The sequence below is a fragment of the Benincasa hispida genome, chromosome 4, assembly GCF_009727055.1.
Source record: "Benincasa hispida cultivar B227 chromosome 4, ASM972705v1, whole genome shotgun sequence".
Classification (NCBI taxonomy): domain Eukaryota; kingdom Viridiplantae; phylum Streptophyta; class Magnoliopsida; order Cucurbitales; family Cucurbitaceae; genus Benincasa; species Benincasa hispida.
In genome coordinates this window covers 44,669,940-44,741,484 of record NC_052352.1, presented here as the reverse complement: position 1 = coordinate 44,741,484, position 71,545 = coordinate 44,669,940, and the positions used below count along the sequence as shown (strand labels likewise).

General features: G+C 34.6%; 6 protein-coding genes across 7 annotated transcripts in view; 2 read left to right on the top strand and 4 right to left on the bottom strand.

Annotated features, from left to right (window-relative positions):
* The window catches only part of LOC120075853 (putative transcription elongation factor SPT5 homolog 1), a 10,571-nt gene extending 718 nt beyond the window's left edge, over nt 1-9,853 (top strand). The window contains exons 2-22 of the mRNA XM_039029561.1: nt 1,947-2,185; nt 2,311-2,457; nt 2,647-2,805; nt 2,886-2,969; nt 3,315-3,385; nt 3,484-3,841; nt 3,963-4,118; nt 4,226-4,323; nt 4,407-4,455; nt 4,533-4,685; nt 4,802-4,945; nt 5,047-5,140; nt 5,252-5,413; nt 5,574-5,622; nt 5,703-5,797; nt 5,883-5,961; nt 7,423-7,477; nt 7,571-7,688; nt 7,776-7,919; nt 8,597-8,697; nt 9,499-9,853. Of these exons, the coding sequence (XP_038885489.1) occupies nt 1,947-2,185; nt 2,311-2,457; nt 2,647-2,805; nt 2,886-2,969; nt 3,315-3,385; nt 3,484-3,841; nt 3,963-4,118; nt 4,226-4,323; nt 4,407-4,455; nt 4,533-4,685; nt 4,802-4,945; nt 5,047-5,140; nt 5,252-5,413; nt 5,574-5,622; nt 5,703-5,797; nt 5,883-5,961; nt 7,423-7,477; nt 7,571-7,688; nt 7,776-7,919; nt 8,597-8,697; nt 9,499-9,744 (2,801 nt within the window). The 3' untranslated portion in view covers nt 9,745-9,853. The remainder of the gene's footprint in view (nt 1-1,946; nt 2,186-2,310; nt 2,458-2,646; nt 2,806-2,885; nt 2,970-3,314; nt 3,386-3,483; nt 3,842-3,962; nt 4,119-4,225; nt 4,324-4,406; nt 4,456-4,532; nt 4,686-4,801; nt 4,946-5,046; nt 5,141-5,251; nt 5,414-5,573; nt 5,623-5,702; nt 5,798-5,882; nt 5,962-7,422; nt 7,478-7,570; nt 7,689-7,775; nt 7,920-8,596; nt 8,698-9,498) is intronic.
* Nucleotides 9,854-39,305: 29,452 nt separating this feature from the next.
* On the top strand, nt 39,306-41,838 carry LOC120075193 (stearoyl-[acyl-carrier-protein] 9-desaturase 6, chloroplastic). The gene is made up of 2 exons (XM_039028394.1): nt 39,306-39,970; nt 41,045-41,838. The coding sequence occupies exons 1-2, from the start codon at nt 39,347-39,349 to the stop codon at nt 41,615-41,617; spliced, it is 1,197 nt and encodes a 398-aa protein (XP_038884322.1). The 5' UTR covers nt 39,306-39,346; the 3' UTR covers nt 41,618-41,838.
* A 1,788-nt stretch (nt 41,839-43,626) lies between these two features.
* Nucleotides 43,627-45,119, bottom strand: LOC120074975 (basic salivary proline-rich protein 2-like). Its single transcript, XM_039028097.1, has one exon. The coding sequence runs from the start codon at nt 44,989-44,991 to the stop codon at nt 43,873-43,875; it is 1,119 nt and encodes a 372-aa protein (XP_038884025.1). The 5' UTR covers nt 44,992-45,119; the 3' UTR covers nt 43,627-43,872.
* Nucleotides 45,120-45,309: 190 nt separating this feature from the next.
* Nucleotides 45,310-51,626, bottom strand: LOC120074974 (serine carboxypeptidase-like 42). The gene is made up of 9 exons (XM_039028096.1): nt 50,474-51,626; nt 49,916-50,023; nt 49,704-49,796; nt 49,523-49,615; nt 47,998-48,083; nt 47,586-47,864; nt 47,383-47,516; nt 45,764-45,856; nt 45,310-45,689 (listed from the first exon to the last, which is right to left on the bottom strand). Exons 1-9 carry the CDS (start codon nt 50,718-50,720, stop codon nt 45,404-45,406), a joined length of 1,419 nt encoding a protein of 472 aa, XP_038884024.1. The 5' UTR covers nt 50,721-51,626; the 3' UTR covers nt 45,310-45,403.
* Nucleotides 51,627-53,833: 2,207 nt separating this feature from the next.
* On the bottom strand, nt 53,834-57,154 carry LOC120075260. The gene is made up of 5 exons (XM_039028477.1): nt 56,696-57,154; nt 56,510-56,580; nt 56,249-56,424; nt 54,643-54,751; nt 53,834-54,431 (listed from the first exon to the last, which is right to left on the bottom strand). The coding sequence occupies exons 1-5, from the start codon at nt 56,964-56,966 to the stop codon at nt 54,123-54,125; spliced, it is 936 nt and encodes a 311-aa protein (XP_038884405.1). The 5' UTR covers nt 56,967-57,154; the 3' UTR covers nt 53,834-54,122.
* A 7,153-nt stretch (nt 57,155-64,307) lies between these two features.
* Nucleotides 64,308-68,344, bottom strand: LOC120076408 (putative UDP-glucuronate:xylan alpha-glucuronosyltransferase 3). 2 transcript variants are annotated; one of them, XM_039030225.1, is made up of 4 exons: nt 68,002-68,344; nt 67,060-67,266; nt 65,946-66,553; nt 64,308-65,615 (listed from the first exon to the last, which is right to left on the bottom strand). In XM_039030225.1, exons 1-4 carry the CDS (start codon nt 68,058-68,060, stop codon nt 64,582-64,584), a joined length of 1,908 nt encoding a protein of 635 aa, XP_038886153.1. In that variant the 5' UTR covers nt 68,061-68,344; the 3' UTR covers nt 64,308-64,581. The 2 variants fall into 2 exon arrangements, with proteins under 2 accessions (XP_038886153.1, XP_038886154.1); XM_039030226.1 differs by having other exon boundaries at nt 67,060-67,263.
* Nucleotides 68,345-71,545: the final 3,201 nt, after the last annotated feature.

The window sequence follows — 71,545 nt, the reverse complement described above, 5'->3', positions numbered from 1 at the left end:
AATTTGGTGAAACTTGAAAGTGAAATATCTGCAAGTCATTTTTTTTTTTTTTTTTTAAATTTATTTCTAACAAGAAACAAACTCTTAATTGTCATTTGAAAAATGATTAGTTATATCATAAAACTCTTACTTTCTTTAGGTGCATGGAAAAACAATTTATCTTTCGTAAAATCTTTAGCCCACTATAAGAGAACACAAACTGAAACTCTGTGTGAGTTTACAAAAAACACACCCATACTGTAAACTGATTTCACGAAGGCAGGAGCTATGAAATGTGCTGGACAAGGAAAACCAATGGGAGATTTGAAATTTAGCACCGCCCATCCTTCTGCCTCCTATATGGACTTTCCTTCAAATGATTGCTTTAGTGGCATTAATCCATAAAAGCTTAGCATTGCTCTAGAGCTACACGCTGCAGAGTAATTGTTATATGCTGTTCAGGTCCTTGGAGCATTTATCCAACATTCATGAGCAACCAAAAGTTATAAAGATATGTTCCCTACATCTTCTCTAGAAGCATGAAATAAAGGCACAAACTGATTATTTTGTCCTGATCTACCTTCGTATAAAGAACACGACAAGTTGTCCTTAGAAGTATGGTTGCCATCTTATTTTTGCCGTGTTAATGCCATCCAGTCATTGAATTCACGAAAATGCATTCCCCTTTTTTGGACTTCTCAACCTCCAGTGATCAACAAGCAAAGTATTCTTCCAAGTATTAAGACTGAATCTTTATGTGTTCAGCTATTGCAAAACAGTACCACTAATAATAGTATTAGTGAATTGGAGAGCCAAAAGCTAACTACTAATAGGAATGGTATTATTGGAATATGAAGGGTATATTAGTAGTTAGTTAGAGTAGTAGTTTGGGTACTTTGGTAATATATATCGTGGGAGAGGAAGAGAGTAACTAGGAATTGATTCAGTTGGTTTAGGGCTTGAGCGATCTCAAGATAGGGACTTGGTTTATCTTGTAAGTTCATGTGGTCTTGTTTCAGCACCTATCAATTTGGCATTAGTGCTGTTCGGTTCTGGGCCTCTGGCCATGGAGTTTTGTGCAAATCTGTGTGAAGGAATATGAAAGAGCAGAGCATATGTGAAGAAATGGATCAATTAAAGAATAGATTGCATGAAGAAATGGTATTAGTATTTGGGCAACGTTTCTACCTGCACCAGTATCATTCCAAAAAGGAGTTCTCCAATCAATACCAACACCAATGACCTCAAGATTTTATATATGGGCAACTTTTTTAGATGTTCCATGAAGAATTTCTTACATCGCCACATTGCCTCTAATTTGCAGTGCTACCATTGTCACCTTTCCCATAATGCTAGCAACCTCTTTATGGCACAATTTTTGAGGTTCTTCAAAGAATCACTTGTGTCGTTTAACTGAACGAGCTTCAATTTTGCTCCCCAAGTTGCCAATTTCTAGCTCCACACTCCATTCTCTCATCTTCTTCTCAATTTGAAGAACTATCCTTTCCAACCCAACAAAATCAAACCAAGATCAAAGTTACCAAGTAGCTTGTCAACCGACGCCTATAAGGAGACATTAAATTTTCCCCCCTCTAAACTTCCTTGTATTAGTTATCACAAATTTTCACCTGCCCCTTGTATCAATTTGATTTTATATTTTTCTAAAATAGCACAAAGCAAAGAAAAATTTTGGCAGCTAGTTGTTGCCCTTATGGCATTGAATAGTTTTGTTTCTTGGGGCCATCCTTTTTTTCTCTTTAACAAAGTAGTAATTGATAATGGTGAACGATGGACTGGAAAACAGGAGGTTATTTTAGTGCTGTAGTGTATTCTTGTCACTGGTTCTCTGGGTAATCTTATGTGTCTTGTTCCCTTTTAAATTCATTATTCATCTCACTAGTTTCTTTCTACACTAGCTTCTGCTTATGTACGTGTCTCTCCAAATCAATAATTTCTTTATCATGCAGATTTCATAGTTGATAATGTAGCTGATATACCCGATGACGATGATAATAGAAGGATGCATCGCCGCCCGTTGCTACCACGGGAGGATGAACAAGAGGATGTTGAAGCACTTGAAAGAAGGATTCAAGCGAGATATGCAAGGTCAAATCATATGGAATATGACGAGGAGACGACAGAAGTGGAGCAGCAAGCCCTTTTACCTTCTGTAAGGGATCCAAAATTGTGGATGGTTAAATGCGCGGTAGGATTTTAATACTTAAAACTTTCATTTTTTGTAGTTTCTTCTTAAGATTTTTCCTTTTTTGGTGTACTCGTCTTAGAGAACGGTTGTACTTGATTAATGATACACAACTCTTTTTTTATTAGATTGGCCGTGAACGGGAGGCTGCTGTTTGTCTAATGCAAAAATGCATCGATAGAGGGCCTGAAATGCAAATAAGATCTGCGGTTGCTCTTGACCATTTGAAGAACTTTATATATATTGAGGCTGACAAAGAAGCCCATGTTAGAGAGGTATATTATGTTTTTTTTTTCTTCGAATGTTATATTATTGAAGAGACTGAACAAAATTATTTAGGCAGTGATCAACAATTTAAAATTGTTTTGGTTAGTACACCTTTTTTTCATACTTCTAGTAATGATTGAGTTCAATCCTATAACCAGGCAATTAACTCTTTAAACTTGCTTTTGCTATTGTTTTAGGCTTGTAAAGGTCTACGCAACATATATGCTCAAAAAATAACGCTTGTTCCAATTAAAGAGATGACTGATGTTCTCTCTGTTGAAAGCAAAGCAATTGATCTTTCTAGAGATACATGGGTTAGGATGAAGATTGGGACATATAAGGGGGATCTTGCCAAGGTAATTGTGGTACTTTCAATGAGTTAAGATATTTCACTCACTCTATGTCTCTTTGACGTGTTGAGCTCTCTTTTCTTCAGGTGGTGGATGTTGATAATGTGCGACAGAGGGTTACTGTGAAACTGATTCCACGGATAGACCTACAGGCTCTTGCAAATAAATTGGTAATGTTTTGAAGGAAACTTTTTTTTTAATAAAATTGTTGGTATTTCATCATTATAGTATTGAACTCTCGATCATCAAATGTTGTTAGAGACTTATATTGGGAAGTTTTTCTAGCTTTATTTTTCTAGTTTTCATCTGCTTGCAATCCTTAATATATCAATTTGGAAATATATTTTGTAGGTAGCATTTTCTTCATGTTTTCATGTCTTTTACTATATATATGTAAATATGTGTGTATATATTTATGTATGCGTGTATACTATTAGTTCCTTCTCTTGGATCATTGGCATCTATCTATGAGTGAGAGTGAATATTGTTTTTGATACTGAGTATCTGTCTTTCAGGAAGGGAGAGAAGTTGCTAAGAAGAAGGCATTTGTTCCTCCACCTCGTTTTATGAATATTGATGAAGCTAGGTAGTCCACATTGTTTCTCTGAATGTAACCTGGCCTCCATATATTTGATGTGAATTCTTGTTTAAAGTCCATAGTAACTCACCCTTCTTCATATTCAGAGAGTTGCATATCCGTGTAGAGCGCAGACGTGATCCTATTACTGGAGAATACTTTGAGAATATTGGTGGCATGTTTTTCAAGGATGGTTTCTTGTATAAAACAGTGTCCATGAAGTCAATAAGTGCCCAAAACATAAAGCCGACTTTTGATGAACTTGAAAAATTTCGAAAGCCTGGAGAAAATGGAGATGGGGATATTGCTAGTTTGTCTACCTTGTTTGCTAACCGAAAGAAAGGGCACTTTATGAAGGGTGATGCTGTCATTGTTGTTAAGGGGGATCTCAAGAATTTGAAAGGATGGGTGGAGAAAGTAGAGGAGGAGAATGTCCACATCAGACCAGAAATGAAGGGCCTTCCCGTAAGAACTACCCAACTCACATGCTTCTTTCTTATTTGACTGGCCGAACCTTCTCATCATCTTATTCAAAGGGTAAGCTTATATCTCGTATGATCCTTTTTTTTTTTTTTTTTTTTTTTAGAAAACTCTTGCTGTGAATGAAAGAGAGCTTTGCAAGTACTTTGAGCCTGGGAATCATGTAAAAGTTGTATCGGGCACTCAGGAGGGGGCTACTGGTATGGTTGTGAAGGTGGATCAGCATGTGCTTATTATACTATCTGATACAACCAAGGAACATGTGAGTTTATATTTTCGTGGAACTATTATAAAATCATAGGTCTTGCATTTCTAAATGATATCTTACTTATAGTGTGCTGAAATGTCCTAAATCTATATCATCTTCAGATTCGGGTATTTGCTGATGATGTTGTTGAGAGCTCCGAGGTAACAACTGGTGTGACAAGAATTGGGGATTATGAACTTCATGATCTTGTGTTACTGGAGTAAGTAGTTTTCTAACATTGTTCTTTATTCTGAATTTTTAAATACAAGGGTTGGATTCATAGATTGTCAATAACTTTTGCAGTAATATGAGCTTTGGCGTAATTATTCGAGTAGAAACTGAGGCTTTTCAGGTGAATATGCTCTGAATCATGCATGCCATTTTTGTCATTTTATAGTCAGGAAGCTCATGAGTATGATTCTGCTCTAGATTCTTAAAGGTACTCCTGATAGGCCTGAGGTTGATATTGTGAAGTTGAGGGAAATAAAAAGTAAGATCGACAAGAAAATTAGCGTTCAAGATCGGTTCAATAACACAATTTCCTCCAAGGATGTAGTGAGGATTCTTGAAGGTCCTTGTAAGGTTAGAGCTCTGTTTCATGTTGTCTATTTCCTTCTGGATGTCAACTTTTTTTCCCTCCCCCCTTTTATTATTTATTTATTTTTAAATTTTAAATATCTTTTTTGCTCCTACTATAGGGAAAACAAGGTCCGGTGGAGCACATATACAGAGGAATCCTGTTTATTTATGATCGCCATCACTTGGAACATGCAGGCTTTATATGTGTTAAATCACAGTCTTGTGTTGTTGTGGGTGGATCTCGAACTAATGGAAATAGAAATGTAAGTTCTTGTTTTTATCAAATACCTGATTTATACAGCACCTTTTTTTGTTGACAGTTGTATCTTAACATTTAGTTTCTGCTGCATTTTTCATGTTGCAGGGTAATTCATACTCTAGGTTTGCTGGCCTTGCGACCCCACCTCGTTTTCCTCAGTCACCTAAGAGATTTCCCCGAGGAGGCCCCCCCAACGATAGTATGTGGTGGACTGTTTCATATCCATGTTGTCTTATGATTGTTTTGTGATTTTTATCTGATAAAAGGTTTATTCTCTGATTTTTTATTAAGTTGTTCACTTGTGGTTCAGATGGAGGAAGACATAGAGGTGGGAGAGGGCATCATGATGGGTTGGTTGGATCAACCGTAAAAGTTCGACAGGGACCTTACAAGGGTTACCGTGGGCGTGTCGTTGAAATAAAAGGCCAACTGGTTCGTGTGGAGCTTGAATCTCAAATGAAAGTTGTCACAGGCATGTTTTAAAAGATTTTGAGAGATACTCAAGTCTATGTTTGATATATATGGCATTACTTGCATACATTTTTTTTAAGGATATCTGGGAAATGTCAAGTAAGTCTCAGATGGAAGTTAAATATGTGGCGTTAACTCTATAATGCTTGTTTTATTTGCAGTTGACCGCAATTTCATCTCAGATAATGTGGCCGTTTCAACCCCCCATCGGTAAATATAATATATCATACATAATTAATCTGGTTTTGTTTGTTTGTTATTTCAAAGTTCTAATGTTTGCTTTGTACCAGTGATGCATCTAGATATGGTATGGGAAGTGAAACTCCCATGCATCCTTCTCGAACTCCCCTGCATCCATACATGACCCCGATGAGAGATATTGGAAGTTAGTTCTCTTTTCATGTTGTTTTTCTGTTTTTATTCTAATAATACTTTGAGGGTTATTCATGTTTTACTATCTCTTTTTATAGCAACACCAATTCATGATGGCATGAGAACACCTATGCGAGATCGAGCATGGAATCCCTATGCACCCATGAGTCCGTCAAGGTAAATTTCATTTGGATTAGTGTACTTCAGAAATTAATTAAGTTAACATGGATAACATTGTAGAATGTATGTGTTGTAGAGGCTCAATAAATTATTTTTATTTTAAATATTGTCTATAGCTTACTTTTCTGATATTATCTTACAGTTAAAACCGAGGAAAATTTAAATTCAAGGATGCATCGAACTGCTCCTGTATAGCATTATGAATAAGCTTGAAAATATTGATGCTATAGCAGATAGCTTATGAAGATTTATAATTTTTACTTTGTTTTTTTGCCAGTCTTGCAAGATTAAGAGACAGTTTCTTGAATGTATATTTGTTACTTCGTTCTTTCTCCATAATTCTTCTCTTGGCCGTTTTCTTTTGGGGGGAAAAATATACTTTTGACTGATTCTGTTGTATTCTGCATTTGTGTGTATTTTGATAGTATTTCTTAGGTATGAGCTCAGATCAGAGGCCTGAACAAATCTCTAAGACCAGAAGTATGAAGAAGGAACCCTTTTAAGCACTTCAGTCTTTCTTATTTAGTTTCCAATTGGAAACTCTTTTGTAATCACTTAGGGGGCATTTGGGGCAAGGAGTTGTTATTATAGTCCTAGGTTATTATAGTTGGATTACAATAGTTTGTGTTTGGGGTTCAGGTTATTTTAGTTTGGGTTATTATAGTATGTGTTTGAGGTGTAAACTATTTTAGTTTGAGGAGGAAATAGTAAACACTAGCCAATAATAAAAAATCGATGAATGTAAAATAGTATATATGGTAGAAAATTGGGATTTTGAAAGTGTTAGACTGTAGCTAATTGAGGATTACAAAATAGTATGTACTATAGTAAGAGGTAGTTATTATAGTCTTAGCATAATCTTTGCTCCAAACGCCCCCGTATAGGTGCTTTGGGGTCTCCCCATTATTTTATTTATTCAGTGAAATGTTTCTTATAAAAAAAAATATCATTGAAGTAGTGAAATTAAGATGTATGGAATTTTACTATAATATTTATCTTTTTGGCTCCTTAAGTCTCGTTGTTGAACTTTGGGTTAGGGAAGCTAGAATAATGAGAAGTTGGACAAGATGTGGTTTGTCATCTTTCAGAAGGCAGGCTGTCATATTTGGTACACATTCACCATCAGTTGCCTTCTGACAGTGACATATATGGTGTGAGTGGTAGTAGTGCAATAGTGAAGTCCTGTACCTGGACCGCCCTGGAGGCAAATGTGATGTTGATTGTGTTGTATATTGCTGCTCTAGGAACTAAATCAATGTGGAGAACACCTTTGGCTGTGGGATAAATCTATCTCATATATGAGAACCATATGGCTTCTTGATCTCTACTATGCTGTATTTCGTGTTTTGCATCATATGCTTTAAGCACCAGCTTATCCGTTGAACTTCTCTTTTTGAAGTTTTTTTGGGCTATTGTCTTTGATGATTGATGTTGTGAACTCTGATTTTGCTAAACTAGGGACAACTGGGAGGACGGGAACCCTGCAACTTGGGGAGCAAGTCCACAGTATCAGGTTAGATCTTTATAAGGACTTGCCAAATGCCACTACTATTCTGGCTTATTGACCATAAATTCAGTAATTTATGTTCTACTGTTGTCTCTTCAGCCAGGAAGCCCTCCTTCACGAACATACGAAGCTCCAACTCCTGGTTCTGGTTGGGCAAACACTCCTGGTGGCAGCTACAGTGATGCTGGTACCCCCCGTGATAGTGGTTCAGCATATGGTTGGTGCATTGTATTTTTTTTAAGTTTTCAACTTTTCCTTATAATAAACATAATCATATCCTAATATTACTTGTCTTCGTGTTCAGCAAATGCTCCGAGCCCATACTTGCCTTCAACTCCTGGTGGACAGCCCATGACACCAAATTCAGCCTCCTATCTTCCTGGCACTCCTGGCGGGCAACCAATGACACCAGGCACAGGTGGTCTGGATATGATGTCTCCTGTTATAGGTTTGTATTTACTTCTTTCAGCATGATATAATTTTCCCCAGATTTATTTTAAATCAGATGTTCTTCACAAAAATGTTCATAGAATTTCTGGTACAAATAGAATTAGCAATAGTTTATTATTTATATAATTATATTTGTCATTAATTTATATCTTTCTTTAACATCTGGAGGGAAGTATGTTTACAAAATAATCAATGGATAACACCTGAATTTGATTATAACTCACTTTTCCGCATTTGCATATATATAAAAAGGGCGCCACTATAATTTAATGCGAGTGAAAATTGGGTGGAGCTTCAGGGTGGGCTTGCATCGATACAATTTTCTTTTCTTTTGATAAAACTGTTCTGAAGCACGACCTTGAGTGGGCATGGGTGCAGGTATAGGGGAGCGAAGCTCCAATTTCTAGTTATTTTTAAAAAACAAATTGTATTAGGGCACATTTAACCCTCAAAAGAAAGATTTGAGTTTCTTCTAGAGAGATTTGGAATAAATTTTATTTCATAAGTACTGTATATCAAACTCGGTGGTTCAATCTTTTGCAATGGGGTCATGTCCGTGGAAACAGGAATTTCGTTCCATGACACCTCCAATATTTTTTATTTTTTTATTTTTTTATTTTTTTATTTATTTTTTTTGCTTTATTAACGATCTTGAAAAATAAATTGAAATGGCAGGTGGTGATACCGAAGGACCGTGGTACATGCCAGACATATTGGTCAATTACCGGAGGTCAGGAGATGATCCCATCATGGGAGTAATCCGTGAGGTGCTTCCGGTACGTGTTTACTAAAGCTTTGCCCACTATTTATTTGTTTATTTTTAATTACATAGTGGAGTATCAGCGTTATATAGTTTACCGTTAAATAATCTAAGTTTCAGTAAGCATCACTTAAAGAACACATCACAAAAATGGAACCATAATCACGGAGAAATTGAAGGGACATTCCACAAAGAACTAACTACTTGATGGAGAACAGTAGAGTCTTGTAAGGGGGGAAAAAAAAAAAGAAAAGAAAAGATGAAAGCAGAAGAGTTTCTTCCTTTATGCCTGGTTATTAGTGGAGTGGCATGCTAATGTTGGTTATTGTTAGAAGTTAAGTTGTTTTGATGAGGTAAATAAAAATATTTGGAAACCCTCCGGGTGATTAAATAGTGCAGAACTAATTTATTGAAACAATCTTGGAGAATTCTTGAAGAACTCTTTATTACTCCTAGAACTAATACTTCAACCTAAGAACCTCTATTTAAAGGGTACAAACCAGCCTTTTGAGAGATTTTAAAAGATTAACTAAAAACAACCAAAAAAAACTTAAAACTTGAAAAACAACCTGCTGTGAAAACAGAGTTACTCAAAGAACAGAGAAAGCAGAAAATAAAAACAGAGTACTAAACTAAAACCTCTGCCCAAGAGTAGTAAAATATAGGGACTTTAACCCCAACTCAATTACATCGGTAATGTCTTAAGGGACGGTGGGGGTTCATTCCTATCTATCTCTCCTTATTCTTTTACTAGTTGGTTTTGAGTGTGTCATAAAAAGGTGATGTTTGATTTTGGGGTTTTGGGTTTTTGCCTCAGGATGGATCGTGTAGGATAGGGCTTGGATCAAGTGGAAATGGTGAAACGGTAACAGCCCCTTCTAGCGAAGTAGAAGTGATTGTTCCTAGGAAGTCAGACAAGATCAAGATAATGGGCGGTGCACTCCGTGGTGCCACTGGCAAGTTGATCGGTGTAGACGGCACTGATGGAATTGTGAAGGTAGACGACACTCTTGATGTTAAGATTTTGGATTTAGTTATTCTTGCTAAACTTGCTCAACCGTAATTTTTATTCCTAATAAATGAGAATCATATTTGTATACTACATAGTCTAGTGTAAGTTTTTTTTTTTTTTTCAATTATAAATGAATTTCAGTTCATGTTCATGTGCAACATAATCTCTCCCTTTTTAGTTTCCATGTTTCTCCTCTTGCTTCCTCTTAATCCCTGCAAGGTTTTTACATTTAAATTCTTGCAAAATGCGAACTCCATCATGTTTAATTTTTTACTTTGAGAACAATTTACGCTTGTTACGTTTAGCGTTTTTGTGCTTTCGATTTTCAACTCTGCATACAACTTGTTTTTGGCTATTTACTATTTTGTCTAAAGTCTTAGCATGATGAACTCGTGATTATTTATTTTAGCGTTATAGTAATGTGGTCCTATATTCTACTTCAAAATATCCAATTTTGGGTATTGTATTTTCAATAACTCTTAAAATTAGTCCATAGAGTTAGTTTATTATCGTCTCTCTAACATTCTCTTTATAAACTATGAAAAATATTCATATGATGTCCTTGTACGAAAATTATTATTATTATTTAACAAATTTTGGTAAAAATTAATTTTGATGGACTAAATAATGATTTGTTAAAAAGTATCCTGGACTGAAATATTGGTGATTTTAACTTTTAAGTTGCGTAAATCATATTTGGAATGGATTCGAAAGTAGATAATTAAGTTTTATGTTAGTAAGAAAATTAGAACGGCAAAAATTACAGAGTAGTTTGGGAAAAGAACAATCATACATTTCGGGGTATGAAGGTTAGAATCGAATAAATTAGGGCTTGTTTGGTAACTATTTGGATTTTGGTTTTTTTTTTGAAAATTAAGTCTATTTCATCTACGTTTCTTATAATTATTTACATCTTTTTTAAGTTCAACAATTGAATTCTTAATCAAAATTTTAAAACGAAAACAATTTTTTGAGTGTTTCTTTTTTTTAGTTTTAAAAATTTGACTTTATTTTTTAAACTAATGGTGAAAAGTATATAACAAATGAAGAAATTTGGAAGTGAAATTAGTATCAATAGGTTCTTATTTAATTCAGAAGCAAGAGGCTGAATTCTGTGTTTGGGGAGGGTTTGTCAACACCAGTTTAATAAAATTAACTGATGTAGTTAATATCTAATTTCAATTAAGCCTTCACTTTCCCTCTCTTTTTCTCTACCATCTTTATTTCATTTCAAGGCTCTTAGGAGTTGTTTGGATTAAGATTTTATATATGTCTGGAAATAAAATGTTTGGAAAACAAAAATAAGAATGTGTTATACTTTTTTTATACCATTAAGATGTATAAAACTAATAAAAATTAAGTTCAATAAAATTATTTTTGTTTGTTAATTTATTTTTATTATATTAAGCTATAAATCAATTTTAAGTCATTAAAATTTAACTAAATTTATCCATTCATCCTCCAATTTAATATATTTATTATCAATTATTATTATTTTTATATTACACATTTATATTATCAATTTTTATTAAAAAGATATTGGTATTTAATTTAAATATTTTTTTCTATAGTTTTGTTAATTGAAGAGTTAATTAACTAATTATTCAATGTCAATTATAAGCCCTATATATAAAAAAGAAGTTGACATAAACTAATTGATTCTAAGTCATCAAAAAAATGTTTTTAATTTTTTTAAAAAAACTATTATTATAGATTAAAACAAGAAGTACAAATGTACAATATTGTTTAAGTAAAAAAATAATTTATTTTATTATTAGTTAATTAATTAATAACTTTTTAAAGACTAATTAATAATTTTAATAAATAATTTATTATGTTAATATATATTACCAATAAAAATGGATCTAAGCAAATATAATTATGGTTATTCATATATATATATATATATATATATATTTTAAAGATTATATTTTTCATATTAATTCATAAATAATAAAATAAATTATTATATTAGCATTATTATTAATAAAATTAATTATATACGTCAAGTATAAATTTAATTTAAACATATCTATAAAAATTAGATAAATTAACCAATATCAACAAAGAAGAAAAACAAATAAAATGAAAAGATAAAAAGTAAGAGAGAGAAAAAAACCATTGGAAATAGAGAAAATTCATCTATTTGGGTGGTTATGAAAAACCTCTATAGATGAGAATATGAAATGACTTGAAATAAGATATTTTCATTCTCAAGGTTAAAAACTTGTACCAAACATAGTGATAGAATATCATTTTTCCATTCCCACCTCTTATTCCTATGAACCAAACGAGCCATTATAAATATTTTCATTATCTTCTTCTTCTTCTTCTTCTTCTTTTCCCGAACAAATCTACTTATTGTAATTAATAATTATAACGACTATTTTTTTAAAAAAATAAAAGATTGAGGTCAATGTTTTAATAAAAACAAAAAATAGAAGGGTTAGCAAACATGACCTTAGGAATCTGTAGTTTTCTTATTTAATTTTGAAACAAGGAAACTTTAGGTCAAATTCAGCATTTGGGGGAGGGTTTATCTGTAACACCCGATCCTTCATAGGATTCCTTGGGTGGAGAGAAGAGCTCATAATTCAAGCCTTGAAAGGGAAAATTTGACTAAATACCTAAACTATGCCTTGGAAAATTTCTAAGTGTTGGAGGCATAGTGGTTAAGGGTAAAAAATTTGGCTAAGTGTCCAAACTATGCTAAATAAGAGTTGGATTCATAACATAGGAGAACATAGAGAATCTTGGCTAAGTTCAACTCATAGTATGGTTGAGGAAGTAGGCCATAACATAGGTAAAATGTCATATCATAGGTAACAAGTCTTAACATAGTTGATAGCATAGTTGACCAACTCATAACATATTAAGTCATAGCATACCAAGTTGGACACATAGTAGGTGCATCCAAGGGGAGATTTTGGACAAACTTTGGATGTTTAGGGGATGTTGGAAGTTATTTTATGAGTAAGAAGAGACTATGCTACGAGTATAAGGAGCTATGCTACGAGTATAAGGAGCTATGCTACGAACAAAAGAGACTATGCTGTGAATATGAGGGACTATGCTATGAATATTAGGAGGTATGTTGTGAGCTTGAAGAGCCATGCTTTGAGGTTAGGGACAAGGTGAAAGTATGGGGGAAGATTTGGTTAAGTATTGAGTGACTTTGTTTTGAACTATGCACCACCAAGAGAAGAAGTTAGGGTTGGACGCATAGAAGGAGATTGGTGGGCGCATAGGGTGTTTGAGGGAGAGAATTCGGCTAAGTTTGGATAACATATGATACTACAAGTTGAGAAAACCCTAGAGAATGGAATGTTGAGTGCATAGATAGAGAAGTGAGTGCATAGATGTGATGGTGTTCATATTCAACATGTGGAAACAACTAGGATCTTAAGCACTCTAATTCCATCAATTTAAGCAAAGAAATATGCAAGTTCAATAAGATAAAATAGGGTTTTGAAGTTATACCTTTGTTGAACTCTTCAATCTTCAAATCCAGCTCGAATTTCCTCTTTAACAAGTTGTAGACCACCACCGTATCTTCCCTACTATTCTATAGGTCCTTAGATTGGATTGTGGGATCCAAAATGAGATTAATTTAGGGAGGATTGGAAAATGTTTTCTGGTTTTTGTAAAGAATTTGAGAAACCACTATTTTCTTTCTTAAAATTCAGACAAAAACCTCTTCATTTTGGTCAATTGAAAGGGTTTTGTTCAAAATCTTCATGCAATCAGATTGCATAGAAACCTGACACCAAAACACTCAAAAGATAATGGAATTGGGAGGTGGATTGTCAAGTGGAAGAAGTGGGAAAAACCCACTTCCTTCCAATTTTCAATTTTCAATATTAAATTCTATTTTAACTCAATTTTGAAATCTTATTTCAAATTTTAAAAATAAAACTAGTTTAATAAAATATTAATTTAACAATTTAAATAATTAGTTTTAAATAATAATTATTTTTAACAATTAATTTTCATTAATTAAACAATTTAATTAATCAAATTTGTTTAATATCAAATATTAAATTAATGAAACACCAATTCCCAACATGAATCCCTATTCATGCAATTAATATTTAAATCATATTTAAATATTGTCCAAATCTCTAATTTCGTTTAATTAGATAATTAATGTTTAATAGTTTCCATAATTTGGATTTGAACGTTTCAAATTCTCTTATCACAGTATTCTAAGGTTTAGTCCGTTTATGAGCTAGTAAGGGATCTAATGGACCTACAGATCATGGGCTCCAACGATCCGAGATTAACCGGTTAAACTCTTTAACCCAATTAACAAACATTTGTTTACTGTCGAGTCATTCCACTAAAGCTCAATAGTTGCACTCCCTCACTGTAGATATATTTTTGTCTACTTGATTTAACCATAATCAGTAAGTCGACCCTTTACAAGTTGTTCGTAATAACGATTGGGTCAAAAGCTGTTTTACCCCTGAGATTACATCTTGTTCCTTAAGTCCCACTGATCCTCTAATGAATAATTGGTTTGTGATCCAGTCACCAAATCGAGTCCCTCTCGGGCCAATGAGAGAGTGGGACCCCTTGTTCAAGACTCGGAGTCAGTACTTAAGGGAATAACCTGTCTACTATCCCTAAAAGCGAGTAGGAGCGAATTCCATCTTGCACCCTATTCCCTGTCTCTTATACACATCTAGATGTGTATAAGAGACAGCCCTAAAAGCGAGTAGGAGCGAATTCCATCTTGCACCCTATTCCTCCAGCTATCTACCAGGTCTTACCCCTAACATGGGAGGCTTATTGAGCCGGTGCTATTGAGCCAAAACTCACCCTTGCAAATCTAAAGATAATCTTGAATAAATAGGAGTCTATATTAGCTCAGGATTAAGGTCAAGTTACCTAGGTCATCGCTTTGAAACAGTAAGTCTTAAACAGTAAACAACGTTATAAAGTAAGAATGACTTATTTCTCCGTCTGATCTTATACAAACTCTTTGCATAGGACGCCCCACTCGCATGTCTCTACATGAACGATTCAAGATCACATTGTTTGTACTAAATACAAAGTGGACCGTATCTGATAGTGTTTCCAGAATAAGGTACCCAACCTTATTCGTATACTATAGATCGTTTTGGCTATCTACTCGAACTTGATCCACTCTTATGTCTCCGCATAAAGTCCAAGTTCTCATGTAATAACCGGGGATCTTAGTTTATTGGATTTAGTTTTTACAAATACAATTTACATAAACATCAATAACTTCTTTATTGCAAATAGAATATGTTTAATTTTATAAACTGCGAGTTTTAGGACATACAACCCAACAAACTTCCACTTGGACTAAATTTCCAGTGAGTTTACATATATACAAATATATACGATGTTGAGAATGAGAGAATATTGACTAAATACAATAACTAAGGCATCAGATACCCATATATTCTCCCATTTGTCCTAGATTTATCTATCTCGTAGTCCTAGTCTCACTAGGTGACCCTCAAACACTTTAGCTGAGAAAGCTTTTGTAAAAAAATCAACTAAATTATCTTCTGAGGCTATCTGCGTGATGATCACATCTTCTCGGTGTACTATCTCCCCGATGAGATGATACTTGCGCTCGATGTGCTTTTCGCATTTATGGCTTCTTGGTTCTTTGGAATTTTCAACTGCTTCATTATTATCACAATAGAGGGTGATCGATAGATGCGTATATGGAACCACTTCCAAGTCGGTCAAGAACTTTTTAATCCATATTGCCTCCTTGGTTGCTTCACATGTAGCTACATACTCCCCATCCATGGTGGAGTCAGCAATACAACTTTGCTTTATACTCCTCCATACTATTGCTCCTCCATTCAGAGTGAATACTGATCTTGAAGTTGATTTCTTAGAATCCACATCGGTCTGAAAATCAAAATCAGTGTATCCTATAAAGATCAGATCCTTAGCACCATACACGAGCATATAGTCCCTCGTTCTCTGAAGATACTTAAGGATGTTCTTAACGGCAGTCCAATGATCATATTCAAGATTGGACTGATATCTATTGACTATTCCAACTGCCTTAGCATATGTCGGGATGTGTACATAACATGACATACATCAAACTTCCAACTGCTGATGGGAATTCATTTCATAACCTCAACCTCTTGAGATGTCTTAGGACATTGTTCCTTAGACAAATCAATTCCATACCTGAAATTTTGCATTTTATATTTAGACAACGTCTTGTCTATATAAGATGGCTGAGATAATTCCTGTGTTCTGTTCTTGCGATTCCAAACTATTTGGATTCAAAGAACATACTGTGCATCTCCCAAATCCTTCATTTGGAATTGCAAAGCTAGCCATCTCTTAATGTCAACTAGGAATTCTACTTCATTTTCAATGGCTAGAATATCATCAACATATAAAACTAGAAAAGCTACAGTATTGTTGACAATCTTCTTGTAAACACAAGGTTCATCAACATTCCGTTCAAAGCCATAAGATTTGATTGTAGTGTCAAATCTCATATTCCAAGATTGAGATGCTTGTTTCAATCCATAAATAGATCTTTTAAGCTTGCAAACCTTTTGCTCTTGACGCTGCTTTATAAACCCCTCTGATTGAGACATATCGATACTCTCTTCAAGATAGCTATTCAGAAAGGTGTCTTGTCATCCATTTTCCATATTTCATAATCATAAAAAGCGACAATAGATAATAGTATTTTAATAGACTTGATCATGACAACTGAAGATAAGGTTTCTTCATAGTCCACCTTCTCTCTTTGGGTAAACCCATTTGCCACAAGTCTAGCTTTGTAGGTCTGTACCTTATCTTTTTTTTGTAGATCCATTTGCAACCAATAGATTTTACCCCTTTTAGTTCATCTACTAGTTCCCAGACTGAATTGAAGTACATAGACTCCATTTCGAGGTCCATGGCTTTTATCCATTGGTCTCTATTCACATCTTCCATTGACTGTTTAGAAGTCAATGGGTCTTTTGAGCCATCATCAAGTATGATGAACTGAGTTTATGTCAAACCCATGTAACGATTTGGCTGTTGAATAACTCTCCCACTACGTCGAGGCACTCTCAACTCTCGAGAATGATGTGAAGTACCAGTTTTATCAATAACTCTTGTTGAAGGACCAACTTGATCAACAACCCTTGTTGATTTTTCTATAGCTTCTGTGGGCATTTCATTTAATACTAGTTTACTGCAAGGTTGATGATTCTTTATGTGATCTTCCTCTAAGAAGGTTGCATTTGTTGATATAAATACTTTATCTTTTTGAGGATCATAGAATATTCCACCTTTTATCTCTTTGAGGTAGCCTACAAATAGACATACTTTTGAACGACGTTCTAATTTTTTTGGGTTTTGTATCAACACATGTGTTGGGCATCCCCAAATCCTGAAGTGACGTAAACTATCTTTACGTCCTTTCCATAACTTGTAAAGTGTTTTTGAAACACTTTTCGAGAGAACCATGTTCAAAATATATACAACAACCTCTACTGCATATCCCCAAAAAGAATTAGGTGATTGAACATAACTCATTATCGAACGAACTATGTCTAACCGAGTTTTATTTTCCCTTTTCGCTACCCCATTCTATTAAGGTGTACCGGGTGCTGTGAGTTGAGACTGAATTCTATATTCTATCAAATAGTCCTGAAATTTTAAGTCCATATGATCGCCACCTCGATTTGATTGAAATGTTTTAATCTTTTTACCTAATTGGTTCTCAACCTCTACCTTATATTTCTTTAACTTTTCAAGGGTTTCAAACTTATGATGCATTAGGTAAATGTAGCCATATCTAGAATAATCATCAATAAAGCTGATGAAATATTCATACTCTCCTCGTGCTTTAACATTCATCGGACCACAGAGGTCTGAATGTATAAGTTCTAAGGGTTCTTTGGCTCTAAGACCTTTTCCCGTAAAAGATCTTTTGGTCATTTTACCCTCAAGACAGGATTCATATGGTGGTAGAGAGTTATCTTCTAACTGATTTAGAAGTCCACTCTTAACCAATCTCTCAATCCTATTTAGATTAATGTGACCCAATTTTAAGTGCCAAAAATAGACAATAGGAGAATTTTTTTTGTTTCTTATTTTGAGTTTCAGCTATTTTAAACATCTCTATATTTAAAATAGCTTTTACTCAATCAGATTTAATACATAAGTTATTTTTCAGTTTTGCAGAACATATTTTAATTCCTTTTGAAATAATGAACGCTTCATTATATTCAAAAGAGACTTTGTGCTTTTGTTCTAGCAAACATAAGATCGATATTAAATTCCTCCTCATGAAAGGAATGTAATAAACATTTTCAAGTAAAATGAATCTATCTTCAATAAATAACTTCATATCTCTCACTGCTTTAGTTGAGATAATCTCCTCGGTCCCTACCTTAAAGGTTGTTTCGCCTTCTATAAGCTGCCTCCAGGAACTAGTTTCCTGAGCGAAAGCGCAAATACGATTAGTGACACCTGAATTTAATATCTAGGTTAATTTATCATTTTCCACTAAACATTACTCAATGACAAGTAAATCATATTTACTTTGTTGTGCTTTCTTAGTTTTCTCATCTATGACATTCATGTTTACTTTTAACATATCCAGAACTTGTTCATTAACAGAAGTTTTATCCTTTATGTCACAGTTATAACCATCTTCAAGAATATCGTTCCTAACAATTTGTTCAAACAATGTCTGTAGCGAATCCATGATTTCTTTAGTAGAAACCATGTTCTTGAATTTCTTAGCTATTACATCGAATATATTTGCCAAAATATGGATTCAGGTCTTTTCATTTGCCTTAATTCATCTGTCATATGCATTCCAACCTCTTTGGTTTTCAGATGAGCTGGGAACAAATTTTAATCAACAACTGCTAGTATTGCGTTTAAATTTGATGTTGAAAAATTAAGACCGTTAAACTTGTCAGAAGCGAGTACTTTAGAAGAATTCGACATGCTGAAAATATAATCAAATTCTAATAAGTAAATTGCTTTTAAATCCAAACAAATTTTAGCAAAAGTAATAATGTACCCAAATTTCATTATTTATTTACAACGATACTTTAGTGAGTCAAAATAGATGTTATGGAAGGGCAGTCAAATATTCCTTCACTGAAGCAAGACATTCTTGACTAAATACTAATTTCAGAATAACTGTTATTCCTATAGTCATTTAGTTATCGTTATTGGTCAAGAACTTACTAACACTTAGAAACTCTTGTAAGTGTAACCCTCTATTTTCAGACCTCAGAGGTCAGCCCAACGATGCTACCGAATTTGAAAGTCAAGGTTAGGAATAGACTTACGAAATTTTATTCATTTCTGGAGTTTGAGTTGTTCTAAAACCTATGTTACAACCCTCCGAGGGGATAGCCATTGTAAAATGACTAGCTTATGTTGCCTAAAAACGACAAGCAGACGTAATATAGGAATCTCACGGTCCAAATTAATGGAAGAGACTATAGGATACGTTGACACACATCTTTCACTCACTTACTATGAACTACTTCCCCTATTCATCTTGCTATTGACCCATGCAAACATTTTCTGAATGGAGGTCACCCTAGGGTGACACGAAACCAAGCATGAATCTCACGGTGTGAACTCTTAGGGACGTGAGAGCTAAGAACAACATATCGTATATGTTATTAATCTCCCACTGAAGTGTTCTATTTGTTTTGGGTAGATATTTACTTATGTATATTTCGACTAATAAAACAACTTAAGTCTAGGTGATTTTCCAAGTATAACGTTTATATTTGGATTTAACCTACGATGTCTAGGTGATAAACCAATTTTAAACCCTCACATCACTCTTGCATGCTCATAAAACCAGGTTAGCAACTCTCAATAATTCGGCTATAATCCCAGGTAGCAGGTGTTCCATAAATCGTCAACTTAAGTACCTCTAGCTTTAGACAAGATTATAGACCAGTTGAGTTTGTAACCAAGGTTTTACAAGCTAACGACCTATTTTAACTATTAAAACAAGTTATTATATGTTAACCCTAGGTAAGCATGCTTCTTATCTTTGTTATGGATTTTAAACGCCTAATCCATTTTTATAACATTTTGAAAAAAAATAGACATGCTATCAATCCATAACATTCATAAAGTATTTCACAATTTAATATAACAATTTATATTAAACATGAAATCCTAACATATGCATACTATATATTATAACCACTTATACCATATTTCAATGCATGTTACATGCTTCCTATGGTGGGATTTTAAATTTACATGGCATGTTATATGCACATACAAGATTTATTTAATTATAATATACATTTATAATACATAAATAATTAAACACACACTGATATGGACTATAAGTTAACAGTCTAAATTATTACAATAATAAGTAGAAGCAGCCCCTAAAAGCCTCTGGACTTCATGAATACCCGACCCGATCCTCCAGAGCTCCAAAATAGGTTGAACTGGTCTAAAATTGGCTAAACCAGACCTCCTTGACCAGAACCGGCTAAACTGGTCCACTTGAACCGTTGGTCCATTTGCGCATGTGCTTTTTGGACTGGAATGAACAACGTTGCAATGCTATAAACCCATCGTTGCAATACTATGGGAATTTGCTTCTTTTCTTGGTTTTCTGAAGAACAGCGTTGCAACGCTAGCTGCATTGTAGTAGCTTCTTTTATTACAACCAGCTGTTGATCCTGCTTCGATTTTTCTTCAATTATAACCTAGTTGCAACTCTATTAACTCCAACAAATTTACAGACACTTAATCACACGTTAAGGCCCATAAACAAAGAGCTAGTTATAACAACTAATAATGAATTAAAAAGAAATTTAATGCTAAAACTGAAATTATACATATTAGCACCCATTTTCATACAACCTATGAAAATCAACCATCAAGCAAATATTAACACGAATTGGGTGTTTTAAATCATGTTCTGATACCGATTGATGGTGTTGACATTCAACATACGAAAGAAATTAGGATTTTAAGCACTCTAATTCCATCAATTTAAGTAAAGAAACATGCAAGTTCAATTAGAGAAAATAGGGTTTTGAAGTTATACCTTTGTTGAACTCTTCAATCTTCAAATCCATCTCGAATTTCCTTTCTAACAAGTTGTAGACCATCACTTGATCTTCTCTACTATTCTTTAGGCTCTTAGATTAGATTTTGGGATCCAAAATAAGATTGAATTTAGGGAGGATTGGAGAATGTTTTCTGGTTTTTGTAAAGAACTTGAGAGAGCACTATTTTCTTTCTCAAAATTCAGACAAGAACCTCTTCACTTCAGTCAATTGAAAGAGTTTTTGTTCAAAATCTTCATGCAATCATATTGCGTAGAAACTTGACATGAAAACACTCAAAAGGTAATGGAATCGGGATGTGGATTGTCAAGTGGAAGAAGTGGGAAAAACCCACTTCCTTCCAATTTTCAATATTAAATTCTATTTTAACTCAATTTGAAATCTTATTTCAAATTTTAAAAATAAAACTAATTTGATAAAATATTAATTCAACAATTTAAATGATTAGTTTTAAATGATAATTAACTCTAACCATTAATTTTAATTAAATAAATAATTTAATTAATTTAATATCAAATATTAAATTAACGAATCATCAATTCCCAACATGAATCTCTATTCATGCAATTAATATTTAAATCACATTTAAATATTCTTCAACTCTCTAATTTTTTTTAGTTAGATAATTAAACGTTTAATAATTCCCGTAGTTCGAATTTGAACGTTTCAAATTCTTTTATCACACTATTATGAGGTTTAGTCCGTTTATGAGCTAGTAGAGGACCTAATAGACCTAAAGATCATGGACTCCAATGATCCAAGATTAATCGGCTAAACTCTTTAACCCAATTAACCAACATTCGTTAACTACTAGGTCACTTCACTAAAGCCTAGTAGTTGGACTCCCCTCACTATAGATATATTTTTGTTCACTTGATTTAACCATAATCATTAAGTCGACCATACACAAGTTGTTCGTAATAACGACTGGGTCAAAAGTTGTTTTACCCTTGAGATTACATCTTGTTCCTTAAGTCCCACTAATCTTATAATGAACAATTGGTTTATGATCCAATCACCAAATTGAGTCCTTCTCGGGCCAATGAGAGGATGGGATCCCTTATTCAAGACCTAAAGTCAGTACTTAAGGGAACAGCCTCTCTACTATCCCTAAAAGCGGGTAGGAGCGAATTCCATCTTGCACCCTATGTTCCCGTTATCTACCCGGTCTTACCCCTGAAATTGAATACTTTGAGCCGACGCTATTGAGCCAAACCTTATCCATGCAAATCTAAGGATAATCCTGAATAAACAGGAGTTCATAGTTAGCTTAGGATTAAGGTCAAGTTACCTAGATCATCGCTTTGTAATAGTCAGTCTTAAACAGTAAACAACGTTATAAAGTAAGAGTGACTTATTTCTCGGTCCAGTGTTATACAAACTCTTTGCATAGGACGCCCTCACTCGCATATCTCCACATGAAAGATTCAAGATCACATCATTTGTACTAAATACAAAGTGTATTGCATCCAATAGTGTTTACAGAATAAGGTACTCAACCTTATCCGTATACTAAAGACCATTGGCTATCTACTCGAACTTGATCCACTCTTATGTCTCCACATAAAGTCCAAGTTCTCATGTAATAACCGTGGATCTTAGTTTATTGGATTTAGTTTTTACAAGTGCAATTTACATAAACCTCAATAACTTCTTTATTGCAAATAGAATATGTTTAATTTTACAAACTGCGAGTTTTAGGACATACAACCCAACAAGATGGCCATGTGGATGCACACTTGAACGTGAAGTGAGGCAAGAAGATGCATGGTTATGCTTTGAGCTTAAAGGAGAAAGTCATGCTTTGAGAAGAATATAAAAACCAAGGAAGAAGGAAGTAAGGGAAGGTTGGATGCATAGGGTTAGAGTTGGACACATAGGGAACTTTGTGAGTTCCATTTTAGGTCTACGGGGTACAAAATGGAAGTATAAGACAACCCCTTAGGAAAGAGTTACACCAACGAAACCCTATTGCCCTAGTTAAACACATACCTAAGAAAGGAAGTATGGGTTGGATGCATACCTAAGGGGAAGTGTCAGTTAGACACATATCCTAGCTATGAGCCAAAGAAGGAAGCTATGCTACGAGAGGAAGAAAAATTGGTAGCATAGTTAGGAAACCATGTCCAAACCTAGGGGACCATGCATTGGAAACACTAGATGGATGCATAGTGAGTGATGTTGGGTACATCCAAGGAAGTTGGTGAAGCAACCATGTGCCAACGTAAGGTTCTATGCGACTTAAGTAAACTTGGGGAACAAGGTATGTAGCTCAACCAAATGAAGTCTTAGTCGAGCCAAGGATGAGGTGGACGCATAGGAGGACATGTATAAGGTCAGAATACCACACCAAGGGTAGCAATGTGTTAGCCTATACATGGTGAGGACACTTAAGCTTGCATACAAATAGGAGATGTCAAAGACCTTTATGTTGGACTTTGCATGGTGTTGGCCCTTAGGATTTTCATGCAAGAGAGGTTTCATGGGTTGAAGGCTTAGAGTTAGTGACAAGGATGGTTTGAGTTGCCTATAAATACACAAAAGGAGTCTCATCTCACTACATAACTCACAGATCTCTCAAATGAGACTAAAAAGAGAGTATTGGAGAGAATTAAGGTTCCGAGGGTAGGCCATGTGTTGAAGTGGACCAACCATGCGTCCATAAAGAGGTCCAGGCGTCCAAATGAGTCTGAGTTGAGTTGAGAAGGCAACCCATGCATCCAAGTGGGTGGACCATGCGTCCAATTGGCCTGGGGAAGCAACCATGTGACCAACTGGTGCTGAGGAAGGCTACCAATACCATGTATCCACAGCTGTCCAAGGGTGTTCAAAGGCCCAGTTTCATATCAGTTGGAGTTGGTATGCTGAGTTTAAGGCCAAGAAGGTATTCTAAGGTTATTCTAGCCCTACACATGAGTTTCTAAGCTGCCATTGGGCTAGTGTAGGCCCGGGATTCTAGAAAGAACCAGGGGAAACTAAGGAACTTGGAGAAGAAGGGTGACTTCTACTAATGAACTGTGAGTGGTATTCTTTTAAGGATTCTTGTGAATTTTATAATTATAGATGTATGTATAGCTCGTTACGATGATGAAAAAATGCAGCATGGGATGGTCAAGGGGTCAGAGGACCTAGTTCTTAAGCCTATGGCGGAGTCTCACGGGATGGTCAAGGGGCCAGTGGGCTTAGTCCCTAAGCCTATGAGAGGGACCTCATATGGGATGGTCAGAGGACCGACGTGTTTAGCTTCTGAGCCTATAAGATGGGGATCTATGTGCACATAGTACTAAGAGGAATATGTTTAAATTATCTACCGTGTGTATAGGTAAAACAAGGAATGGACTCGTTCAAGCTTCAGGTTTGAGTAATAAGTGATGGAAATCGAATTCGAGATTTCCATGAGCAGTGGAAAAAAGATTATTCCAAATCACAATCATGAATGAACATTACATTTACAGTCGTACTGAAAATAAACGGTTATACAATTAATACAGAAATTATAGCATAAAAACCCAAATGAACAAAGAGAATACTCTACGAACATTTGAAGATGCGTCTCCACGCACCATTGTGCATGATCGCTCAAATAATAGCAACCTCGAACACTCGATCTACACGACCGTAACACAACACAAACTCTTTGCAATTGTCTTCAACGATCGCTTCGGCCACGAACTCCTTAGCAACAGCACGAACAACCTCCAAAGAACCTCGACAGTGTCAAGTTGAGTATGACACAACCAAGAGGGCTACCTTGGTATTCTCGGTGTGAGAATCCAGAGGGTGGGCTCTGTTCGGTCTTGGTATAAGGAAGACGAAGGAGGAAACACCGATTGTGTACACGACTAGACAAGTGGGAGATGACAGAGACCTATCGTATAGGTCGATGTCCAATCGTTTAGCTAAAGCTATGTGACCGTCTAGCAAAAGCTACGCGATCGTTTAGCTCATCGTTTAGCTCGGTCTGTCGCCTATAAACACTACATGATCATTTACTTAGGGCAAGCCATCGTCTAGCAAAAGCTATGTGATCGTTTGGTAAATACTACGATCGTTTCACTAGCCCAAGCTGTCGTTTAGTAAATCTATATTTACTTAATGACTACCATGAGATCTTTTTTGCAAGAGAGAAATCTCAAAAAACTTTTTATGAAAAACTTTTCAACAGTTACTAAAATTAGGAAAACCATTTTCCTTTTATCTCACGGTTACCATGAAAATCCAATAACCACCCACTCAATTGGTTATTAAAGAAAAAGAATTAATTATCTAGTAATTAATATTATTATAAATATAAATGATAACCAACTTATCATACTATATTTATGACCTATAGTTTTAATATTTCATTTCATGAAACATATAAACCATAGTTCTTTTTCTATTCCATGGTACTTAATGTAAATCTCATTTACATCAATCCTCCACTTGATGTATCTCATACATCATAACGATTATATCATATATAATCAAAATACCTCTTGTCAATTTGAACATTTCAAATCAACACCAAGAACTGATCCTCAACTGAATCCATTGAGCTACCAAGGGGACCTTATGTACCTGTAGCTCGAAGCTTCAACGGTACGTGAATAACTGACTAAACTCTTTAGTCACGGGATCCACCATCCATTAATTACCAGGCACTCTACTAAAGATCGACAGTTGAACTCTTCTTACGACAGGTATATTATGTGTCCATCTTGACCAATCAGTAGTGTGACAACCCTTCACAGATTGCTCGTAAGTACAGCTGGGCTAATAACCATTATGTCTCTGTAGTTACATCTGTCTCCTTAAGTACCACTGATCCCTCTAATGAACATAAGTCATAGTCCTACTATGACTCAGTCTTCTCTTCCAAAGAGAAGTTGTGGCCACTATGTTCAAGCCCTGGAATCAGCCCTTAAGGGAGCAATCTCTCTACTTATTCCTACTTCAGGAAAGAAGTGAATTCCATCTTGTGGATTGAGTTCCCAGCTCCTAGATCAGACAAGTCCTCAAAAAGGTAGGCATGTTGAGTTGGAAATCTGGCCACTCTCACCCATACTAATCAAAGGACCGCCCTCAAAGGCAGGAGTTCCTAAAACACTCAGAATTGAGGTCGTGTCACCCATAGTCGTTTAGGTGAGATGTAAGTCTCTAGTATCAACGACGTTATATACAGAGTCTAGTCATCTCGTGGTCCAGGTCTTATACAAACTCTTTGTATAGGACACCCTCGCTCGCACGTCTCCACACGAGTCTCTTATACACATCTAGATGTGTATAAGAGACAGGTCTAGTCTTATACAAACTCTTTGTATAGGACACCCTCGCTCGCACGTCTCCACACGAAGGGTCAGGATCAACCATCTGTAGTAGTTTACAACATTTGCAAACCTCTACAAAGTGGGTCGTATCCGTAGTGTCACCAGGATTAGGTATCCCGTCTTAATCCTTATACTACAGACCTATTTAGGTTATCACTTAAGACATGATCCACTTGAATATCACATATACATGCTTAAATTCACATAAGATAACCAAGGAGCTTTGTTTATTGGATATAAGTAAATGTCAAAATTAAATAACACTTATTTTATTCATTAAGCAATGTGTATCTTTACAAAACAATGAGACTCTGGGAGAATTAGGACACCAATCCCAACAATCTTCCACTTGTCCTAATGACTCGAGAGACTAATGTACAGTACAATATAAAAATGTACAATAAAGAATAAACTAGGGCACACCCCTGTATCATCTCCCACTTGCCCTAGACAAGACGCCGCATGTCCCGCAGACCCAGACTCTCTAGGTGACCCTCGAACACTTTAACCGTGAGGGCCTTTGTAAAGGGATTAGCAACGTTGTGCTCCGATGCGATCTTCATGACTATCACATCACCTCGATGCATAATCTCCTTGATCAAGTGATATTTTCGTTCTATGTGCTTACTCCGAGGTTCCTTCGAATTTTCCACAGCCCTGCTGTTATCACAATAAAGAGTGATAGGCAAATCCATATTTGGAAAAACTTCCAAATTTGAAAGGAACTTCCTCGGCCAAACAGTCTCCTTAGCTGCTTCACAAGTCATTACGTGTTCAGCTTCCATAGTGGAGTCCGCGATGCATTCTTGCTTAATGCTTCACCAGACTACAGCCCTTCCATTCAAAGTAAACACTGACCCCGATGTCGATTTGTAAGAATCTCGATTGATCTGAAAGTCAGAGTTCGTGTATCCTGTAAGGATCAAATTCTTATCTCCATACACAAGCATGTAGTCTCTCGTTTTTCGAAGATACTTCAGGATCGTCTTGACCGCCATCCAGAGATCAAATCCAGGATTGGACTGATACCGACTAACAATCCCTACTGCATAGCAAATGTCGGGTCGAGTACACAACATTGCATACATCAAGCTTCCTACAGCAGAAGCATAGGGAATCCGTCTCATCTTCTCAACTTCTTGAGGTATCTTAGGACATTGATCCTTAGAAAAAATGATTCCATGCCTGAAGGGTAACAAACCCCTCTTAGAATCCTGCATCTTGTACCTGATCAACATTTGATCAATGTATGATACCTGAGACAGGGCTAACCATTTGTTCTTGCGATCCCGAATAATCAGGATCCCTAGAACATACTGTGCCTTACCCAAATCTTTCATTTGGAGCTGGGCAGCTAGCCAACCTTTAATGTCAGTCAGATATCCTATATCATTCCCAATGAGTAAGATATCATCCACATACAGTACCAGGAAAATTACTGAGCTGTTAATGATCTTCTTGTAAACACAAGGCTCATCAACATTCTAGTTAAAGCCAAACGATTTGACAGCTGTGTCAAATATGATGTTCCAAGATCTAGATGCTTGTTTTAGTCCATAAATGGACCTATCAAACTTGCAAACTCTTTACTGTTGATCTGGAACTACGAACCCTTCTGGTTGAGTCATATAGATGGTCTCCTCAAGATTGCCATTAAGAAAGGCAGTCTTGACGTCCATTGGCCATATTTCATAATCATAAAACGTGGCTATGGAAAGGAGAATCTGGATAGACTTGAGTATGACAATAGGTGAGAAATTTTCCTCATAGTCAACTCCCTCAACCTGGGTATAACTCTTTGCCACGAGTCTAGCCTTAAAGGTTTGCACCTCTCCATCTACACCTCTCTTTCGCTTATAGATCCACTTATACCCAATAGGTCTTACCCCATCAGATGGATCAACAAGCTCCCAGACGTTATTGAAGTACAAAGACTCCATTTCCTGGTTCACGCTCTTAACCCATTCCTCTTTGTCAACATCCTCCATTGCTTTCTTAAAAGACAACGGATCCTTGACCCCATCATTCGTAATGATGTTTTGGGCTTCAGTCAAACCCATGTAGTGACCCAATGGGTTTATAACCCTCCCACTACATTGAGGCAGCCTCAACTCTTGAGCTGGTTGACTAAACGTTCCGACCTCAACAACTCTTGTTGATCTGTCGGGCTGTTCAACAACTCTTATTGAACCCTCAGCAGCCTCAGTATCACTTGAGATCTCACGTAAATTGAGCTTACTTCGTGGCTTATGATCCTTCATGTGATCTTCTTCCAAGAAGATAGAATTTATAGAAACGAAAACTTTGTTCTCACTTGGATTATAGAAGTATGATCCTCTCGTTTCCTTGGGGTAGCCTACAAAGAGGCAAACCTTCGAACGGGGTTCCAACTTCTTTGGATTAGTCGCTAGCACATGTGTTGGACAGCCCCAAATCCTGAAGTGGCGTAAACTACCTTTACGGCCGCTCCACAACTCAAAAGGTGTTTCAGAAACACTTTTCGAGGGAACGTCGTTCAGGATATAATATGCAGTCTGCACTGCATAACTCCAAAACGAGTTTGGAAGATGAGCATAACTCATCATAGACCAAACCATGTCCAACAAGGTTCTGTTTCTCCTTTCTGATACACCATTCTGCTGAGGTGTACCAGGGGCCGAGAGTTGGGATGCAATCCCATGTTCTATCATATAGTTCTGGAATTGGAGGTCCATATACTCTCCACCACGATCAGATCGTAGTGTTTTTATCTTCTTACCTAACAAGTTTTCAACTTCAGCTTTATACTTCTTAAACTTGTCAAGGGTTTCAGACTTACGTTGCATTATGAAGAGATACCCGAACTTTGAATAATCATCTATGAAAGAGATGAAATATTCATGCCCACCTCGAGCTCTAACATTCATCGGACTACAAAGGTCTGAATGTACAAGCTCCAAGGCTTCCTTGGCTCTGTAACCTTTTCCAATAAAAGGTCGTTTGGTCATCTTGTCTTCGAGGCATAATTCACATACCGACAAGGTGTTTTCTTCTAAACTCTTTAGAAGTCCACTTTGCACCAACTTCTCAATCCTATTGAGTTTGATGTGACCAAACCTTAGATGCCAAAGATGGGCATTTTCCTTTAAAGAAACCTTTGGTGTTTTAGCTGTTATTGCCGTACTGAACATTTCAGTGTTAAACAAGGCTTTTATTACAAATGACCTTAGTACATATAAGTTATTTTCCATTGAACCATAATCAATCTCTATTCCATTCTTAAAAATAAACATTATCCAGAAACCGAGATTATGGTATGGCTTTTATTACAAATGACCTTAGTACATATAAGTTATTACAAATGATCAGATCGTAGACGGTATGGCCTTGTTCAATGAGACAAGAAACCGAGATTAAGTTCCTCTTAATATGAGGAACTACAAAAACACTATCCAGTAATAGATAACGTTTCTTATCAACAAATAACTTCAGCCTAACTACAGCAATAGATTAAACAACCTCACCAGTACCGACTCGAAGAGTCATCTCTCCCTGTGGCAACGTTTACCAGGAACTGAATCCTTGGTAAGAGAAACTGGCATGATTAGTAGCACATGAATCAAAGATCCAGGCAGAATCATCATTCTCTACCAGACATGTCTCCAAGACCAATAAATCATATTTACTGTCTTGTCTTCTCTTTTGGAGAGTAGTGGGATTGAGGTCGTTTGCCACGGAATTCGTTTCACACGATTCTTTCCACTGTAAGTAATCGGTCATTTTAAAAGCTTTAAATGGAAATACCAACGAGTTGCTAAAAAGAAAAACACATTGACCTACGTTAGGTTTTAAGCAAATACCCATTGTAAAACAAAACAATATTCAATAAGGTTTTAGCAAAACTAACATGAACCACATGTGACATCTACGGTCACAATGACGCTTCAAAAGTTTAGGACAAAAGCCGCTGAAAGGAGGTCAGTTATCCCTCCTCTGAATTGAGAATTTTTCAACCAGTCATTAATACCAGAACAACTCTTGCTCCTATAACGACTAGCCATCATTGATTTGACCAAGAGATCATCAACTTACTTAACAATCTCTCATAAGTGTGACCCGCCATTTTAAGCCCTAGGGGTCCATCCCAAAAGGCCAATTCGAAGGGAAAAAAACCAATTAGGGAAAAACCTAAAGCGACCCTATCCATTTCTAGAGTTCACCTTGATATTGACCAACTGTACAAAACCCATCCGAAGTGGGACGTACTAAAGGCAACACGAGGGAGTACAGAATGATCTCACGATGTGAACCAATGATAGAGAACATAGGACGTGTTGACATACACCCTTCACCCACTTACTATAAATACTCTCTCCATCCATCTTGATATTGACTCATGCAAACACCATCCGAAGGGGGATGCATCTTGGGCACCACGAGGCCAAGCATGAATCTCACGGCGTGAACATACAGGGAGAAATGTGAGTAGAATCATAGACATATCTGATACGCCTCTTCCTCCCACTGAGTATTTTATAACCTAGGGTTTAGCTTACTTAGAAAAAAAACATGGCTAAGTCTTTTAACTAAGTGACTTTTAGGTTTTCCCAAGAGTAACATTTACCTTGAATAGTGAAACAACTTTTGATCATCATCCATTAAATACTTTAACGGAATCTTTGACCAAATTGTCGTATGCTTGTTGAAAATCTATCTAATTCACCTTTCCAGGTAGGTTCCCAAGTAGGGGTGTTACGTTTCCATCAACTAAAGAACTCCAGCCTAACTAGAACCTGTCTTAGACAAAAGGTCCCTTATAGATAGGTTAACAACAAATTTAATCTTTTATTCCAACCAATTTAATCCTATTAAACCGATTTTAAAAGATTAATCTAGGTTACTAAACTCTTTAGAACCATTTGAACTTAGGTCTATCTCAATCCAATTTTAAAACCCTTTTAAAAAACTTAACTTCACCCTAAGTCCGCATGCAACTCTAATTATTGATTTTAGGTCTAATTTCCTTTATAACACTTATAAACGGAAACAACCACCACAATGAAAATCTAACACATTGATAACTTGTAAAAATACAAGTTATTCTTGCTCTTAAGTTAGAACAATTAAGGTGTTTAATGATAAACTCTCCTCATTTTTAGTAGAAACGCTTGGATTTATTTAAACATCAGCAACTTCATGCAAAAGAAGTTTATTACTCAATATCGCAGCACTAACGCATTGATTTTGCAAGATTTCAATGCAAGAATTGATATTAATGCATTAGACAAGTGTCGCAGGAAACACGCAACGTATGAGCCATGCGTCGGAGAGAGTTCAACGCAGAGAAGATTCATTGCTTCAGGCTGATTGTGTCACATCACCACTTGCAAGTATGGGCACCTGCAGCAGGCGGTGTCTGAAAAGCTTCCAAGCAGCAGGTGGCATCTGAAAAGCTTCCAAGCAGCAGGTGGCGTCTGAAAAGCTTCCAAGAGTCAGGCGGCCAAACAGAGCATGGAGTTTAATGTTGACCAGGGCATGGACTTTAATGTTGCCCATTCACCAAGTGGACGTGACCAACGCCTATAAATACATGAAGACCCTCTAGAGTTAAAAAGTTCAGACATTATCAAGACCCCTACTCTCTGTAAATTGTAGTTTTAGCTTTAGTTCTGTAGAAGCTGTGCCGTGGTGTGAGACGATCAAAAGAGCTGAGAACCACCACCACCGCCGGTCAGGGAGTGGAAAAAGTTACTCTTGAGAAAGATACTCTGTCCACTGCTTATACAAGTGATTGTACATAACGAGATTGAGCCAAAGAACTACAAGAGATTGTATTCTTTGGCTTGACTCAGTTTCCCTCTTATTTATCGCTTTCATTCCATTTGATTGAATATTGTTTTTGTAAAGACTCCTTGTTTCTTTATAAAATTCATGTATTTGATCCTTCATACTTGCTATTGTTTATCTCTTGTTTATATTGAACGCATTAATATTTTATGCATAATTCTATTCTAATGCCCAAACCAACTTGACAACTTGGTAAAAGCATCTTTAACTTAGATTGTTCGAAAGAATAACTAAGTTGCATCAAGTAGAACGCCTAGTACTGCTAGAGATAGACTTACAGATGTTTCTTGCATTTAATATAAGACGCATGCACCCTAGAGATAAGCTTTGTATGTTATTCACATTGAGAAATGTTGAATAAGGTCTAACGCATAAACAAACAAATAAGCAAATCATCCTATCTCATCCACATTACATCTAAGTTGTGTATTCATCTTGGACCGACGCATCCACCTACTTAGAACTCCATTTTCACATGATCCATCATTCACCACTCAACTCTTTTGTATCTTCTTGCACAGGCACAGCAAGTTAATGTAAATATTACATTTCTCATATTCATTTAGGAAAACCCCTACAGTAAGTACAACGCAAGATCTGCGTTTGGTTAAATTGAATCCTTGAGATTGACCCTGGACTTACCAGGAACCTAGACTAGATTTATACTTGGGTTTAGTCTAGGAAAAACTTGAACGTCATTATAAGGAGTCGTGTGCGTTCTGTGCATATTACTAACACCCCAACGCGTTATATTCACTTAAACGCATCAAAGCATAAACACATCACTTATACTTAGAATTTATTTCTCCAATTCATTTTACATAGTACACTCCTAAAGCATCTCACGATAGCAACGCACACACATGTAAGGGATTCATAACGCTTATAAACAGCCTAAATGTCATGCTTAATGCATTGTCAATTCATTGCTACTTCTTTTATATAACACTTATACAAAACTGCAATGAAACAAGCAAAACATGCTTCCATTCACCCTTAGACTATAACACTTATAATAAAAGAATGATGCATGTTAATGCACACTGCATGCAAAATATAACTCTTATATTTCATGATGCATGTACATGCTTTCAAGTAATTTCTTCATGAAATATTATAACATTTATAATACAAGATGCATGAATAATTGCACAAGCTAAGGTGGATTTTTAACTATATGACAAACACTTTGGCATATAAGTACTATACATCACATGTATAAACAATAAAAGTTGATGAACTAGGTGAAATTGCCTTAAAATCACAAAAATAAAGCCAACTAATACAAACACAAAGAGTCTCTGGTTCAAACAGGTGAACCGAGTCTTGAACCGCTCGGGCAAAGCATTGATTCTCCAACCATCATGTACTAAGTACCTCGCGATCGTCTTCACGATAAAACAAACACTTCGTTCTATCGCTTACCAGTGCTCCCAGAGCTAAACGATCGTTTAGCACATACTACACGATCATCTAGATAAATCTAAACAATCGCTTAGCTATGACTACACGATCGTGTACCTTTACTAAGCGATGAAGCTTGAAGTACACGATCGCTTAGTGCACTCCGCACAACGTCTGTCTTCTGCGATTGTCTAAACGACTACGATGCCGTGAAGCACCATCGCCTAAGCAATCACTTAACTAGCACCTCCGTATCGCATACGCGCGATCGCATAGGTAGTAACTAAGCGATGAAACTTGCTAACTACACGATTGTCTAGCGCGCGCCTTCTACTAAACGATGAGCATCGCATACTCCCTTTAAGATTGTCTACCTTCAGCGCCAACGCGATCAGGCAACCAACGCTACGCAATATGGTAAATGATTTACCCCATCGCTTAGCATTAGCTAAACGATTGTTTAGAAAATACTACACGATCGTCTAGAAAAATCTAAACGATCGTTTAGTTAAATTCCAACGATCGTTTACCTGAGGCTACATGATCCGACCAACGCTTGGTCTTCTTCTTCATTGAGAACCACATCTCCATGCGGCGAAGCTTCATCGCGAACGACTCGACGAACTCAAACTTTTCGAATTACAAACTCGATTGCAAAGTTAATTTCACCCAAAAACACAGTGGCTCTTACAATTAACACTTTGTAATACCGAAAGCTTTAACAAAAAGGCAATTTAAACCCGAAACATTCATCAACGCAACAAAAGATGCAAAAAACGATTAACCACAAATGCATAAACCCACCGCGATTGTAAAATGCGTTCAATTCAGAGTTGTAATTTGGAATATCAGAGAACCTGACTCTGATACCAATTGAAGGAAATCGAATTCGAGATTTCCATGAGCAGCGGAAAAAAGATTATTCCAAATCACAATCATGAATGAACATTACATTTACAGTCGTATAGAAAACAAGCGGTTATATAATTAATACAGAAATTACAACATGAAAACTCAAATGAACAAAGAGAATACTCTACGAACTTTTGAAGATGCGTCTCCACGCTCCTTTGTGCATGACCGCTCGAACAACAGCAACCTCCAACGCTCGATCTACACGACCGCAACATAGCACGAACTCTTCGCACTTGTCTTCAACGATCGCCTCGGCCACGAACTCCTCAGCAACAGCACGAACGGCCTCCAAAGCACCTCAACGGTGTCGAGTTGAGTATGACACCACCAAGAAGGCTACCTTGGTATTTTCAGTGTGAGAATCCAAAGGGTGGGCTCTGTTCGGACTTGGTATGAGGCAGACAAAGGAGGAAACACTGATCATGTACACGACTGGACAAGTGGAAGTATGGTGGAGACCTATCGTATAGGTCGATGCCCAATCGTTTAGCTAAAGGTATGCGATCGTTTAGCTCGGTCTGTTGGCTACAAACACTACACGATCGGTTTACTTAGGGCAAGCGATCGTCTAGTAAAAGTTATGCGATCGTTGGTAAATACTGTACGATTATTTAGATCACCACTACACGATCGTTTAGCTAGCCCAAGCTATCGTTTAGTAAATCTATATTTATTGACGACTACGTGAGATCCTTTTTGCGAGAGAGGAATCTTAAAAAACTTTTTTATGAAAACTTTTCAACGGATACTAAATAGAAAATCATTTTTCTTTTATCTCACGGTTACCATGAAATCCAATAATCACCACTCAATTGGTTATTAAAGAAAAGAATTAATTATCCAATAATTAATATTATTATATAAATGATAACCAACTTATCATACTATATTTATAACCTATAGTTTTAATATTTCATCTCATGAAACATATAAACCATAGTTCTTTTTCTATTCCATGGTACTTAATGTAAATCTTATTTACATCAATCCTCCACTAGATATGTCTCATACATCATACCGATTATATCATATATAATCAAAATACCTCTTGTCAATTTGAATATTTCAAATCAACACCAAGAACTGATCCTCAACTGAATCCATTGAGCTACCAATGGGACCTTATGGACCTGTAGCTAAAAGCTCTAACGGTACGTGAAGAACTTACTAAATTCTTTAGTCACGGGATCCACCATCCGTTAACTGCCAGGCACTCCACTAAATACTGACAGCTAAACTCTCCTTATGACAGATATATTATGTGTCCATCTTGACTAATCAACCGTGCGATAACCCTTCACAAATTGCTCATAAGTACAGCTGGTCCAATAACCGTTATGCCGCTGTAGTTACATCTGTCTCCTTAAGTACCACTGATCCCTCTAATGAACATAAGTCATAGTCCTACTATGACTGAGTCTTCTCTTCCAAAGAGAAGCAGTGGCCACTATGTTCAAGCCTCGAAATCAGCTCTTAAGGAAGCAATCTCTTTACTTATCCATGCTTCGAGAAAGGAGTGAATTCCATCTTTTGGATTGAGTTCCCAGCTCTCAGATCAGACAAATCCCCAAAAAGGTAGGTATGTTGAGTTGACAATCTGGCCACTATTACCCATACTAATCAAAGGACCGCCCTTAAAGGCAAATTTCCTAAAACACTCAGGATTGAGGTCGTGTCACCTGTGTTCGTTTAGGTGAAATGTAAATCTCTAGTATCAACGGCGTTATATACAGAGTCTAGTCATCTCATGATCCAGGTCTTATACAAACTCTTTGTATAGGACACTCCTGCTCGCACGTCTCCACATGAATGGTCAGGATCAACCATCTGTAGTAGTTTACAACACTTGAAAACCTCTACAAAGTGGGTCGTATCCGTAGTGTCACCAGGATCAGGTATCCCGCCTTAATCCTTATACTACAGACCTATTTAGGTTATCACTTAAGGCATGATCCACTTATGTATGACATATACATGCTTAAGTTCACATAAGATAACCAAGGAACTTTGTTTATTGGATATGAGTAAATGCCAGAATTAAATAACACTTATTTTATTCATTAAGGAATGTGTATCTTTGTAAAACAACGAGACTCTAGGAGAATTAGGACACCAATCCCAACAATAACCTCATTATGTGGATATGCTATTGAGCTATTTGTCTCTTAGGGTTGAAAGACACTCTATAAGATGTTTACCACTCACTGAGCATCAAAAGCGCATTCTTTTCTTTTATATTTTTTATTCTCAAGTAGTGAAAGAAGGGAGTTCAAGGATATTGCTAAAGTCAAGGTCTGTCACACTATAGCCACACTACCGGACTTAAGTTTGTTATTATGCGTTTCTGTAATTAAGAGTCTGGAGTTGTTAAGTAGAGTTTGAGGGTTATGTAATTTCATATTGTTTGAAATAAAATAAGTTAAACTAAGAGTTGTTGTTATATTTCTTTGGTTGTAAGTTTACTAAGCAAAATAGGTAAGAGATCGTTGGTGGATATCACAAAAGGGTGGTATCTATCGTCCTCACGCCTCCTTTCGGACTTGGAAGGTAAGCTTGGGAAGGGGTATGACATTGTCAACATTGGTTTAATAAAATTAACTAACATAATTAATATCTAACTTCACCTAAGCCTTCACTTTTAAAGGTAAGCTTGGAGGGGTGTGACATTGTCAACATTGGTTTAATAAAATTAACTAACGTAATTAATATCTAACTTCACCCAAGCCTTCACTTTCTCTCTCTCTTTTTCTTTACCATCTTTATTTCATTCCACTACCATCTTTTTCTTCCTCTTTTTTTCCAGACAAATCTACTTATAGTAATAAATAATTATATGACTAATTTTTTAATAAAAGATTGACGTTAATGTTTTAATAAAAACAAGAGGTAATTGTTTGGGTAGCATCTTTAGGAATAATAACCAAAATGGATAACAATATTTAAAAAAAGTTGAAAATATAACAAAGTTCATCAACTCTTACCAGTGATATGGTCTATCACTGTCTTACTAACGGCTATTATTGATAGACTCTAAATTTTATCATATTTGTAATTTCTTTACCTTATGTTATATCTGTTAATTTTTTAGGTTTGTTTGCTATATTTGTAACTATTTTATTAAAACAATGACAATTTTATTTTATAATTCAATTTTTTGTTATTTTTATAAAAATGCTTTTACTTGAAGTTCTCTGTGTTGTGGTCGGTTATATTTCTTCCAAGTTTTTAATCCAAAATTGTTTGGTTGTACTATCTAAACGTCTGTACATTTTTTTTTCTTGAAATCCTTGTACAAACAATCAATTGTTGTATGGTTACTCCTTTTTTTTTTTTAATATTCAAAATTTTAAAAATTAATAATAAACCTGAGTATTTCATTTTTTTTGGAAAAAAAAATTGTTACCAACTACCTTAGATCGTTAGAACAACACTTTTAGATCCCGTTTGATAACAATTTAGTTTTTTTTTGTTTTTATTTTAAAAAAGTTATATCATCCACATTTCTTATAACGTTTTGCATCAATTATTGAATTCTTAGCTAATATTCCAAAAACAAAAACAGTTTTTTTTTAGTTTTAAAAAAATTGGTTTGATTTTTCAAACCATTAATGAAAATAGATAGCAAATGAAAAAATTTGATGGTGAAAATAGTGTTTATAGACTTAATTTAAAAAAAAAATTAGTAAACAGACCTTAACTTTTCAAAATTATTTAGAAAATTAATTTGAATAATAAACCAAGAATGGAAATCAACTACATATATATATATATGTATTTAAACAACAAGTTGGCCATCGATAAACAAACAAAGAAAAAAAAAAACCAAAAAACGAGAAATATTTGAAATTCAAGTTGCAGTTGTAGCAAACGGAGACTAATGAAACCTATTTTCTCCACAATTTAAAAATAAAATAAAATAATAAATCGTTTTCTTGAAGCATTCTTGCCAATCTGCCACGACCACTCCAATTGTAAATTTCAACTTTTATTACTAGAAATTGCTCCTTATAACTTGTCCTTAATTTCAATGTCACTAACCCATCATGAATAATTTATTTGGTTACCTTACCATTTGTTTATTGTGTAATTTAATTAAATCATTGAGACTAAATTAAATCATCTCTATAATAATTATATGCCTAAAGAGTTGTATCTTCCCTTTATTTTATTTGTAGGTTAAATTACAAATTGAGTCCTATGATTTAGAGAAAGTTAGTTTTTAGTCCGTATAATTCTAAAAGTTAGAATTTAGTCCATGTTTACCAATTCATAAAGAAAATGAGTGTACTCATAGTGAGATTCTATTTATAGAATTATCATAATAGGTCACAATCGCAAACGTAATTGGATAATTTTTTATCACGTTTACTTAAAATTATTAATCTGTCACATTTATCATTATTGTTTAACAATGAATGTGACAAATTCACAATTCTCATATTGTAATAGTAATCATAATGGTAATAATATCACTTAGAAAGTCCTAGTTATTTTGAAACACAATCAGATTTATCACTTTTCACATCTCAATTGGATTGTGCTCTTCAACTTTATACTTGAAAGTGAGCCTCACATTACATTACAATGACGGAATACATGTAAACAATATCAAACATAATTAAATTGAACACACATTTTAGATTATTATTGACTAAACGTAACCTTTCTTGTGGTTTGATAAAACCTTAATATACGTGGATATTATCAAACTAGATTGATAAAATTCTAATTATAGACTATAGAACCTAAAATTTTGTTTTTTCTAAGACCAAATTTATAATTTTTGTTTTTATTTAATTGAGTAAATTATAAAATGGGTGGAACTATATTAGAAAAAAAATGTTTTTTTTTAATATATGAGCTGTCCTTAATTCTATTTGCCACTGTTTACCCATTGAATCTCTCCCCTGCCTTTCAGAAAACCACAGCACCCACCGGATTGTTCATCCTAAAATTACCATATTACCCTTCCATTTTTTCGTAAATTTTAATTACAATTATTTCCATTTTTCACCCTCAATAAATAAAATAAATCCCCAATTTTCCCCTTTATAAATTAGATCATTTCTGTGTCCCAATTGTCCCAAATTTCGACTTCCACGAATACAGAGCATCATGCAAACACTAACCTCAAACAACATAACAACTCATTCTCCGGTGCCATTTGGCCGGAATCTGGCTCACCTCCGCCTGAAGTCTCCATCACCGATATACGCCGTCAGAGTCCGTCCATCGATCCGGCCAATTTCAGCCATAGCGGCGCCGTCTCTGGTTAAGGATCGGAAGACTCACTCAATGCCGCCGGAAAAGATAGACGTGTTCAAATCGTTGGAAGGTTGGGCGAGTGAGAATGTGTTGCCGCTGCTGAAGCCGGTGGATGAGTGCTGGCAGCCGCAGGATTTCTTGCCGGATTCAACGCTGCCGTACGGAGAATTTGTGGAGGAAGTTAGGGCTTTGCGAGATCGGACGGCGGAGCTTCCGGACGAGTACTTTGTGGTGCTGGTTGGGGATATGATTACGGAGGATGCATTGCCGACTTATCAGACGATGATTAATACGCTGGATGGGGTTAAGGATGAGACTGGGGCTAGCCGGAGCCCCTGGGCCAAGTGGACTAGGAATTGGACCGCCGAGGAGAACCGCCACGGCGACTTGCTCCGGACATACCTCTATTTATCGGGTCGAGTCGATATGATGATGATTGAACGGACTGTTCAGTATTTGATCGGCGCCGGCATGGTGAGACCAATGACCGTTTATTTTTAATTTAACAGAAAAAAAAAAGTTCTAAAAATACAATTTGGTTATATTCGGTTTTTTAATCAATTTAAACCGTAAAAACTTCAATGAGATTTATAAAAACACTTTTAAAAATTTGTTTTATTTATTAAACACAAAATTCAGTTTTATTTATACTAGATTCATTTGTTACTTTTAAAAAAAATGATCTAATTTGATAATGATATATTAAATATAAACACTAATTATTTTATTTTATTTTGAGTTCAGCCATTATGGTCGGAGATTGAACCTCCGACGAGCGCATGTCAAACTTGTAATTAAAGAAAATCATTTATATCTGTTACAATTTTTTTTAAAAAAAACCATTTATAACATGTAATTGTTATTTTTTAATGTTCAATTTTAGTATTTTAATACGCACTTTCAATAACTATTTAATTTAATTCTACTGCTCGTAGATTTTTTTAAATGAAATTTTGTTCTTTAATTAATATTTTTACTATAAATTTTGAAAACATATTTATAATAATTATTATTATCATTTAATCTATTTTAATAAAATTTAATTTTGAAAGACTACATTTAAAATTTATTAAAATTTGAAGGAAGATTTTCAAATATTCTTAATTATTATTATTTATTATATTTTAATAAAAATTAATTTTGAAAGACAACATTTAAAATTTATCGAATTTTTGGGAAGATTTTCAAAAATATAAAATGAGAAAACTATACAAAATAACAAAATAGATTGATTAAAATGGATAGAAATTGATTGAACGGATAGGTAATTTCCTTTTTCTATTTTTATAAATAGTCAGAATACTTTTTCTCTCTCTGAAAATATCTCAGATTTGTAAAAGAAAAAAAAATGGACCAAACAAATTTGAAAGTATATTTTGACTTTACTTTTTTAAATGTTTGGATTTTAATTACATTTAAGATGCCAAGCTTTCCCAAATCTTAATAGATTTCGTAATTACCAACTAATTAATTAAGACGATTTTTCAAGAAAAGGAAATTAATAATATAATAATGGTGGTGACATGTAAATGCGTCCGACGTGGACAGGATCCAGGGACGGAGAACAACCCATACTTAGGATTCGTGTACACGTCATTTCAAGAGCGAGCCACGTTCATATCACACGGCAACACCGCCCGTTTAGCGAAAGACGGCGGCGATCCAGTCCTCGCCCGAATCTGCGGCACCATCGCCTCCGATGAGAAGCGCCATGAAAACGCCTATTCCAGAATCGTCCAGAAGCTTCTCGACGTGGACCCCACTGGTGCTATGCTGGCAATTGCTGACATGATGCACAAGAAGATCACAATGCCGGCGCATCTCATGTACGATGGGCAGGACCCCAGGCTATTCGACCACTTCTCCGCCGTGGCTCAGCGGCTTGGGATCTACACGGCTAACGACTATGCCGATATTCTGGAGGTGCTCATCGAACGGTGGAGGTTGGAGAAGGTGGAGGGATTGACGGGAGAGGGGCGACGGGCTCAGGATTTCGTGTGTGGGTTGGCGCCGAGGATTAGGAAGCTTCAGGAGCGAGCCGATGAGCGGGCTAAGAAGTTGAAGCCGCATGGGGTTAAGTTCAGCTGGATTTTTAATAAGGAAATTCCCATTCTGTCCTAGGTGGTTATTAAGTTGTTAGCTTCTTTTCGTGTAAAATTAAAATTAAACCCTCCAAAAATTTTAAAAAAAAATGAAATTTTGTTTAGAAGATTAGGATTTTGGTCTTGCTAAGTAAAATAGTTTATGATCAATGAGGTATGTATTTACTTAATTTTCCTTTTTTTTTAAAAAAAAATGCATTTTAAAATTAATTGAGAATAAACGCAAGTAGGATTTACTCACATTAATGTGCGATCTACTTCTTAAAAAAGAGAAAAAAAAGTTGAATCTGAATAAGATCCAAGTGACATGTACTCTTTAAGTTCAAGTATGTACTAAAAGACCAAAATATTTCTTTTGAAGTTCAAAATGTTTACAAAGCCAAATAAAAAAATATATGGAAAAGTCACACTTTAAATTTTTCAAAAAATAAATAAAATAAAACTTAACAGCTTCCCATTCAATAATAATAAACAAAGATCTAGAGCATTTATGCTATGCACCTCCAAAATCCCACTAATCATCATCAAAATCCAAATAACATGTCTAATTTTATTACACACAATTACATATCCAAGTATATTAAAAGAAACATAATAATAATAATAATTGGAAAAAAAAAGTTGTTTTCCAATAGGAAAAGTGTGAAGTGTTTCTCGTAAGATTGTTTTTTCCCCAAAATGCCATAAGTCAATCAAATTTTTTATAGTTTTTATTTTAATTTATATTTAATTTCAAAATTTATCGCACTTACTCTTCTTCAATTTGATCTTTTAACTTTTGGTTTTTACACTTTTACCCGTGAAACTATTGATTGTTTCTAGTCCTTGGGCCAACTTTCAATTAATTAATAGAAAATAATTATGATTAGATTTTTCCATTAATTTTAATAGTGATCAAAAAGTAAGAAAAAGCTAATTTAGTTATCTTTAATTAATTAATAAAAAATCTTTACTATATTAAAAAGGAGAATCATTACATGTCCTTTTTGCTCTTATATTTTTCATAAATTTCTATATTATCCTTTTATCGAGTGGTTGTGACTTTTCGAGTGTAGGTGTTTATATTGTCCTTTTGTCGAGTGGTTGTAACTTTTCGAGTGTAGGTGTTTGTTTGAAAGACAGGGTGACTTTTCCAATTTTTAATTTACAAAATAAATTTATGTATTTAAAAAATAAAATCTTAGGTCGAATAAGTGTAATTGGTGTTGACAGGATGTAATGAATGCATCTGTTCGGAGTAGAGATGGATGCATCTGTTCGAGGTAGAGGTGGTTACACACATCAAACTGGTGTATTGATTCGTCCTATGTATTTGTGAGATGCATGTGTAAAAAAAAAAAAAAATACTTGCATCTATATTCTTAAAAAAAATAATTTCATGAGAACCAAAGTTTGGAGAAATTATTTTAAAAAATTGAGGATTTAATTGAATGAAAGTAGTAGTTAATATGGTAAAACAATGTATCATTTCATGTGATTTTACGGTAGATATATAATAATATTAGAATAAAAATGATTACATTATATATATTAAAATATTACAATATTAACATATTAATTCGATAATATAACTACTAGAATAGTTCTTATCTGTGTATTAAATATAATATTTTCTTTTCTTTGTTTTGAAAAAGACGATAATATGAGAACATTAAAATAAAATTTATTACATTTAAAAGGTTATGGTTACTCAAACAAAATTATATAATACTAATTTATTATATGCTAATAAATAACTATTTAAAAAATAATTAAAACTATTAGATTTTTTTTTTTTTTTAATATTTCAGTGTTTCTTGACTAGTTAACACAAATGACTATAGGTAACATGAGTGAAAACTAAAAGATAAATGTGCAATCTCGAAGCTTATCGATCAAATAAAAACTATGCTCAAAATTTAAGAATATAAATGTAACATTTTCAAATTTATGGACTAAATCCAACGGTAAAAGTGACCTTTAGATAAGATGGTATTTTTCCATGGGATATATGTAGCTTAAATAATTATTTACTTCTTGAGAGAATAATTTTCAATAAATTCAGGTGGCTTATTGTATTTCAGTAAATTCTATCCATTTCATGAGAATTCAATATGACGATTAAACTTTTGTATTGAACAAGCCACGCAGATTTTCTGAAAAATGAAGTAAAAAATCAAACCAATTTTTTTTTTTAATTATTAATAGGAATAATCATAATAGATATTTTAGTTGGGTTGTGTTTATTTTTATTGAAGTGTTATTTGTTCTGTCCAAAATTATTAACTTTTGTGCTTAGGAATGCTTTTGATGAAGATTGTGATGAGTGGAAGATGGTGGCTGTACTGGCTCTTCTATGGTGCTTGGATCACCTGCTTCATGCGTACGGTGCAACGCTTTTTCACCGATCTTCTCGGTCCTCATGATTTCTTCCTTGACATGGATGTCATCTTCAACTGATAGCACCACAGTTTGGCATGATCCATGGGGTCCTTCAACTATGGCTTCTTTGATTTTCCTGTGTTCATCAATGTGGATGATCTCTGTTTCTTCCACGGTTTTCTCCTCTCTCTTTTTCACGAAACAGAAGAGTGCAGCTGCCATGAATGCAAGCAGGAACAACCCACCTAATGAGACAAACACTATGATGATTACTGTTGGGTGGTGGTGAGGAGGCGGCGGCGGTGGTGGAAGCATCGGAGATGGGGGAGATATTGGCTTGTATGGTGGCGGAGGAGCGATTGGTTTGTGCGGTGGTGGAGGTGTAAATGGCTTACGTGGGGGCGGAGGAGCAATTGGTTTTTTGGGCGGTGGAGGCGCGATTGGCTTGCGTGGCGGTGGAGGAGCAATTGGTTTTCTGGGTGGGGGAGGCGCAATTGGCTTGCGTGGTGGCGGAGGAGTAGTTGGCTTTTGAGGTGGCGGAGGAGGCCGAACTGGCTTGCGTGGGGGTGGAGGAGCAATTGGTGGGGGCCCAATTGGCTTGCGTGGAGGTGGAGGAGCAGCTGGCTTCTGAGGTGGTGGAGGAGGCACAATTGGCTTGCGTGGAGGCGGAGGAGCAATTGGCTTTTGAGGTGGCGGAGAGGGCACAATTGGCTTGCGTGGGGGCGGAGGAGCAGTTGGCTTTTGAGGTGGAGGCACAATGGGCTTGCGTGGTGGCGGAGGAGCAGTTGGTTTTAGAGGTGGCGGAGAAGGCACAATCGGCTTGCGTGGTGGTGGTGGAGTGGCGGGTTTTTGAGGTGATGGCGGTGGCGGACTAATTGGCTTACGTGGTGGTGGTGGAGTTATTGGTTTGTGTGGTGGAAACAGGGGAGGAGATGGTGGAGCAATTGGCTTGTGAGGTGGTGGCTGAAAAGGATGATAAGGTGGTGTAGGAAACCAAGGAAAGTAGTAATCACTATTATTGATAGAGGCCATTGTGGTTAATATCAGAAAAGTCTTTGCTAAAGAAAGGACATGAAGAAGTTGGTAAAATATGGGATGTGTTTTATACAAACACAGAATGAAAAAAATGACTTAACTTCCATGCTAAGTGTAATGATTGTGTGCATTAAAAACATCTTTTGTTTTTGCTTCACAACCATAGTTTCTCTTCTCACAAAGCATACATATTTTGATTTCAAAACAATTAAGCTCAATCATACAACCCAGAGTGTGTACAAAAAGCTATGCGTTGTAATTTCTCTCTTTTTCTTAGCATTTTCTTCAAGTTAATGAAGGAATAGGAAAATTATATGAGTGGTGAAAATCTTGCATTACATTCTACTCTTTTGAATTATTATTAAACCAACAAAACAAACACAATGAAATTATATTAGTTTGTGTTTGTTTAATCATCAATAGAAGGGCGAGTAGAATTGGGAAGCCTCCTCCCTTTTACAAATGAAGAGAACAAATGCAGAGCTCTAGAGGGTTGGGCGAAGGGCACCATATGAGACGCCCCGCGCACCGTTGCAAATGTGAGTTTGTTGCCGTACTCGATGGCCCAGCCGCCGACCTGGCCCTTGTGAAACCAAGCTCCGTAGGGTACTGTGACTTTGAATTTAAGGTCATGAGCCAACTCTCGGACTAGTGTCCTAGACCCCAGCAATGGCACCACTGAATCCTCATCCCCACTGTGTGTACATTCATTCATTCATCAATTTTCATTATATATTCAAAGTTTAGAAATAGTAATTTCAAAATGTACCTGAAGATCCAAACAGGGATGTGGTTTTGGATTATTCTCTTCAGTAAGGGAAGCATGTTGATGTTTGTATCATTGTAATTGTAGTCTAATGTGCTGCTCAAATGTACAATGAATTAAGATTTAGATTGTGTTTATGGCATAACTAAAGAAAACTTTAGGATGTTTATAGAATATAAAATGCATATTGGTAATCAAACACAAATAATTAAACCACTAATTTAGTTAATAAATTTTGTCGGTTAATTATCAAGTGAAGTTGTTAGAAGTTTATATATTTAAAAATTTTGTCAGTTGAGTTACCAAGTCTAGTTTCTAGTTAGTCGTTAAGTTTCAAAATGCTGTGTTTTGAATTTTAATTTTTGAATTTGAAATTTAATTTCCTTTTAATCCTTAGATTTCAAAATGTTATATTATGAGTCTTGAATTTATTTCTTTTGATCATAGGTTTCAATATTTTACATTTTTACCCAAATTTTTCACTCATGCTCATGGTATGGTCTTTAGCATGATCTTTCACTTAATTAATTGAAAATAATTATAATGTAATTTTCTTTATTAATTTTAATAGTGAATAAAATTAGTAAAAACTAATTTCATTATAAAGAATTTAATCATTTAAAATTATTAATGGAAATTAACATCAAGCACAAAAATGAGCATTTAGTTTTTTTTTTTTTTTTTTTTTTCTATATTTGTAAATGTCTAGACTAGCTTACGCGCATCTCGACTAATCTCACGGGACAATTCGCCTAACCCTATAATATTTGAATGTTACAAAAACCCATGGAATATTAAATAATCTTCGATAGGTGGTCATCATGGATTGAACCCATGACCCATTTTTTATCAAGGCCATACCTCCTATTTACCACAAATGCAAGATGGTTACAAAAATGAGCATGTAACGATGAAAACAAATCAAGGGTAAAAGTGCAAGTCTTGAAATCTATTGACTAAATGAAATATTATTCAAAACCTTAGACTAAAATTAATATTTTGAAATCCAAGGATCAAATGAAAACTAAACGCTAAGGCCCCGTTTGTTTAGTAACCATTTGGTTCTTGGTTTTTAATTTTTGAAAATTAAGCGTACAAACACCCCTTCCACCTCTAGATTTATTGTTTTGTTATCTACTTTCTATCCATAATTTTAAAAACTAAGCCAAAATTTGAAAACTAAAAAAAGTAATTTTAAAAAACGTTTTTTTGTTTTTAAATTTTGACTCAGAATTTAACTTTTCTATTTAAGAAAGATGCAAACCATGATAAGAAAATGAGATAATATAGTCTTAATTTTCAAAGACAAAATGATTATCAAACGGGACCTAAATATTTAGAAACTTAAAGTCTATATAATAACTATACCAAGAATTTAAGGACAAAAAAGATTTCTCAAGAAAATAAATAAGACAGACATAATAGAATGACATTCTACAAAAGAGATTTAGTTGCACATGCTACATTGTTTTTTCCAATGGTCAACTTTTTCATTAAAAAATCAGCCAATATTTATTTTAACAATATCATACTATTTCTGACATTAAGTTAATAATGTTAAAACATATAATCGATAATGAAATAGACTCAACCATAACTTAAAAAAGAGAATGTGGGCTTACTCACTGCACATGGACCATTCATAAGGCAAGTTAGTACGATTGGCATGAAGAGCTTTTTGAACTTCTGGTAAATTGAAATAGAAACGCCTTTCATAGGTCATGCACACATCAACTCCCATGCTTATTTTAGTTGCCTGCAGATGCTTGAACTTAATAAAAATGTAAGAAATTCAAATCTCTATCGATAAGATTTATATACGAACCAGTTTCTGCAATCTTAGCTCTTGCTCGACAATGGAGGGGTAGCAAACATCCAAAAGAACATCGTAGTTGTTTATGTACTCGCCAACAATGCCATTGGCATCGGCGATGGCATCGTTGCACGATTTGGTTACATTGTGGGGATTTGTCAACACATAATCATCAAAATCACATTCTCTAGTGATTGCAAGCCAAACTTCATCAGAAATCATCCCATGAGACCAAAAGAACTCGTAGGTAGCTTGTGCATCTCTGTCCAGATTAAGTAATGGGTTCCCAATCTGCAGGTACCATTCAGAGAAATAGTTGAAAACAAAATTGATTTACAACTGATTTACTAGTAAATTAGAGACTGGATTGAAATAATGGAGATGGGTTTCGATTTTTGAGTGCTTTTTTTTTTTTGTTTCTTACAGCAACTCCCTTGATATTGAACTTGAAGCCCTTTGAGTGAATGTTATAGTCCAGTATAGCATCAGCTAGTTGAGGAATGTAATGGCCTGCATGAAATAAATATCTTTTCCTTTTTTTCATTTTCTTCCACTATTTTTTTTTTATGAGAAATGAGGTTGAAGAAAATATTAAAATTAAATTGCAAGTTTATGCATTGAAGTTTCCTTAATTGTCTATTGAGTCTTCATACTTTATAAAGTTTCCTATGGGTTTTTGAACTTTTCAAAGTTAATTTAGTTGCAACGAGTTTTATCATTAACTCTGTGTTTAATAATTCATGAGGATGATTTTGGGCAAGTTCAATAGTTTGGTGATATACATGTTATTCTAATAAAGTAAACAGAAGTGATCTATTGGACAAAAAAAAAACGAAAAATACTCGGGAGCTCCCTAGGCAGCACATATCTCTGTGCAGTCCAAGGAGTTGTTCAGTAAAAAAAACCGCCACATGGCAGTTATTTATTTTTTTCAAAAAAAAAAAAATTAATTTGTGTGTCATAAAAAAGAGGGAGGTCTAATCATCGCCTAAAGAAAATAAGGAAAAATGCACTTTTAGTCCCTATATTTTGAGTCTGATTTTTATTTAGTCCATAAGTTACAATATGTTGCACTTTTACCCTTAAATTTTGAGTTTCATATTTATTTGGATTCCTAGGTTTCAAAATGTTACATTTTAAGCCCATGAGTTTTGAATTTTCTTTTCATTTAATCCTAAATTTCAAGATTTACATTTTTATCATTGACTTTTTATTAAATAATAATCACTTTCAGTCATTGATATTAATATCCAGTTAATTAATTTAAAAGAATTAAATTACTTAACTATAATTAAATTATTTTCACTAATTTTTCATCGCTATTAAAATTAATTTTAAAAAATCACATCATAAGTATTTTAAATGAATAAACTAGAAGTTAATACCAAAGACTAAAAGTGAGTATTAGCGAAAACTCGGAGTAAGAATGTAAACTATTAAAATCTAGAGATCGAATAAAAACTAAACTCAAAACTCAAAGGGTAATATAACATTTTGAAATCTATAGATAAAATAAAAATTAAATTCAAAATTCAAGGTCAAGAGTATAGCATTTTAAAACTTTAAGACCAAATGGAGACTAGAATCAAAACTTACGACCAAAAAGAAATTTTTCATACAAAAAGTCCAATGACTTAATATAATTTTTCTTAGAGTAATACTTTGTTGGTTGCACCTATTTTTATGCATCTTCTTTCAATCACAAATAGAAAAAAAAAATTAAAAATATTTTTAAAAATAGCACCACGTGGCAATTTATGAGAAATGTACAAAGACAGATGCAATTCGAAATGCACCTAAATATTTTTCTAAAAAACATCATATCAATTTAACTTTGAAATTTGAAGGACCTAATTTTTCAAGTATATAAAATATAATTTTAAACAGTATAGACCAAATTTATAATTTAACCCCAAAAGGAAAAAGAAAAAAAAACATTTGAAACTTACCTGCATAACTTTCTCCTGTGAGGAAAAATGACCTATCTCTGAAAGCTGGAAACTTGTCATACCATTTCAACATAAAGGTGAGCATATCTCTGGCTGCCAAAGTTGCACAGATCCAATCTCACAATTTTTAATTATTAATAAAATATATTTATATATAATATGAAAATTTATGAATGAGAACCTGTAGAGTCATCGCCACAAGTGTAGTCAGACGTTCTGTTTGAGTATGACCATCCTACCCCAGCAGGAGACTCCACAAACAGTAGATTAGAGGCTAATAAAGTAAATTAACCATATCAATAAACAATTTTATAATGAAGTTAGGAACTAACACATTAATTTACTTCTTTTTTAATATTTGTTTTTCCCCCAAAAAAAAATATATATAGTTACCTTTATTCCAGGACATGGAGTTTCTTCGAAGGCCTCGACCATCACCTTTAGGATAAAAGGGTCCCAACTCTGTAAAGGCTCCCCCGCCAACTGAAGAGCAACCTGGACCTGCATATATATATATTAACATATAAAAAATGGTTTTTGAAGAATTTAATATTATTAGCAAATTTTGATTCGGTCAGAAAGAACCCAAAACAAAGCTTTCTGCTTCCAACTGCACCTTCATTTTATCAGTCTCTCAAAGGTTTTCAAGGTTTCAAGATCAAACCATCATAAACAAAAACAGTTCTGAACGGAACAACAAATGGAAATATTATGGAACAAATAAAATATTAGTTTTGGATGATTTTTTTAAAAAGTAAAGCTCATTAATTCAGGAGTTTCAGTGTTCAATAGAAAACCAAAAGTTATTTAATTCTAATTAAGAATAGTTAAATATATATTATAAAAAGTGTAGTTTATCTCCAAAACACTGTTTTCAAAAGTGATCCCAGATTCCCACAGATCTATAAAACAGTGAAAAAGAAAAACCAAAAACCAAAAACCAAAGCAGACCTCCATTGAGCCAAAGAGTGAGGGGCAGGAGATGGGGATCTTGCTGAGCTTCAGCAAAGTAGTAAAACAAACTTCTTCCGGCATCGACATCAACATCGACATAACCTGCAAATTGTCTGAAACCGACCGTTGGCTGGCCGGGAAGCCTCTCGACAAGATCCTCGGCCGGGAAGCCGTCGGTCGCCACCCAGAAGGCAACGAAAAGCCACCCCCACACAGCCCCAAGACTAGTTCTCCCCCGCTCCATCCCTCCAAACAGCCTTATTAGTGCTCAAAAACCTACAAGCTTGTGGTTGATTATATAATTGTCCAAAAGAGTTATAGATATTTTTCTATTTGTGCTGCCTTTTGAAAAGGTAATACACAGAAGGGATTTTTAATAAGATATAATGACAATAACAGGTGCATGCAGACACTGCTTTCGATCACCCACACACCAACCCCCGTCCTTCTTCTTTTAACTTAAAACTCTCATTTCTACCTAATACTCCATTTATTTACATTGCTTCTGGTCTCTCTCTCTCTCTTTCATACTTTTGTGTGATAACCTTATGGTACTGAGTAGCACTTCGAGAGCTAACAATTAAGTATATAGATAATTGCAAATATAGCAAAATCTGTTGGTAATATACTCCTATCAGCGATAGACTCTTATAGCTGGATCTAAACTTTGCTATATCTACAGATTCTTTTGCATTGTGCTATATCGGCTAATACTTGATAAACCAAAAATAGATCGTTGTATCGTGGAGGAACCCATTGCCTTGAAAGCAAAAATAGCATGACCTCAATGTTAAATCGCTACAAGCTGATAGCTCCTCGAGGGTTAACACAACATCCGAACATGCACTTGCCAGATAACGGATTGGAACCGAATGAAAAATAACTCAAAAACAATAGATCAAGAAAAAGAAAAGAAAAGAAAAACAGTCCTAAGAAGGAAAGAACTTTCTTTTTACGTGTGAACGCAGTTACCCGAATACAAACCTGCCCGTCCAACTGGATGGATGGACGGTGGCGGTGCGCAAATGTGGGAAAAATCCCTACTTCCACAACAATCAAAATTTGAAAGCTCCCTTATATGCCTTCATATATAAAAAAAGAAAACAACCTTAAGAAGGAAAAAACTTTCTTTTTATGCATGAGCGCGGTTACCCGCACTCGAATCCGCTTGTCCAACTGGACGAACGGGGGCAGTGCGAACATATGGAAAAAGTTTCTACTTCTACCACAACCACATTTTGGAAGCTCCCTTGTATGCTTTTATATATGTACTCCTTTGACAATGCAAAATCTTCCAATGTGAGACAAACTTCTACCTTTCTCTTAAAATTAACTTTTGCTTTTGGCTATGGACCTTGGACTAAAGTCATTCCCAACAATACTTTAGGGCTAATTGTTATATATGCAACTACACTTAATTTTAATTAGCATATTTTCAAATTCATAAAGATGATGAAATAGGGTCAAAAAAGCAGAAAGTAAGTAAAAGAAAAACTACCTTTTTAGGCTCTTTTTTTTTTTCTCTCCCTTTAGCTACGGCCATGAATACTTTTATAATCGTCTATGACTTGCTTACTCATCAAAGGTTTAAAAAATCCCAAAAAGAAAACTTTAGAGAAAAAGAAGATTAATCTGCCAATTAATTAAGATGCATGTGATTAATCAGTGAAATAGTGAAAATACAATAGAAAGACAGAATATTGTTAGAAAGTTAAAGGTGGAGACAAAAGAAGCCGTTTTTCATTCAACACTAGGCGTGGACTCTTCTGGCCTTTGGGGTCAAAATGGTCCCACTATTTTCTTTCCTTTTCTCTTGAGAATTTTTTTCTTTTTTATATTAGGAAGCACGCGGTGAAAGAGGATGATTGGTCATTTTCTTCTACAAGGGACCGAATGAGGAATGTCTCTGTCAAATGGCCCATTGCCTCCTTAGTCGTTACAGATAAGGTTTAGATTTATTCAGCCATCGCAATTTACATATCATATAAGAAAGAAAGTGTAAAATATCAAAATTTATATATGTAAAGTTTTCTCTTTCTGTTTTTCAATTTTTTTTTTACAGCAAATGTGAGAGTGGGTATTTTGAAGAGTAAATATCTTCATCATTAAGCTATACTCATGTTGGTATATATAGAGATAGTTTACCATGGTAAACCATATAAGAACAAGAAAATTGATCATAGATTTTGATTTTAAAAATGTTTTTAAAATGAATAAAAATAAAATAGAGACTTTGATAGGTAGAAAGTTTTAAGATATTGTATTGAAAGGAGTGGAATATGTTTGGGGAGGGAATTTCTAAATCTAACGGAAAGGATGAATTCTTAAAGTTCAATGTTGGAAGATCTAGGTTTATATAACCTATGTTGGAATTGTATAAAAGAACAAATAATTAGAACATGAATTTGAAAGTGAATTTCGAATTCTTTAAAAGTAAGTGATTTTAGTACAAAGTACATTATAAGCACTTTTAGAAATATGTGTAAATGACATCATTCTAATGTTTGATTCTATACTCATTTTTGGGTGTTTGGATCATTGTTTTTTTTTTTTTTTTTTTTTTCATTGTGTTTGAAAGTGGGGAGCATGAGTTTGCTTAGCCATGTTTTGGTTGACAGATTTGTAAACCAAAATTTGCGACCGTATATCTTATTCTACTTTGTTAGAATACTTTATCTTTACTCACCAATTTTATTATAATACCTTATCCTTTTTTTCTTGAACAAGATGCTCTAGGTAGAGGGATCAAGGAGTGTACTAGGATATCTTAACTAGGTCGACACATCCTTAGTACCCTCATCACACCTCGACACTAAAAGTGAGTTATATTAATCAACAAAAGCAAAATACAATGAGTGGAGGAGAGCTCGAGAAGTTGATAATACAACAGGGGATAGATTAGAGAAAAACTTCCAATTTAACAAAATAATAGATATATCATAATCACAAAAAGGACTAGATTTAGTGCACCAAAAAGTAGCCATATATATTTGTATTGAAACAATACTTCCACCTTAGGTTAAATTTGTCACCTCAATATGCCAGTTCATTTTCTCATTAGTCAACTAATCCATGAGACCATTTAGAACTATTCTTCAAACTTCGGAGACCAAAGTGTTCTTTTTTAAACTTCAAGGACCAAATAGACTCCAATCTCAAACCTCAAGGACCATGAGTGTAATTTGCCCAAATATCTATTATTCGGTACAATTTTCATATTTATCAACCAAATACACTTTTAATTAATCCATTTAACATAATCTAAAACTCTACAATCTAAATACACAAACTCTCAAAATCCCCCAAGTACTTTATCACAGAACACTTTATTCCCCCGGTTTCCAAAAGCACTTACAATTCAGTTTCAAACACCATCGTTATGTTATGTTCACACATAAAAGTGATGGTATAAAAGATTGGATTTCATATGTCAGAGTTTGTAGGACATAGATTAATACTCCATGAGAAAAACAAACTAAAGTTAGCAAACTCCTATACCAAGGCTAAACTTCTTGATCACCAAGTGTGAGCCAAAGACTTCCAAAATTGAGACGCAAATTTTCAATCTTAGAATCAACAGATGTGGATTTACTATACACCTTGGATTGAGGGGAAGGTGAATTCCAACCAAAATTTGATTGCATTATCAGCAATCAGAATACAGCCTAACCAAACGTAATGAATCAAAAGGAGTCTCTAAACGCCAGTCTCTTTGCTTTTTGCTTAGAGGCCTTCCTTTTCCCGCCTTTTCTCTATTTATCTTCACGTCTGCTAAACCCCAAGTGCAGTACTTTGCTTCTATGTCGAATGACACAAGCTTGAAAATGCCATCACTCTCAGAGGACGAACTGGCTGTAGCTACATCATTTGTGTATTTCACATACATTGCCCTCTCTTTGAACCGATCCAGCTCGTCAGGAATTTGAACAACCCGTTCAACACCAGGAGATGAGACCTTATAATGTAGGAAGGATTAACACCCATTTAGACCCAAAAGCTAACAGAGTAGTTATAAGAGAGCAATTCTCTTCTGCTCTTGTCAATTAGGAAACTGATTTGAATATTGTAAGTGAAAAATTTTCTCATTCAGAAGCTAAAGATAGATTGGTTGACGATATGGGGAAAAAAAGAATGAGGGAATTAGAATAGGGAAAAATGAAGCATACCTCTAAAGATAAGTTCTCTGGCACAGATTTAGCAAGCTCTGCCTCATCCAATCGTGCTCGATATGTTGTAGAAAAGGCCTCGATATCTTCCATACTGGGGGAACCTGATCTGAGGTGCATTGTTGGGAATTACTTAATTAGAACCCAGGAAATGGTCCTTAGTCTAACCAAGAACATATGCACCGACAGTAAACTTGGGAAAAAAACATCAAAAGTGAAACACATTGCCATATCCTTAAAGTGGACTTCAACTCCTAACGTCCCTAGTATCTGGAAATTTTGCAGATTAGTATGACATAGTTCAAGCAATAAGGAGTTTGAAGAAATCCAAGTCTGCTTTGAGTTGCATTGTGAACAGGGTCAATGAGGACACTAATATCAGAAGGAAAACTTGAAGCCAAAGGGTAATAATTTTCTCTTGATTAACTTGAAAGCAAAAAGGCATCTCCATTTCCAGCTTAAAAGATAATTAGAACTGTTAAGTTGTGGGGAGTTGTGGAGTCTTAACCAAGCCCATCAAAATTTTGGTTAAAGACATGTGGGTGAATTACTAGCGCAAGATTTGATCCCTGAGTTCAATCTAATTGTGAGCATCTATCTATAGAGGTAGGCATAGCAGCACCAGAAGCACAAGAAAATTTCCAAAATGGCCAGCACCAGGGTTTGAGCAACATATTAATTAAGCCTTAGTTATCTCTTTTTTGAAGATAATGGGGTGAAGGGATACAAGGAAAAGAGAATTATCTAAGTTGTTTTTAGAGAGAAAACCGTGAGAACTTATCTAGTAACTGTTGGTGTTATCTTCTCCCATCCATTATTGTGTAACCTACAACATGAGTAGAATATTGGATTTAACTCGATCGAAGTGGGTGAACTAGAATAAGAGTTTGTTTGAAATGACTTTCCAAATGTTTAAAAAGTGTTTTTAAGTATAGAAAAAATGTTTTTAAGCACTTAGGCAGTCATTCCAAACAAGTCCTAAATCTCTAGTCCTGGTGTGAACTATCTTCCTTAATTTGCGAGTGAAATGTAGGGCCAGTAATCGTAATATTTCCTAATATCAACATCATTCAAACAATCCTTTTAGAGGAGAGCAGGTTGGGCCTTGAACATGAGTAGAATATGGGCTTTTCAATTTGCACTTGAACTTGAACGTGAATAGAATATTGGATCGGAAACAGTCGAAGTGGGTGAACTAGAATAGGGGTATGGATATGTTTGGAATGACTTTAAAAATGTTTTAAAAAGAGTTTTGAAGTACAGAAAAAAAAACGTTTTTAACCACTTAGGCAGTCATCCCAAACAAGTCTTGGTGTGAACTATCTTCCTTAATTTGCGAGTGAAATGTAGGGCTAGTAATCCTAACATTTCCTAATATCAACATCATTCAAACAATCCTTTGAGAGGAGAGCAGGTTGGGATAGAAAGAGCTTGGAGACGGCATTTCATTCTTATGAATTCAGCAATAGGAAATTATAATCTTGCAAGAAAAGCAAACCTCAATCTAATATGTTCTAGAAAATATGCAATGCATTTCTATTTAATTTTTTAAAAGAAATCTACAAAGAAACACATATAACATAACTACAGAGATTGAAAAACTTACTTGTTAGAAAGCTTTTCAATCCGCACTTGAACAGTGGAATTAGAGACTGTTTTGAAAGCATAAATCTTCAAATCGCCATGAAATGAAAGAATAACCTCTTCAGCTATAGCCAGTGCTTCTTTATCCCACCATGTCCCAGCAAGGGAAATTCCACCTCCTTCCCCGCCATCCCCTTCCTTCAAATAAAATCAATCATCAAATTCAGGATTTGAGTTAGAAATTTCAGCTCAATATCTCCATATTTAGAGGCGAAGGTCTTACGTAGACTTCAGCATTACCCTCCATATACTTTTCTTCAAAGTAATCTTCGCCATCATCTTCCATTATCTCATCTACGCATTCAAGAACGTGTCCCGTCAATTTACTTTTCCTAAGACCAGTCTACACTAAAATTTAGTTGAAATTAAAGGGATACATTGAGAGAGGGTTTTTGTTAATGGGTTGTACCTTCTTCAAGTTCGTCGAGAAGGACGTCGTCTTCTTCGTCCTCCGACACTTCCTCGACGATGTTTCGTTTGAGAACTGGCTCTGATTCTGAATTTCTCTTTCTGGCATGAAGTAATAGGGGATTGTTCGACGTGGAAGGAAGTCGATGCTCGACAAATGGGAAGGGAAGATTTCTGGGGGAGATTGAAGACCATCGGAAGCCACTATGTGGAAGGATTAGTGAAGTGGAAACGGCAGAGAGTCTGGAATTACGAGTCGTAATCAAGACCATTCCTGCTCTTGGGACTTGAAATCCGTTAATGGGCGTTAGAAGAAACAAAACGGTCAGGAAAAAAGCGGATGGAAAATGGCAGCAAAACTGGGGATGATGAAGCTCACGGGTCACACCACAGTATTGCTAAGGCGGCCGCTCCACACAGAAATCGTAAAATGTAAAGATGAGAAAGAGAATTAGATTGAAATTTTGTATTACAAATCGAACTCAATTCAAACATAGATTTTTTTTTACATTATATTATAATCTCATCCCGGCCATCAAACACAGTTTTAGAGTGTGTTTTGAACCAGAATTATCTTAAGATAATAACTGCTATTTTAAACTCCCACTTGTTACAGTATTTACTATTTGTTACAATTTTTACCATCTTACGTTCATCTTTTTTTTATTCTTTGCTACAGTGTTTACTATTTTCTTCTCAAACTAAAATAGTTTACACCTCAAACATATATTATTATAACCCAAATTAAAATAATTTACACTCCAGACACAAATTACTATAACCCAACTATAATAACTCTATGACTATAATAACCAACTTCTTACCCCAAACGCCTCCTTCGAAGTAACTAAAGGTCAAGAGATTTTTGTATGTATGGTTCAAATTTAATTGGACTAATATCGAATCACCTGAATTTTGAAAACAGTCAAAATTAACCTTTTATCTATGTCATCTTTAGATTGTACTAACCATTTTCTACATCTCTATTACCCGCATTCTTGTTTTTCTTTTTCCTCGTGAAGGAGTGAAAGCAAATCCTCACATTCGTTTCTCATATCCTCGCACTCGCGATGATGACTAGAAGGTGGCTAGATAAGCACGAGGAGAAGGGTTCATTGGAGTGGAGATGAATGGTTGGTAGGAGCCTAAAACATGAGTGTGAATGATGTTGAAGTGGATGATAAACTGTCGGATGATGGCTACAAACGCGAGCGAGAGTGGAGAGAAGAAGTGTGAGGGAGAGAGGGACAAAATGAGAGAGTGAGCAAGAGGGGTGAAGAAAGTAGCAAGTGTGATCTAAGTGATAACGTAAGTAAAAGTTTAATATTCATTATTTTTAAATTTTGGGTCATTTGATATTAACACAATATGGGTCATCTATTAAAAAAAAATTAAAAACAATGGGCTACGTTATACAAAATCTAGTAGTATTATAGTATCAACTCTTTCTATTTATTATTTGACACATCATTAAATGATTTATTCATTTATCTCGTGTACCTTACATAATTCTTAAATGCAACTTTTGTGGCAAGTAACTAATAGAGGCTGTATAGAAAATTTTTCATACTACCATAATACTAGAAATTTCTCCATTGTGATCACTAATTAGGTGGGATCCAAACCATTTTTTTTCACTTTATACCATTTACCATTTCTCTCTCCTTTAATATTTTATTATTTATCATTTTTTAGCTCTAATTCCTGTTCCCCTCTTGTTTTCCCTCTCTTGTTTTCCCTCAACTTTTTCAAACAAATTCCCTCTCTCTATCCTCTCTTCCAAAAAATCTAACACCCTACTCTCTCCTCTACAATCTAAAAACCAAAAAATCCAAACTTATCAAACTTTATATGTATTTTTCCTTTCCATAAATCACTCACTTTCTTCATTTTCAATCCTTGTATTAAATTCCTCATTTTCTGTCTATTTTGAACACCATTAACAAACCCATCAAAATCGATGAAGTTTAGATTTCCAATCTTGAATTTGAGTTCCAATTGATTTACGATTTCATCGATCAATTCCTCTCTCGTTATCCATCTCGCTCAAGCTTGATCTCGCTCTTGCTCCAACTCTTTGGATCAAAGCTAAACACGCTAGGTACTTTTCGCTCTTGTTTAAGATTGTAGAACAAGAATATTGTTATTTTTAAAAAACAAAAAAATATATATTATTCATTATATATTTTTTATATAATTAAATATTTTGTTTTAATAGATATATATATAATCATCTAAAAATTATCTACTCCAAATATTCATTATTTTGAAAAAGAAAATCTAGAACTAAATTAAAATATGGATTAGATTAACGAAATTTAAAATAATTACAATCTATATTTTTTTTTAATCCTAGAGTTTTTTGTTTATATATTAAATTTTGTTAAATATTAATTACTAAATATAATAAATAAATGAATAAATATATGGGTTATTTTCAAATATAAAAAAAATAAGTCAACTTATTTACAAATATAGCAAATCCACTGTCTATCAGTGACTATCTGTTGGGATTGGTGTCCTAATTCTCCCGAAGTCTCATAGTTTGTAAACATTGTACACATTGTTATGAATGAAATGAGAGTTATTTCATTTTGCATTTACTCATATCCAATAAACAAAGATATGTGGTTATTGTATGTAAACTTAAGCATGTATATGAGATATACAAGTGAATCATGCCTTAAGTAATAACCTAAAAAGTCTGTAATATAAGGATATAGGAGAGATACCTTATCCTGGTGACACTACGGATACGGTCCGTTTTGTAGAAGTTTACAAGTGTTGTGAACTACTACAAATGGTTTGATATGACCATTCATGTGGAGACATGCAAGGGAGATGTCCTATACAAAGAGTTTGTATAAGACCGGACCACGAGATGACTAGTCTCTTTATATAACGTCATTGATACTTGAGACTTACATCTCACCTAAACGACCATAGGTGACATGACCTTAATCTTGAATGTTTTGGGAACTCCTGCCTTTGAGGGCGATCCTTCGATTAGTATGGGTAAGAGTAGCCAGATTGCCAACTCTATAAATCTACTTTTTTGGGGATTTGTCTGATTGGGGAGCTGGAAACTCAGTTACACAAGATGAAGTTCACTCCTTCCCCGAAGCAGGAGTAAGTAGATAGATTGCTCCCTTAAGGGCTGATTCCGGGTTTTGAACATAGTGGCTACATCCTTTCTTTGGAAGAGAGGACCAAGTCATAGTAGAACTATGGCTTATGTTCATTAGAGGAATCAATGGTACTTAAAGAGTTAGATGTAACTATAGGGGCATAACGGTAAATTGGTCCAACTGTACTTACGAGCAATCTGTGAAGAGTTATCGCATTGTTGATTAGTTGCTATAGACACAAATATATCTATAGTGAGGAGAGTGCAGCTGTCGGTCTTTAGTGGAGTCTCGGCAGTTAACGGATGGTGGATCCTAGAGTTTAGTCAGTTATTCACGTACCATTGGAGCTTCAATCTACATGTCCATAAGATCCCTTTGGTAGCTCAATAGATTCAAGTTGAGAATTAGTTTTTGGAGTTAGTTTGAAGTGTTCAAATTAACAAGAGAAAATTCAATTATATATGATATAATTGGTATGGTGTATGAGATACATCAAGTGGATGATTAATGTAAATATGATTTACATTAAGTACCATAAAATAGAAAAAAAAAAACTATGGTTTGTATGTTTCATGAGATGAAATATTAAAACTATAGGTTATAAATATAATATGGTAAGTTAGTTATCATATTTATTTATNAAAAAAACTATGGTTTGTATGTTTCATGAGATGAAATATTAAAACTATAGGTTATAAATATAATATGGTAAGTTAGTTATCATATTTATTTATAATAATATTAATTATTTGATAATTATCTCTTTTTCTATAATAACCAATTGATTGGAAGTTATTGGTCATTTTATGGTAACCGTGAGATAAAAGGAAAAAGGTTTCCTTAAATTATGAGAGTTACTACTTTCGGAAAGAACTCACGAAGAAACTATCAAGTGAAATTGTTTCACTAAGCGATAACTATAGAGAGACTAAAAGATTGTGCACATTGACTATATGATAGTTCATTCAGCTGGTCATAGCTAAACGATCGCGTGACTTTGTCTATACGATAGGATGCCAACTTTTACACGATCAAGCATATCATCTATACGATAGAAAACATTCTATCTCCCACTTGCTTGATCGTCTACATGATTGTTGTCCTCCAATCTCTTCCTCAAGCCAAGTCCATACAGAACCCACAACTTCTGGATTCTCACACCAAGAATACCAAGGTAACCATTGTGGTGGTTTCCTCACTCAACTCGATTGATTTCGAGATTCTGGAGGCCGTTCATTGGGTTTGTGATCATTGTGTTCATTGTGTTCGTGCTAGTATTCGTACAATCGGTCGTTGCGTTCGAGGGTTGTGTTGCTGTTCTTGGACACTTGGAGATTGATTGAGGGAGTTTGAAGAATGGTTCTTCAAAGGTACGCATACTCTATCCCTTGACTCTCTGTATAAGCATGTTGTAATTTCTTGTCATGCATGACCTGTTAAGTTTTCGTTTTGTGACTATAATTGTTTATGTTCAATTTCAAATGGAATTTGGAACGATCCTTCCGCTGCTCATGGAAATCCTCATGTTTGATTTCCTTCACTATCAATAATAGATAGTGATAGATACTCATAGATATCTATTAGTGTCTATCACCAATCACTGACGCTGATAGAGACAGAGACATATTGCTATATTTGAAAATATTTTAACTAAGTGTCATTTAAAACAATTATCCTAAATATAATAGTGAATAAATAGGGCATTGTAAAATTAATTTAAAATATAAAAGCTTCAAAAAGAATACTAACGAGTTGCTGAAAAGAAAAACACATTGACTTACGTTAGGTTTTAAGCAAATACCCGTTGTAAAACAAAACAACATCCAATAAGGTTTTAGCAAAACTAACATGAATCCCATGTGACATCTAGTTTCGCAATGACGCTTCAAAGGTTTAGAACAAAAGTCGCCGAAAAGAGGTCAGTTATCCCTCATCTGAATTGAGAAGTTCTCAAACAGTCATTAATACCAAAACAACTCTTGTTCCCATATCGACAAGTCATCATTGATTTGGCCAAGAGATCATTAACTTACTTAACAATCTCCCGTAAGTGTGACCCGCCATTTTAAGCCCTAGAGGCCCATCCCAAAAGGCCAATCCGAAGGAAAAAAATCCGATTGGGGCAAAACCTAAAGCGACCCTATCCCGACTCTTAATCGATTGGTCATAGGTTCGAATCCTACTTGAGGAGATTTGATTCATTCTGAATTAAAGAATTCAAAATGAAAGGGTTTGCTTTGACCGTTAAAAGTGTAACCTGTTCCCTATGTCTTTGTTTCTATTGCATTCTATCTCATCATATCAAATTTTGTTCTACGATATTTGAGAATCACCATCAATACCTCGGTGTAGGTCCGGGATAATCCTTTGTTCCACAGTTTGGGTCTATTTACAATTGATTTCTGGAGTTCACCTTGATACTGACCAACTGCACAAAACCCATCCGAAGGGGGACGCTTCGAACATGAGGGCGTACAAAATGATTTGACGGTGTGAACCAATGACAGAGACCATAGGACGTGTTGACACACACCCTTCACCCACTATAAATACTCTCTCCGTCCACCTTGATATTGACTCATGCAAACACCATTCGAAGGGGGATGCATCCTAGGCATCTCAAGGTCAAGCATGAATCTCAAGGTGTGAACATACAGGAAGAAACGTGAGTGGAATCATAGACATATCTGATGCACCTCTTCCTCCTACTGAGTATTTTATAACCTAGGATTTAGTTTACTTAGAAAAAACACGGCTAAGAATTTTAATTAAGTGACTTTTAAAACAATTACCTAAATATAATAGTGAATAAATAGGACATTGTAAAATTAATTTAAAATATAAAAGAGCACTTGGGCAATTATTCAAATCGCATTTCCATTAAAAAATTAACACCACCGATTGAGTTTTTTTTTATCATAATTGAACTCCACATCGGTAAACACATGAAAGGTAATCTTATATTACCGTTGTAAATCATTTCCTTTATAATACAATTCAATTACGATTGTGCTTCAAATCCCAAACGGATAAGTAAACACATTCTTAGTGCATGCATCGTCAACTCATCTCGTCTAAAATAAATATGAAATATAGTAGTGAATTGCAAGAAAAAATATATATTGACCTACTCACATTTGAGGTGAAATAGTATAAATTAGAGAATGAGATAAAACAATGTTTATCACCTCCTACCATTAAAATACTTGGGGAAAACATTTTTTAGGGAGTAGGTAGATTACAAATCACAGACTAAATTTTGAGCCTCCATTTCACCATTAATTGACATAAATTATTGTTATGTTATTATATGAATGAAGAAGAGAAATAGACAAAATAATAATAATAATAATAATAATAATAGTTAATAATAATAAAACTAAGTATCATTTGTGTCTTTGATAGATTTCTTACATGAATAAATATGGACAAACAACATTCTTAGAGAGTAGGTAGATCACAAAGCACACTAAATATGGAGCTTCTATTTCATGATTAATTTATGAAAATCCTTTTTCCTTGATGGATTTCTTACATTTTAGCATGAGAATTGCTCATTTCATGTTAGTCAATTTTTTTAATTATTATTATTATTATTATTTTTATGTTTCCACAAACTAACAATTTCAATTGACCTCGCTCATTTATAACTTTTCTTTCATTAATTTATTCATCTCGTGAATTTTGTTCTCTTGACTATTCTCTCCTTTCGATTTTTCCAATGCTTAACTTTTCATATTCTTACAGGTCGTTAATTTTTACTTATGCGTGAATTTTCTTAGAATGTGCAACTTTTGCCACCATTTTAACTAAAATTTTACCTTCAAAATTTATTTCTCCCTCTAATTGAGGTCATTCTATTTTAAATAAGATTAAATTAAAGTCCCTTCATTTTCTATAGCTTATTGCTAAAGTACACATACCAAAACTTTTATTCTTCAACTAAACACCACACAATTTGTGTCTTCATTTTAAAAGAAAAGCTAAATAAAGTATTGTTTTCAAATAATTTCAAAAGTTAAAATGAAAGAAACAATAAGAGCATAATTGAAAAATAATCTAAAATTATGAGCCATAATTAAAGATTACACTTATACTACTTGTACTACTATTTTATAAGACATTATCACATCACTTTCTATCATCAATTTAATGAAATAGTTGACGAAAGTTCAAGAGTAAAATTAAAAGTTTCTCAATATAAAATTTACAATTTCAACTTGATTGTAACTTATTTATATCATTTTTTTTATAATCAATTTACCTTTGAAATAGTAAAATCACTTTTGTACAAAACATTTTATTAACCATTCAAAATCAATTTAACTTTTGATTTTACAATTTTAAACACAATTTTCATACAATTAAAACTGATTTTGAAATGTAAAAAACATATTTCGGAGTTATTTTAAAAAGGATAACTCTCAAATATACCATAAATAAAAGCTGAATTGAAACTTCGTAAAACTTAAAGAAATTAGATTATTTTAGAAAAGCACTATTCAAATATATTTTTATTCACTCAATATTTACTATCGCAAATGGGAAATTGTTTCTGAAATGAAAAAACCACGAACAGTCCCCTGTATTACTGAGTTACAGTTTCCCATGGAAACAAGCAAACCATCTTGGCAAAATAGGAAGGTGAACTTCAGCAACGAGAAGCACTTGCTCTATATGTAACTTTCACTCCTAAATACTTTCGTGGTATAATCTAAATGATAAAAATAAATTCAAAGGGAAAAAAGTGCCAAAAAGTTTAAAGAGATGAGAGAGACACTGTAGTAGTGGTCGTAGTGGGAGATGGAGTAACAGAAGAATTGTCTGTCCAGTTTGTTTCACCCCAATGCCACAACATACTCTCCCAGAAGCAAAAATCTTCAAAGCATGTTTTCAAACGAGGGTCTTTAATCTTTATCTTCCAGTGACCGTTGGTGAAGTTTCCTTTCTCTGCTTGCCTTCGGTCCCACTCCAATTGTGCCTTCTGCTTGGACCGAAGCAAACAGAACTTCTGTAGATTTTCGGGCATGGCGTCATGCACCTTCCACCATCTCTTATGTGCAACATTGCTAGCAAACTCCAGTAGAAGGTCTACATTCCAATTGCAATCATAGTCTCGGAAGCAAATCCAAGGTTTATTGCCAAGATAATGTAGGACATAAAGGATTGGAGGGTCAGCTCCAAAGAGACGAGTCTTCATCTCCTTCTTCTCTTCTTCATCACCTTCCCAGAAGTGCTTCAAGAAGTTCATGTGCTTTGGGATGCGATGCCACCATGTGAAGATTTCGTTTAGGTACCCCTGGTCGCCACCATTATAAGACTCTATCTCATTGATGTGATCCATTAGCAACTGAAATGTGCAATTTGATGGTTCGATCACCATAACTCCTGAATTAAATAAGGTAGCGTTGTTTCCTGTTGCAGTTATCTCAGGCATCTCAAAGAGGAAATCAATATTTCTAAGAATGAGCATGTCAGCATCTATAAAAATTATTTTGTCATAATTTGTCAACTGCCAAAGACGGAATTTGCTGTAGTTCCACTCGTTGTATGCGTCTCGTTCAGCTTTTGGGTTCCTGATTCTTTGGATTGTATAGATCTTCCAACCAGCTGCTTCCAAGCCACCTCTGTGGTACTCACTAATTGTTTCATCAACAAGTATTACAAGATCCCGTGTCGAACCAGTCATGCGAATACTCTGAGCAGCCGCAATAGCTCCACAGACATATATATGTGCGGAGTGCAAAATTGTTGCATATGCTTCTCTGTTCGCTCTTTCTGAGTAAAAGTTTTCTGCTCAAAAAGTTTAGTCAGTCAGTCTCTCGATACAGCAGCTAGATACCTAATCCTTTATTTTATTTACATTTTCAGCCTATACATCTACCAGATTTGATGCATAGAATATACTTGACAAACAGACGTATTACCGCTAAAGCAACTAATAGAGCAAAAACAAGAAGCCTATCTATCAAAGAAGTAGAGCTCCTTGGGTAAGCCCAATGAAGATCGTATGCTAAGAGAAGCTTCTCAAGTAGGTCAAGGTAACAGACGTTTCAACATTAGACCAATTAAAGAGGAAGTAAAAATGTTTTGGACATTATGCATAAAGTAATAGCAAAATACCTTTAGCGTTTAGGGGAACTGACAGTTCACATGACCCAATGGGGAGCTGTAGTTTGTCCCTCAAGATATTCAAGTTAGGTCTATAAAGCCATACATTCCCTTCACGTGTGATAAGTTCTTTGCACCGGAAGAGATTCGGGATAGGAAAGCATTGGGTCACCAAAAGTACATGTACGAAACGATTCCCTTTAGCAGATGCAGCAACCCTTGCTGCTTCAAGTTGCAAGTGCAACCGAGGCACATCTCTTGACCATCTACCTGATTTGTCACATGGCAGCTTCACGGCTACAAGATCTATCCGGGGTTTCAGAGGAATCTGAAGCTTTGGTAAAGAAGGACAAGAGGGGACCTCAAATTCTTCTTCCTCATCAATCCATTCAGGGTACAGAGTTTCCCATGTTAAATTGCTGGCTGCATGGTCTAGTTGAAAAACAACATGCTCTGCTTCCAAAAAGAGTTGTTTCCAGTGGTCAACCTCACTATCATTAAAGTTCAGCAAGCCAATTCCCTGGTACTTGTCCCGGTCAGTCAGTGACTCAACAACATCAGAAACCTCATCCCAGTTGACTTCTGAAAAGGATATATAACGAGCATCTCTACCTGTCCATCTGCTAACAAAAACTTGCAAGTGAGCACTAAACTTCTCACTCAAATATTGAAAAATTGGATTCTTAGAATTTTACAGGCTTAAATTATCACGGAGAAATAGTACTATGCCCATAATACTTTGTCCTGGAAGAGAAATTAAAGAAAGAAACTTCATAACCTCTTACTTTGAGAAGAAGATACAAAGGGTATAAGACCAGATAATAATGAAAGTGATAGCAACCCGTATCCCTAACAGAGATCTGTTTAGAATATCATAATCTTCAACACAATTTACAACCGATAGACTCCCCTATCAACATTAGTTTTCTTACCTAGCTTCCTAATTTTATGTTCCTTCTACCAGTTTCTCACTCATCATTCATATTCCTTTCCAGTTCCTTTTTATTTCTCATAGTCAGTAAAGCTAGGAAGTTGCGTACACAGATACTGCAACATTTGGGAAATATAACAAGATGAATAATACAAAAGCAATTTGAAAGCAAGTTGAGTAATAAAAATAGCGTACCGAGATCCTTTCAATGGATGATCTGAAATATGAACTGCAGGTGAATGGAAGCATGTCACTATTGTTCCTAATACTATAATAACCAGCACGAGTTTTAGTGAAGGTTTGCAGTTCAAAACCCTATCACGAATGGGAATATGGAGGGCCCTCTCAACAACTTTGAAATCTCTAATTCTTTGGAACCTTCTCTTGCTTGTTTCTTCACTGCTTCAGCAGACATTCAAGACAATGTTAGCAAATTTCAGTTCATTCACATTCAGTTAGTAAAAAACCAAAGAAATACGTACTGTTAAGCTATGGTAAAAGTAGTTGTGAAATTGTTTGGCGTTTCCCAGGAGAAGAGATTAACTTATTGTTCAGGATAACAAATGCAATAGGTTATAGGTAAGTATAGAGATTGAAAGATTACTTAAATTAATCATTGATTGGATGTCTAAGTTGCTTAATAAGGATTGGAGGGGGAGGGAGCTAATAGCTAAATCCATGAAAAGACAAGAACTGAAAACTAATTTAGGAAAGACGTTATTAAGAAACAATTCCATCTAGTAGAAAGCTTCTTCACATGTCAGATCCCTAACTTCACTTGTATTTAAATTGCCTTCTAAATTTAGTTCGCAATTCAACATTACGCTAAAACTTAGATTCATTTTCCTAGTTTAGTGAAGTGACAACTCAAGTTCCATACGCTCTAACCACTCGAATCTCCACAATTACAATTCAAATCTTGACCTGTAAGTTTCATACACCGACACTGTTGGCGGACCCGTTGACACCAAGTTAGCAAAATGCAAGGGGAAAAACTAAGGAAGTGAAGCTTATGTAGAAGATGAAGATCGAAGTTCAAAGTCAATACAATACACACCCTTACGAGCAAATTGAGTAGCGATTCACATAAACAAATTGGAAGTAGCTTAAGCAAAAGAACGGGGGAGTGATGCTTACTTGAAAGAAGAAGACAATCGATGTCTAGGTTCAATGGGACTCGGGGGATGTGCTCTCATCTTCAACAGATTCTCCCCTGCCGCATGAGGAATTCAGCTCCTGATCCCAGGAATTTGGGGAACAAAAACCCAGAATCTCAGCAAAGTAAAGGCGGAGAAACGGGTTTAATGGCTTACAAAAGAAATAAAAACATGGGCATTCGATCTAGTGTTCGTGGGTTGACGGCGAGGGAGTTGCAGAGGGAGGAAAACAGAGAAGAAGAAAAATCTATGGCGGTGAAGTTGGAAGTTTGAAGCGCAATCAAAAGGGAATTGAGTTTAGAAATGTTGAAATAGTTAAATGGCGAGCCAACTGTCTGTTAACAATTTTTTTATATTAGAATTTTCTTGTCCTAATAAGTAATACCATGTTATAAACCTGGTTTAAAATGAAATTTCTCAAAATATCGATAAAAATATTGATAAAATATTCATGTAGGTAGATATCTATATAAAAAATTATAAAATCAAAAAATTTAAACAGAGTTCATTAAGTTAATAAATAAAAAGTTTAGAATTTTTATATGAGTTAACATGTTTATTATTTATATAATACTTATCTTATTGACATTTTTTATGTTTCATGAATTTTTCTATGATATAACGAAAATGTTGATTTACCTTTTATATAGATGTCGAACCTGTAAAAATATGAAAATATTGATGGGAATATATATCAAGATCTTGACGAAGATTTAATATTATGCTTATAACATAGCTCAATTACTTACTCCTTTGAACGACGAGGTTCGAATCTTCTCTATTAAATTGTTGTATTAAAAAAACTAACCATTATAGTGAACATAACTAATAAATCAAGACAATTCGTATGTATTTATCTTTTTTGAGATGGAAGGTTACCATGAACATGACTTAATAATTATTATTAGCAAAAAAAGTATAAGTTTGATCGTAGATCTTGAATTTAGCTTCTATTTAATCTATAGGTTCTAGAGTGCTACATCTTTAGTTCGTAAGTCTTGAGTTTGATCATGTTTACCAATTTGTAATCAAAATTGGTGTAATCTCAATAAAATTTCATTGATTGAACAATCATAATGAGTCTTTAATCGCAAACGTAAATGGATTGCTTTTGATCATGTTTACTTATACATTTTAAGGAATTGAACTCAGATAAAGTCTGCTACCAGTTGCCGAAACGTAATTTGATTACGATTGGGATTATTTACTTTGTATTTGTATGGTACCATTGTCTTCTTACCTTTACCATTACTATATTACCCTTTAAAGTTAATCAATAACGACATTTGTAATGGTAACCTCAACTGTGATAGATCCATACTTCTCCTACTGTAATAGTAATAGTATTTGTAATGGTAACGGTGTCTAAGGGCAAAAATTGGAAAAGCACTCAAAAGTACACAAAAAAGCTAGTGGATATCACGTGGTTTTCAAACGCAATCGAATTGGTCATCGTTAGCTTTGCAATCAGATTGCCTTAGTTGATTATGTATTTGATTGTGGGACCCGCATTTCATTATGATTACATAATACATGACGACAACAATGAAATCAAGTGAGACCCATTTTTCAGATTATGATTAATTGATTATAAATAAAGTTGACCTATTTTCAGTTTAGTCCTTAGGTTTTACAATGCAACAATATTACTCTTGAGGTTTGAGTTTTGTTTCAAATTGGTCCTTAAGTTAAAAGATTTATATTTTTAGTATCGATTTTTCACTAAATATTAACTTTTAGGCTTTAGTATTAATGTCTATTAATTAATTTAAAAGAATTATAATTAATTAAGTTTTACTATTTACTTCATCACTACTAAAATTAGTTTAAAAAATTTCCTTCATAATTATTTTTAATTATGATTAGATAATTTGATACGTGACAAATTATGATTAGATAGTTTGATAAGAGGTACAAATATAGATATAGTCTATAATGCATCCAATAATTTAAAAAAAAAAATAATTATTGAATTAAGTAAACAATATTTAATTTCTATACTTCTTAGAAAGTATACATCCAATTACATATAACCTTATTTGGTTGGTGGCATTATAGTGATTAGGGATGACAAAATTTCCCGCGGGGTTGGGTCCCCGACCCAATTGGGACGGGGAATCTCCGGTTTGACCGGGGACGGGGGTCAAACTGGGGATTTAAATCGGATCCCCGATCGAGGACAGGATCCCAGCCCAGTCCTCGTCCTCGACCCCACCCTAATTATTTTTTTCATTATTTTTTTTAATATATTAATATATATATATATCTAATAATAATAATAATAACAACAACAACAATCGAAACAGTATGTTACTGTTTCAGTTTTTTTTAAAAAATAAAATATATATATAATAAATTTAATTTTTTTAAAATTTATAATTAAAAAAAACATGTAATGTGTAATTTAAACAACTATAGGTAACAAACAATAATAGTAATTTCCTATATAAAATTTACAATTGCAATATAAATATTAAATTTAGTTATTTTTAAATAATAAAAAAAAATAAAAAAAATAAAAAATGGAGTTTTTTCCTTGTAGGGACTTGAATCCCTGAACGGAGATTCTCCGACCCCGACCTCGACTCCCCAAGATGGGAAATGGGGCAGGGACGGGGATTAAAAATCCCCATGAGGACGGGAATGGGGAGTGCATCCCCGCCTCCTGGCCCCATTGCCATCCCTAATAGTGATGGACGGAAATTGGAGAAACAATATAGTGGGAAGGTTTATCAATTATCCCAACTCATACAAGAAATTGTAACAATTTTAATCCTGTTATATTATAATTTGTAAATTACTAAATGGTATATGTATTTTTTTTAAATAAATTAAAAAAAGTGTTGGAGTGCAAGAGTAATAACAAATTTAAAAGGTTGAGAGTACAAAATACTAAAAAAATAAGGTTAATTTAACCGTCATTGTGCTATGTTGTCTCTCAAAATCTTCACATGCATTTGTAAGTTTTGTTTGATAATCGTTAGATTTTTCAAAATTGTGTTTGTTTGTTTTTTTTTTTCTCACAATTCTCTTTAAAAACAATTTAATTATTTTCTAAGACAATATTTGAATTTATAGACAAATTTCATAAAAAGTAGATAAATAAATAAATATGGGTGTATAATGTATTTTTAAGTTTGATTTTTAGACATTAAATAATTATCCTATCGGTATAAACTTTTGGTTTTTATTCCAATTAGCCTATATCTTTGATAGTCAATTGTCCAAACAAATGAAAAATTGACACGATGCATAAGTAGATAAAATAATGATGAATAAAATATTGAGTTCAACAAATTGGATTAAAACTATATTCTATTAATCTATCCTATTAAGTTTGTTGGTCCACCTACCCTTTTCTGATATTGTTTTCTATCTCGTGTCATATCTCATCGAAAGAGTGTTCTTAATTCAATTAGTTATCATATTGATTGTTTAAGTAATGATGCTAAAGACGAATATATTTTGCCAGCATATCTCAACGATTAAAGGATATGTTCATTATTTTCTAAGAAAGAACAAGC

Excerpts from the sequence above, each read along its gene's own strand:
- LOC120074974 (XM_039028096.1), bottom strand. The coding sequence starts at position 50,720 with ATGGAGCGGGGGAGAACTAGTCTTGGGGCTGTGTGGGGGTGGCTTTTC. Across the intron at positions 49,616-49,703 it reads TTGTGGCGATGACTCTACAG|CCAGAGATATGCTCACCTTT; the intron begins GTTCTCATTCAT and ends CAACTTTGGCAG. Across the intron at positions 45,690-45,763 it reads ATCCCTGTTTGGATCTTCAG|TGGGGATGAGGATTCAGTGG; the intron begins GTACATTTTGAA and ends ATGTACACACAG.
- LOC120074975 (XM_039028097.1), bottom strand. The coding sequence starts at position 44,991 with ATGGCCTCTATCAATAATAGTGATTACTACTTTCCTTGGTTTCCTACA.
- LOC120076408 (XM_039030225.1), bottom strand. The coding sequence starts at position 68,060 with ATGAGAGCACATCCCCCGAGTCCCATTGAACCTAGACATCGATTGTCT. Across the intron at positions 67,267-68,001 it reads CGATTGTCTTCTTCTTTCAA|CAGTGAAGAAACAAGCAAGA; the intron begins GTAAGCATCACT and ends TGTCTGCTGAAG. Across the intron at positions 65,616-65,945 it reads AGTTCCCCTAAACGCTAAAG|AAAACTTTTACTCAGAAAGA; the intron begins GTATTTTGCTAT and ends CTTTTTGAGCAG.
- LOC120075260 (XM_039028477.1), bottom strand. The coding sequence starts at position 56,966 with ATGGTCTTGATTACGACTCGTAATTCCAGACTCTCTGCCGTTTCCACT. Across the intron at positions 56,425-56,509 it reads AGGGTAATGCTGAAGTCTAC|GAAGGGGATGGCGGGGAAGG; the intron begins GTAAGACCTTCG and ends TTTTATTTGAAG. Across the intron at positions 54,752-56,248 it reads ATTGAAAAGCTTTCTAACAA|ATCAGGTTCCCCCAGTATGG; the intron begins GTAAGTTTTTCA and ends AATGCACCTCAG.
- LOC120075193 (XM_039028394.1), top strand. The coding sequence starts at position 39,347 with ATGCAAACACTAACCTCAAACAACATAACAACTCATTCTCCGGTGCCA. Across the intron at positions 39,971-41,044 it reads ATTTGATCGGCGCCGGCATG|GATCCAGGGACGGAGAACAA; the intron begins GTGAGACCAATG and ends CGACGTGGACAG.